Raw genomic sequence first — 65,509 nt, forward strand, 5'->3', positions numbered from 1 at the left:
TAATAGTACATTATTTTTTTTTATTATTCAGTGACACAAGAACACAGAAAATAGGTATCTGTACACAGTCACATTGATGACATCATTACCATTTCCAGAGAAAATCATTTCACATTAATTGCAATTCCTTTATGATGTCCTTTGTGGTGTTTTAGTCCTTAGTGCTTTAATTTCTAAAAGGTTAAGAGTAAATGTCATTTACGATACAGTATGTGAGAAATATGTTTTACAGAGAGCCCACTTTTTGTGTTTATGGTATTTGCCCAGTATAATTAATATTAAATCAAAATAGCATCTTTAAAAAAAAAAAAAGATCACACTAAATATAGCCTGCTCATTATTATCACACATCCCAATTCTCTCAATGTTTCCTTTATAAACAATATTGCATAAATAGAAACAAAAGAAAATCAATTTATCACAGCAACATGTGGTGTTTTGTGGCTGTGATGGACGTTTCTCTCAGCGAATCACGTCGCGAGACTTTCTCTATTTATGGTCTCTTCATGAACCTAAAGTAAACTTCCAATCACAAGACAGAGCAGCTTTCTGTGTTTGTGTAGTCAAACCAACCTTGTAAATATGACTGCGTGGATCGACTCATTTCACGACCAATCAAACCATTGCAAACGGGTACCGCCTTAGATTAAACCAATCAATTCTTACAATTCGGCGAGATGACATATTTTTTCGATTTCAACCAATTGTGTAACACCAATTCAAGACCGTCGTGCACATTTAGGGCGGGACGAAAAAATGCATAGTCCAATCAATTCCTTGGAAATCTAATGTAGGTGTGGCTTTCCCCTGTGAGGAGAATGTTAGGTTTCACCCACAGAGAACCGAGCAGAAGAGGATTGAATTATTCCAGGTTGACAGAAGAAGCCGTTGAAGTCATTTGGAAGGTAGTTTTAGTGTTTAAACTCTTTATATAATGTTTAAAAATGTGCACGGGTGTTTTATGACAATAAACAAACATGTATTAGGTCACATGTCTGTAACTGCTTTGCAAATGTTCGCTGTACAGGATGTCTAATGCAAAAATTGCGAAACACAAGCATGCTGGTTATTAACACATTGGTTGTATCTCAAAACTTAGTGAGCTACTTATCTAGACAGCGTATTTGGGCATCGTAGACGCGTTTGAAACGCTCAGTTTGATGCCCAGTATTTTGTTGAATGTTTCAAAAGCCGTTTAAACGTTTCAGACGTGCATAAAAACCAGATTGATGTCTAGGTAGGCAGTTAACGAGGTTTTGTGACACAGCCGTTGGGTGATATGGAGCATTGATCTCTGTTAAAGTTATAATGATAATTTCTGTTGTGTTGAGATTTTAATGCGTTTGATCACTAGACGCTGAATTACATTGCGTGGGAGTGTTAATATGTAATATGAAGCAAGTGGTCATCTGCTATTAGGTTTGAATCAGTGGATGCACTGGGCCATGCTAAGTTATTTTAAGGCATAAGACTGTTGAGATCATTATCTAATATACAGATCTTGTGTCATAAATGTTGATCTGATACATGCATTAAATAACCAATGTTCAGCTCTTATAGTCTATATATAGATCTGATGAGTGACTTAATGTGCCTGAATGTTGATGTTGAGTACATTGTTTTCTAATGCCCTGATGTTGTCTGAATAATGAGCTTTTAACTGAATGTTGATCTATTGAGTTTATCTAATATTTTTCTAATCTCTTATTGTGAATGTTGCATGCCTCTGCTAAGCTAGTGAAGTGCTGCTGGGTCCCTGATGGTTTCAGGCTTAATATCTTACTTTTAAGTGTCGCAGTCCAGTTTTCTCTTTGGTAATATAAAAGGGTCTGTCTTTATTTTGTGAATAATGGACTTGGGTTTAGTAGTATTTGGTGTTAAAGCCCATGTTTGAAGTTTCACAGGTGTTGGCCACAGTTGTACAGATGAAGCTGGCAACCAGATCACATCTAAAAGAACAGAAACAGCTATAGGACTCATTTACTTAATTTCAGTGTAAAAGTTCAGAGTAGTTCACCCAAAAATGAAAATTCTGTCACAATTAACTCACCCTTATGTCGTTCCAAACCTGTACGACTGTCTTCTGTAGAACACAAAAGAAGTTTTAATTAAAAATTTGGTCCATCTTTTCAGTACAATGGCAGTGAATTAGAGCTGTGTTCAAAACATCGATTTGGCGATATATCGTCATGTGCTCCTTGCCGATGCGTGTATCAGTTCAACTGTGCCCATATCGATACTGCAGCAAACTGCAAGTTTGAGTGCAGCCTATCATGCGACGAAATGGCTTTCAATAACCTGAGCAGTAGCGGACCACCTCATTTAAAATAGATGAGACTCTTGCTACCACAGCCAAAACTTGAACCTGAAATATATGTGCATTTTGGCTTTTTCCCAGTACCCGGCAGTTGGGAGGAAAACAACATTTGCGCAATATCCAAATACTTCAAAACGAAAGTACTACGTAGTGCGTAATACAATGAACCTCTATCTACCAGTACATAAAGCCTACCATATGTGCTTCTTTTACTCTCAAACAGGGTATGAAATTAACCAGAATATGGGTACTTTTTATAAGGTAATTAAGCTCATCTTCTCACCGACCTGTACATTTCGGACCCATTTTCACCTGTATTTAGTGCTGTCCACTGATCGGATCTCCCGTGATGGATGTTAATGCCAAGTCTGAACAAGGTAATAGTGACATTTGACAAGAGATTCCGTTGTTTAGACACAAAGATGCATTTGAAGGAAAACAGTTGATTTTATTTTGAAAGGAAAGTGCCCGGTGGGCACGCCTAATTTGCTTTTTGTAGAGGCACGCTCCCGCTCAAGCACAGTGCAAGCGCTCATCACAACTTGCAAAATAATTGTTTTCTTTCTTCCTTATGTCAGTAGCCTGCAAACAGATGATTTTAGGTAATCTTAAAAGGTTCAGAGTTGTGAATAGCCTATACTGTATACTGTACAGTAAATTAATGGGTGTAGAAAAAGATATGCAGTGGAGACATCATGGATATCAAATGTGAGGGTGAGTTAGACAAACTATATGAAGAAATTAAAACTGCAGGCTAATGTCTTTTTACTTGATCTAGCACAGCATATTTTGCACTGCCATCTGTGACTGTGTATTCATGAATGTGGTCTACAAAAAGGGTAATACAATGAGTTCCATTAAAGATACTAATTACAATTTCCTGTAATGATTATTATACAACTCTTCATTTGAATACAAGAACAGTGTGTAGTTGTGTTTGACTTGTGTTAAGTTGTTTAATCCTAGAGGCCTTGATTTACCTGTTGCACACTTTAAAAACAGGATTTGATTTTAAACCAGAATATTTTAATCTATAGTAATGGAAGGGTAACACAAAACACTTTGAAAGCAGAAAGAAGAAAGGGTCAATGAAAGTAATTACATTTTTTGTAACATAATTATTTATTTTGCTTTTCTTACCTTATGGACCTTTTTTGTTTTAGTTGGAGCAAAATGAAAGTTTACTATAAACAAATGTTTTAACACAGAAGTACACTCAGGAGAAATTCAGTTCAGAAACAACATATATCGTGATTCGTATCATATCGTGACTTCTGTATCGTGATGCATATTGTGTCGTGACTTTGTTGGTGATACAGAGCTCTACAGTGAATAGTGATTTACATTAAGTTTAAAAAAGGACACAAAAGTACCAAAAAGTAGTCAATGCAACTTAAGCAGCATAATCCAAATCTTCTGGAGGCATATGATATGTTTTGGTAAGTTTCCAGTAAAAGTCTTGACATCCGTTGTGTGTTTATGGGTGCAGGAAAGAAACCAGTTCACTGTGGCTAGCATGTTCACACAAGAACTTGGGTTGTTTTTAGCACTCAGTGACTAAGTTAGTTTGGGTTGTTTCTCAACTTACAACTGCATGGAAGGCTTGTGCAGAAGATTTTAGTTTGGTTTTAGTTGGATGATTTCATTTTCCAGGGTACATGCTGAATGATTACAGTGTGTTTCTTGTAAAGGTATAGCCACTTGATTCAGACCACTGCCCTTCAGCTGGCTGGCGCAGAGCATGTAATCCCTCATAGAGAGACCATTAACCTTTCTTGGCAATTCCATGTTCTGAGATTGATTTGGAAGTAAAACATTAACATGTTTGTACCATTCACTTATAGCTATACTGTACCTAGTCCACTGGATCTAAATATTTACCATTAGGAGTTATGGAGTCTGTTTTTCAGGCTATTCACTCTGCAGTACAAAAAGGAGTAATGAAACCTTGTAAAATATTAGCATTATTGTAAGATTTCATTTAGTACTTATTTTGGTGACACTCTCTTTTGTCCCCAGCCTTCCTTTCTCCCAGTGCAGCAAGATGGGCAAAAAGAGTCGAGTGAAGACCCAGAAATCGGGGACTGGGGCCGCAGCTGCGGTCTCTCCCAAAGAGATGATGAATTTAATATCCGAACTGCTTCAGAGTGAGTATAAACCATTCTTTACAGCTACATTCCTGCTTTAAAACCCAGTAGTACATTGTGTGGTATACATAACTGCTACACAGTTGGCTTTTGTCTTTTGCGTTTATGCCATAATCACATTACATGGTTGTTATACAGCTGAAGTCAGAAGTTTACATACACCTTAGCCAAATCACAATTCCTGACATGTAATAGTAGAAAACATTCCCTGTCTTAGGTCAGTTAGGATCACTACTTTATTTTAAGAATGTGAAATGTCAGAATAATAGAAGAGATTATTTCTTTCATCACATTCCCAGTGGGTCAGAAGTTTACATACAATTTATTAGTAAAGTCAGAAGTTTACATACACTTAGGTTGATGTCATTAAAACTCATTTTTGAACCACTCCACAGATTTCATATTAGCGAACTATAGTTTTGGAAAGTCGTTTAGGACTTTGTGCATGACACGAGTAATTTTTCCAACAATTGTTTACAGACAGATTATTTCCCTTTTAATTGACTATATCACAATTCCAGTGGGTCAGAAGTTTACATACACTAAGTTAACTGTGCGTTTAAGCAGCTTGGAAAATTCCAGAAAATGTTGTCAAGCCTTTAGGCAATTAGCCAATTAGCCAATTAGCTACTGATAGGCTAATTGTAGTCTATTGGAGGTGTACCTGTGGATGTATTTTAAGGCCTACCTTCAAACTCAGTGCCTCTTTGCTTGACATCATGGGAAAATCAAAAGAAAACAGCCAAGACCTCAGAAAAAAATTGTGGACCTCCACAAGTCTGGTTCATCCTTGGGAGCAATTTCCAAATGCCTGAAGGTACTACGTTCATCTGTACAAACAATAGTAAGCAAGTATAAACACCATGGGACCATGCAGCAATCATACCACTCAGGAAGGAGACACATTCTGTCTTCTAGACATGAACGTAGTTTGGTGCGAAAAGTGTAAATAAATCCCAGAACAACAGCAAAAGGCCTTGTGAAGATGCATGAGGAAACAGGTAGTCAAGTATCTATATCTGCAGTAAAACGAGCCCTACACTACCAGTCAAAAATTTTGAAACACTTGACTGAAATATTTCTCATGATCTTAAAAATATTTTGATCTGAAGGCGTATGCTTAAATGTTTGAAATTAGTTTTGTTGTCAAAAATATATTTGTGCCACCATATTCATTTATTTCATTACAAAACTAACATTTTATTTAAAAAAAAAAAAGTTTTTGAAATTGATGACTTGGACCAAATAATAAAGAAAAGCAGCCAATAAGTGCCCAACATAGATGAGACTGTTTAAAAAGCATCCCAGGGTGATACCTCAAGAAGTTGTTTGAGAAAATGTCAGGAGTACATGTCTGCAAATTCTAGGCAAAGGGTGACTACTTTGAAGATGCTAAAATATAACACAATTTTGATTTATTTTGGATTTTGTTTAGTCACAACATAATTCCCATAGTTCCATTGATATTATTCCATAGTTTTGATGACATTACTATTATTCTAAAATGTGAAAAAAAAAACAAAAAAAAATTATAATAAAGAATGTGTTTCAAAACTTTTGACCGGTAGTGTATATCGACATAACCTAAAAGGCTGCTCAGCAAGGAAGAAGCCACTGCTCCAAAACAGCCATAAAAAAGCCAGACTACAGTTTGCAAGTGCACATGGGGACAAAGATCTTACTTTAGCAACATCTCAAGACATCAGCCATGAAGTTAAAGCTCGGTCGCAAATTGGTCTTCCAAATGGACAATGACCCCAAGCATAACTCAAAAGTTGTGACAAAATGGCTTAAGGACAACAAAGTCAGGGTATTGGAATGGCCATCACAAAGCCCTGACCTCAATCTGAAAATTTGTGTGCAGAACTGCAAAAGCATGTGCGAGCAAGGAGGCCTACAAACCTGAAGTTACACCAGTTCTTTCTGGAGGAATAGGCCAAAATTCCAGCAACTTATTGTGAGAAGCTTGTGGAAGGCTACCCAAAATGTTTGACCCAAGTTAAACAATTTAAAGGCAATACTACCAAATACAAAAAAAGTGTATGCAAACTTCTTACCCACTGGGAATGTGATGAAAGAAATAAAAGCTGAAATAAATCATTCTCTCTACTATTATCCTGACATTTCACATTCTTAAAATAAAGTAGTTATCCTAACTGACCTAAGACAGGCAACGTTTTCTACGATTAAATGTCAGCACTTGTGAAAAACTGAGTTTAAATATTTTTGACTAAGGTGTATGTAAATTTCTGACTTCAAATGTATTTGGTAGCATTGCCTTTAAATTGTTTAACTTGGGTCAAACGTTTTGGGTAGCCTTCCACTAGCTTTTTACAATAAGTTGCTGGAATTTTGGCCTATTTCCCCAGACAGAACTGGTGTAACTGAGTCAGGTTTGTAGGCCTCCTTGCTCACACATGCTTTTTCAGTTCTTCCCACAAATTTTTCTATCAGGTTGAGGTCAGGGCTTTGTGATGGCCATTCCAATACCTTGACTTGGTTATCCTTAAGCCATTTTGCCACAACTTTTGAGTTATGCTTGGGGGTCATTGTCCATTTGGAAGACCCATTTGTGACCGAGCTTTAACTTCATGGCTGATGTCTTGAGATGTTGCTTCAATATATGCACATAATTTTCCTTCCTCATGTTGCCATCTATTTTGTGAAGTGCACCAGTCCCTCCTGCAGCAAAGCACCCTCACAAAATGATGCTGCCACCCCCATGCTTCATGGTTGGGATGGTGTTCTTCGGCTTGCAAGCCTAATCCTTTTTCCTCCAAACTTAACGATGGGCATTATGGCCAAAAATAAATAAAATAAATTCATCAGACCAGAGGAAATTTCTCCAAAAAGTAAGATCTTAGTCCCCATGTGCACTTGCAAACTGTAGTCTGGCTTTTTTGTGGTGGTTTTGGTGCATTGGCTTCTTCCTTGCTGAGCAGCCTTTCAGGTTATGTCGTTATAGGACTCGTTTTACTGTGGATATAGATATTTGTCTACCTGTTTCCTCCAGCATTTTCACAAGGTCCTTTGCTGTTGTTCTGGGATTGATTTGCACTTTCTGCACCAAACTACATTCATGTCTAGGTGACACAATGCGTCTCCTTCCTGAGCAGTTTGATGGCTGCGTGGTCCCATAGTGTTTATACTTATGTACTATTGTTTGTACAGATGAACGTGGTGCCTTCAGGCATTTGGAAATCACTCCCAAGGATGAACCAGACTTGTAGATGTCCACAATTTTTTTTCTGAGGTCTTGGCTGATTTCTTTTGATTTTCCCATGATGTCAAGCAAAGAGGCACTGAGTTTGAAGGTAGGCCTTAAAATACATCTACAGGTACAGCTCCAATTCAGTACACCACCTATCAGAAGCTAATTGTCTAAAGGATTGACATCATTTTCTGGAATTTTCCATGCTGCTTAAAGGCACAGTTAACTTAGTGAATGTAAACTTTTGACCCACTGGAATTGTGATATAATCAATTAAAAGTAGAACAATTGTTGGAAAAATTACTTGTGTCATGCACAAAGTAGATGTCCTAAAGACTAGCCAAAACTATAGTTTGCTAATATGAAATCTGTGGAGTGGTTAAAAATTAGTTTTAATGACTTCAGCCTAAGTGTATGTAAACGTCTGACTTCAACTGTAGTGTTTCTTGTAATGGCAAAAAAGATGCAACTGAAAATTGAGCCCCTCAGTTTGCACTCATAGTCAGTCTGCCGGCACTAATAATAGTCAGTGTATATAGAGATTAGGGTTTGTTATGTGTGTTTTCTTGTTTAATATTTGTTACATGTAGTTTATTGCCTTATTTTGGTTTAATGCATTACAGCTGTTTGAAGTTCATTATTCTCTCTCTGTGAGTGAGTCATCAGGATTTCTGTAAACACCTATGTAAATATGCACCATAATTTATGCAAGTGCATTATTTCTCATTTAAATCAGCATACATCTGTAATATAGGCACATTTATGGTTCATGTTACATCTGTCAAACCTTAAATAACAGTCCAAATTCTAAGCTTTTAAATGACACCTATTTTAAAACGAGAAGCTTTTAATGACTTATCTTGCAGTTAATTATAATTTAATTATAATTTTCTTTATTTATCACACATTATACATTTGCACATATATGGTGAAATTCTTCTTTTTCACATATCCCAGCTAGGCTGGGGTCAGAGTGCAGGGTCAGCCATGATACGGCGCCCCTGGAGCAGATAGGGTTAAGGGCCTTGCTCAAGGGCCCAACAGTGGCATCTTGGCGGTGCTGGGGCTTGAACCCCCGACCTTCTGATCAGTAACCCAGAGCCTTAACCGCTGAGCTACCACTGCCCTACTACAGTTCCAGGTTGACTGATTGAAAATGTAAACTTTTTCTTTTTTTAAATATCGGTATCGGCCACAATGAGCTGTGAATTATCGGTTATCGTATCGGCCCTGAAATTCCATATCGGTGCATCCCTAGTTTGAACCTACCACCTTTTGGTTACCAGAGCTTTAACCATCTTTTGTTTTGAGCATCTTTAACCATTGCACCAAACACCTCCCCATACTGGCTTGTTTTATTTTAGGTAGGTCATATATTTATTTACATTTCGGACAATTGACAGTCTGTTGCTCTTTTGCAATGATCAGACCAAGGTTGGGAACACAGGGATGCTGCAACTTTGAGCAATTTTTGGGGTGAATAATGTCACAATAAGTGCAGACCGAGGTGAGGATATGAATCAGGCAGCCTTTGGTTACTCCAGGAACCCAACTTACTGCATTAATGCTTCATGCCAACTCTTTGGGGTATGTTGATCTTTGCATAACTGATAATTAAATATAAACAAATCTGAATATTTTCTTTTGGCCTGTTCAGAGTGCAGCAGCACTGCAGCTCCTCCTGGGAAAGAGTGGGAGGAATATGTTCAGATCCGAACTTTGGTGGAGAAGATCCGCAAGAAACAGAAAGGTACACAGATCACTTTACATGAATATGATTTTCATAAATGGAACTGTTACATGGGGCTGTTGTTCATAATTCACCAGTGTGATGCAAGTTTAGTGCCAATGTATTTAACCATCCTAGTTACAAGAATAAAGAGGCCGGACAATACAGATGGTGTGGAACTTTAATGGATAGTTCACCTAAAAATGAAAATTCTGTCAACTACTCTCTCTCATGTTATCAAAAGCTGCATTACTATGGAAGTATATTAATGTCTTTAAAACAAAAAAGCATGTTGAATTGAACAAATTGAAAAAACAAACAAACAAATGCAACAGTTATTGCGTTTTGGGGGCTGCAGTTTAACATTGTATATTTACTGTAAGCTGTGAATATTTCAAATGTAAAAAAATATTCAAACAAATTTTCAACAACTACAATTTTTTGTTCTTCAATTTTTTTTTTAATAAATATAGTATATTCACCTTTTTTATTATCTTTATTGTTTGATAGGTAATATTCAGTCTATTATATTTGGCTTTAAAACCACTGAAACTACATTTGAACTACTGAAATTTTAGAGGTGAATTTGTAAAGCAAAATATCTCGCCCACAAATTACCTGACAAAAAATAACAATGGAATTTTTAAAAACTGAATATTTTGAAACTGAACTTTTTCAAGGTTAATATTTAACATCGTGCGAACTTGCACCCTCCTGCGTGGACATCGTTTTTTCTCTTTGCTATCCGCTATTCCTAATTTAATTTCATTTAAACCGCCTGATTTGAGTTCAGAACATTCTGGGCTGTCAGTAAAAGGTCAAACTTTCATGTGACAAAACAATATGGCACCGATCACCAGGCCAGTAAAACTACAACTGGTAAGAAACCTCATTAAGTTTTTACATTGAAACCTATTTGAGTCAAAAGACTAGAGTCTCCAGTTTCATCCGATATGCCGTTAAAAATTTGAGCGATTTATCAGGAAATGGCACGCTGTTAAACACAATGACAACCGATGTGGACTATAGGCCTTTTTTCTCCTTAGAAATTCTGTATTTACTGTGCATTTTCACATTGAGATTTATTTATTTATTTTTTGCTTTCAGAGGCTTTATATGGAATTAGGGTGAAAAATAAATACATAATAATGAATTTCAAACTGTTCTGAGACCAGTGCAGACAGACAGCAGACTGGAGGTTAAGTCTTTCACTAAACAGGGAGAAAGGCAGCATCCTATAGCTTTCCAATGTAGCTAAGAGCATACACTTCTAATATCCAACCAAAAGTTCAGTTTCAGACTGAAGATGATGTTTTCACCACTCAACATGGTTGGCAGACATGGGGCAATGGTAATAAGTACAATACTAGTTACTAATCAAAAAGGTAAATTAAAAATGCACACAGCTGTCACACTTGGGTCTCAGGAGGTTATTGTTTAATTTTTTATGTTGAAATTGGTGTGAAAAGTTCGATGTGCTCTATTTTTAAAAAAAAATTTTTTTATCAAAGACATTTGTCATTACTATACTTCCATACTAAAACGAAAGTCATTAAAAAAAAAAAATCTCCTTTTCAGCCATAGCACTCAGTCATCGACAAGTCGGGATGCAAAGTTATTCTATGGCTTCAGACGATGTGAAATGACACTTAGTCAGTTTTCATCTCCTTTCACTTTCAATGTATGTGAAAGAGCATGAACATTCTGCAAAACAATTCTTTTGTGTTTCATGGAAGAAAGAATGTCATATAGGTTTGGAATAATACAATTTCAACAAGTGGGCGACCGATATGTGTTTTTTAATGGCTGATATACAGAGTGCAGGGTGGCCGATAGGCCGATACAATTCTGATATATCACACAATTTAATATAGTAAATAACAAACATAAAATTGCAAAAAAAACCACCAAACTCTTATTTAGCACTATATTTACTCAATATCACACAAAACTTTAACTTTGTAAAAAAGAATCTAAAAAAATATTTTATTTTAAATGGTAGATAGAAGTTTCTTCTGATTTCTGTTTAGTCATCAAATTTTAGTAATTTATTTGCACATGAAGAAATTGTTAATATATTAGTAAGAAGGAAATAACAGTACACACAGTAGTCCAGCATGTCCACGTTGGCAATCACATTTACTCAAAAAATACAGAATCAAAACAATTTTACATACCGTGCATAGAGAATAAGACATTTACTTAGAGCACCTATGAAGAACTTTTACCTTGAAGTTGCATCAGAGACTATTTAGCAGAGAAGGGCCACTTCTATTAAAATGAATGGGAGAAATTAGAACGCCCAACTGCAGCCAATGGTCAGCGGATGTAGATAGGATGTCCCACCTTACAGGTAAAAAAGCCAATCACCTTTTAGATACAGACATCGCCTGTCAATCAGCTCGAACGTACATGCGCATTAGCTATAAAAGCTGGGTAAATTGCGTTTTTTAGTGAAATCTGTGGTAAAGAAGCACCATTTATGATACCAGTGTTGTCAGATTTTTTTTTTGCTGATTTGAAATGTTCTTTGATCATAATATCGACCAACTGTTTTGGAGATTTTGGTGGATTTTCATGAGGTTTGTGAATTACATCTGTTTAAACGAGATGTTTGCAAGTATGCAGATATCGGTATATAATAGAAGTTTTATTGATATTTGCCTTTTATCATTAGAAAAGAAAGTTAAAAGTTACAGGGAACTGTTGAGGAGAGGCTGATATAATACATGCTTTAGAGGTAAATAAATGAGCGCTCCACAGGATGAAATATGTTCTTTGATCATAATCTTGACAAACTGTTTTGGAGATTTCGGTGGATTTTCGTGAGGTTTGTGAATTACATCTTTTTAAACGAGATATGTGCATATTAGCAGCCGGTATATATGATATTATTTTTATTGATATTTGCCTTTTTATCATTAGACAAAACAGTTAATATTTACAGGGAACTGTTGAGGAGAGAGAGGGAGAATGAAACAGGGGAGCACTTTAACATTATGAGCTCAAACGCCTCTGCCGCATTTCTGATTTGTTTAAATGACACTGTGTTGCACACTGTTCTATTATTGTAGTAACACAATGCACATAACAACAAAACGAACCGTGAATGTTCGTTTACATGTCTCAGTCGCTTCACATGCAAGCAGGCGATTTTCGGCACCCTCAAGAAAAAAAAATGACGATAATTAAAAAAGGCAAAATATCGTCTGATTTATCGGCCTCGGCGATATGTCGGTCGACCACTAATTTCAACACCAGTGTGAATAACAGAATTTAGGTTTTGGGGGTAATTATTCCTTTAATAGCAACTCGAGAGTACACAAAGTCTCATTAACAAAAATTGGTTTGTTGTTATACATCTTTGTATTTGGTACAAGAATTTTAATAACAATATGCACATATGCAGTAAATTGATGTAACTAAATTCACCTGTAGTTCTGATGCCAGCTTAAAAGACTTGAAGATCCTATCGCATTATTCAATAGAAAACCTAGTGGGAATCTCAAAGAGATACACATAGAAATCCATTAGAATAAACACTAGACAACACATTGTGCAATACAATACACAGGAGAATCCATTTAGGTTCACTGGTATGGTTTCAGTGGCAGAGCAACATAATACATTACAGTGTAGTAGAATAAGGAAAATCATTACAAAGGGAATTTTATTTGTGTAGTTCAGTATACAGTACATCCAATCGTTAACTGAGCTTGTGATGTGATTGTATTATTTCGTCAGGGATGTCGGTGGTGTTTGAGGGCAGCAGAGAGGACTTTTTCTCTGAACTGATGGCCTGGGCTGCAGAGTGTGGAGCTTCTTGTGATGGTTTTGAGATCTCTAACTTTGCTGATGAAGGATATGGCCTGAAGGCAACCAGAGATATCAAGGTTGGTAAAAACAAATGGCTAATACTAGTACAAAATTTAGTCCAGTGTTTTTTCCATGTGTTAGGCTGATAAATCACACTTATGCTGTTGTTTATGCATTTACAAAATTGTTTATTCGAGTCCTAAATCTGGGTCCTCAAGTAAAACCTCTGATTTAAAAGTTAGCAGCCTGCCACAATGAGTACTTCTAAGAAAGAACTAGTCGCCGTTGTTGCAGATTTACCTGACACGTCAGATGAAAAGAAACTCTGGTTGATTTTCAAGTTGGTCAGTAAGCCTCTTTCTGTGTAAGTGGATGGTTCTTGGCTAGAGTAAGCTTTAATATGGACCAGACGCTATGCTGATAATGAAAAGTCTAGTTGCGACTAGTGTCGTCTTGACATCATGTGTCAGGCGCTCACACATACTTCATATGATTAGGGTAACAAGATTCAGTCCATTGCAGATATAAATTAAATGTGCGTTATGCTGGCAGGCCGCCGTCTACAGAGCATGCTTTCATATATTGAGTGCATTTTGAGTTCTTACTGATTATAGAGGTTATCGATCAAGGCAGGTCATATTTTACTCTCTGACTTGATTGGGGTCAATGTTTAAATGGTCTTCATTGATGTTATAAGTTGCTTTTGTTGATTGTTAGTTTAAATCATAAATGCATCAATAGACTGGCCTACACAATCCAGTTTTACACACTATCTTTTATTTATAATAACGAAATCTGAATGTGTTAGGATAGGACTATTGATCTTGATGTCAAACTCAATTTTTATTCAGCTGTACAATGGAATAATTAGTGCTTTTGGACACTTCTTTTCCAATCACAAATTCAATTGTTCTGTTGGCTCTATGTCCATTTCAGGCAGAGGAGCTGTACCTGTGGATCCCTAGAAAAATGCTGATGACAGTGGAATCCGCCAAGAACTCTGTCCTTGGTAAGTTTACCTAGTGTAGCAAAGTCAGTCTTTGACCCTACACTCTGACAAATGACATTTCTCCTACTTCCATGAAAGATAGATACTACAGCCATATAAATGTTGTTTTTCAGTCTCACTGTCTGCTAGGGCTGAACGATTAATCAAAATAAAATCGAAATCGTGATATGACCCAGTGCGATTATTGAATCGCGAGGACAGCGATTTAATTAAATAAATAGTCTGAACACGCTGCCTGCTGTGCTGCGCTTATGTGCGCAGCTGTTTTGTCTGTGATGTGTAGTGCTTTCTTAAATGCATGTAAATGGGGTCAGTACATTACATTCAGTGGTTCCAGAGTGCTTCTGTGCTTGATACACATACATCTGGTGCCCTGAGTGACAGATGTGCTCGGTTCGGTTTGGTGTGCTAACGTGCACTGAGCGCATGAAATTTAAAGCGCCCCAGATTTACTTGACACATTTGTGTAATTTCACATACCTCTATGTTTGGCTGCTACAATTTACTATACAAATTTAAAATAACCCCATAACAGTGGGTTTTTCTGGAAAGCAAGGCAGATGAAAGCATGTCACTGGATTAAAAAGCTGTTGTCAACTTCACTACACACAACAGACACTTTCGTCCCTTCAGTTTTCAAAATAAAGGCATAAGGGTTCAACCGGACTGCATAGCAATGCCACAAGCAAGTAAAAAAATTATTAAAGAAATAACTATTGAATAATATCGATATAATAATAATAATTATTATTATTATTATTTAAAGTAATATATTTATACTTATCATTTTTATTATATTGCAATAATATACTGGGTTTAAAAAAAAAAGATTTGTTTTTTCCCCCTCTGTTTTACTGTTTTATTTATTTTAGTTTGGTTCTTTTTAAGAGGACTCAAGTGTGAAAACCCTTTCTAGAACAGTATTTCATGGTTTAGTTCTGGTCAAAAGGAATCACACTTTTTTTTCTTTTTTTCTTTTTTGTTTATCATGTCAACATTTTTCAAAATAATCGCAATTAGATTTTTTTTGTCAGTCGTTCAGCCCTACTGTCTGCTTTTGGACAAATTCCTTAATTACATTTTCACACTTGGTATATTTGCTTGACTCTAAAACTAAATTCAGCTGTCCCGTCTCTCCCCGTACTTTGGTACCTTTCCAAAATGCTTTCGGCATCAATGAAAATAAAACAAGAAGCTTTATATCACTGCAAAATATAAGTAATCAATAGCAGTTCACTTCTGGATTGCATTCTAATCAACCATCATTCATACTGTGGACTCGCATGAACCGAATATCAGACTGTCCTTTTACATTCTTGAATGTGGTTCCTTGGAGCATACCTGAATTCAAAAGACTGCTGTCAAACTAATCAAACAAACCAAGCTTTATGGTCTATTTATCCTTGGGTCTAAATCAAAACCTACCATGAAAGTGGCATAAATGTTACTGAACTACATCTTTCTTCTGTTGGTTCCAGTGAAAGAACCTTCATTGTGTTGTAATATCTGGAAAACAGACTCTAACTTCACCATTATTCACAGGGCCTCTGTACAGTCAGGACCGAATCCTCCAGGCCATGGGAAACGTGACTCTGGCTCTTCACTTGCTGTGTGAACGGGTCAATCCCAGCTCACCCTGGCTGCCCTATATCAAGACCCTGCCTGGTGACTATGACACACCCTTGTACTTTGAGGAGGAGGAAGTGCGCCACCTGCTGGCCACACAAGCCATACCGGATGTGCTCAGTCAGTACAAAAACACAGCGCGGCAGTATGCTTATTTCTATAAAGTCATCCATGTAAGTCATAAAGTTCTCCTCTGAGTTTGTATATATATGCCAACTCTTCTGTTTTTGGTGCAATTTTTGTATTCTTTTATTTAACTTGATCTTCCATTTCGAAATATCTGTGCAGTGGTTAATACAGGCCAAGCTTACTATACTGTCACAAATTTCATGGATGTTATGGGTCATTTAATACACCACAAAAAAACACATTTTTCAACTTTCTTTGGAAAGCCCATAGAGTTGCTCTCATATGTATGGCAGTTTTGACGAGTTGGGTGAATGATAGCCCTATCTGTGTCTCATACGTGGACTACCAGCCGTTTGAATCCTGGGCTTTAAGCAATCAACACTACAAGTTATTCAGACTCCGTAGCCACATGAATAGCTGTCCTTTACTCTGCTGTCTGCTGAGGTGAGGAAATCCAGTTTTAAAAGGATCCCTGCCATTGAAGGCACATTGGAGATGGGTAAAATGAGCTTTATAATGCCCTCTTGCACCCAATTTCAGGGCCCCTGATAAGCTGCCACATAGCTCAGAGACAGTGCTGCAGTGGCAGCCCTTGGCCAGCAGGTGGAGATGTTTATCCCTCAAAGTACTCTTCAAAGCAAATAATGAATGGACAGATGTGCTTTAGGAAGGAATAGTTTGCATAAAAATGAAAGAAATTATTTGTTTTTCCAGACCTGTATGACTTTCAGTCTTCCTTGAAACATAAAAGGAGATGTTAGGCAGAATGACAGCCTCAGTCACTATTTTCTTTCATTGCACCTACAGTATTTTCATACAATGAAAGTGAATGGTGACTGAGGCAACATTCTGCTTAACATCTCCTTTTTTTTTAATAGAAAAAATCAAGTCATACAGGAAGTGATTTTTTTTGTGCAGATTTTTAATGTTAGTGAGTGTTCATTTGAGTTTTAGATCGCTGGATCTAAAAATGTACGCTCCTTGTAAAACATTTGTTTCAAGCAGTTTAAATAAGGAACTAGAAAATGCCGTCATGTTAAACCATTTAAATGTGTTTTCACTTCAAAAGTGAAGACATCTAATTGGTTCCTCCATGCATCTTAAACAATATAGAATTATTTGATTTTTGTTAATGCAAAAGTCCAGGCATTTGTCTGCCTAGCTTTAGTTGTTATCCTAACTTGTTCAGATAAACTTCTGTGACACTTGTGCTCATTGGTTACAAAAGTGCATGATGTTACTATAAAATATACTTTCAGTGTTATGATGCAAATCTCAAATATGCAGATTTTCAATTATTAAATGACACATTGAGATGGCAATTCATGTAAACGGGACTGTGATCAGTCCAATAAGTTTTATAGCTGGGTTCCTGGACCTCTTCCTGGCTATTAAGGAAGCAATAATATGCTCTATTTTCATTCAGAATCTCCACTGTTACATTCTGTTTCTTTCATTAGATGACTGTCAATTAGAGCAAAGAAACTAATATTTCACATTACTGTCAAGATAAGGCATCAAATATTCATGCAAATAGTTAATGTATTTGTCATTTTGTCTGCTAGTCTGTTGACATTTTCTTTATTAAATATTCTCTACTGTGTAAAAGGGGGTGGGCGTGTAATTAGGAACAATACTATGGTTTCTCATCCCTGGGTTAATAATTTTAATGAAGTGTATTTATGCCATTTTCTATACAATGACTCTGACAAATTACAGGAAACACAATAAACTTAAATATATGCATATGCTACTTTAGGCCTTTGGCATCACTCATCAAAAAGTTAATCAAATCTTATAAATATTTTTTGCCATCCTTTGTTTATCCATTAGGTGGCAGAAGTGAGTTAAGCTTCCAAGGAAGTTGGTCTAAATGAAACGTTACCTCCACTGAGAACTTTTTATGGTGGCACTTATATTGGCTAGCATGTTGGTTAAACTTTGTAGTGGTAAAACTAAACTGAAAGACCCAGACCCGATAATCTCAGGATGTAATCACTGATGTCAGTGTGTAAACCTTTTGATCAACAGAAGGACTCATTCTTTGCGTTCAAGCAGGAGAGAAATGAACATATAACTCTCTTCCCTGCTTGTCTGAAGCTTTTGTGTTTTTTCAGAGGGGTTGAGTTGAGGGGGATGGTTGTCTTGCCAGCCCTTTGGTGAGTGTCCTCTCCGCTCGCCGCTCTCGGCTCTTCAGGTTGGGAGCCAGTGTCACTGTAATGACTACTGTCAATGTCAGCCTCTCTTCTTGAAGCGGCCGCAGATGACCGGGCTGGAAAATTAGCTTGTCGCATTGGCTTTGAATTGAATTGACCTGATTGTACCTTCCACACATGACTGACAACCCCCAGCACCCCCCTCCCTCCTCTACTTTCTGCTCCTGCTTGCTCTGTCTGGTCCCTGTCTCCCCACTCCCACACCTTTCCCCGGGAAGAACAGGGAAAGCAAGTTCCTTCACCTGCTTGAATTGAGTAGCTTTTTATATATATTTGCCTGCGTGAAGAGGGATAGGCTGTTGTCAACGCCGGGTGCCCTCTGAGGAGTATCCAAGTGCCTCCCGTGTCCGCGGGGGACCAATGATAGCTGCGCCATCCTCACTGGGCCTGGATGCATGTGTGTGTGTGGGGGAGGTGAACCTCATAAGGTGACCCCAGTATGCAGCGAATGCAAAGTAACCTTGGTGTGCTGCATCTGCCGCAGTTGATGAGAAATGAACCGGATCCCAGTGGTACACTCGCATCCCCCCCCCCCTTCCTGATGTGGCTCAAAAAATGAGGGAGAGTTTGCAACGTTAAATGATGATGTATGCATGCTTTCATTGAGTTGTTTATCACAACATTGCATATTATTTGGTGTAGAAGATCATCCGAAGTCGAGAGACGACTCTTTAAACGGGCCGCATAACAGAATAAAATCAATGCTCAACATGCACTGAGACCACAAGCTCTCAAATGCTGGCCAGCGTGGCAGAAGATACTCTTGGTGCTTGGGGATCTCGACTCCAGAAAGACCTCCTGGAGGCCACCGGCCAATTAGCCGCTTTTCCTGCTGTCCTCGTTAAGGAGAGCAGGCGCTCGTGGTGGGAGCTTTTGTTTTCTAATTGATTTACAGGGCCGTTCACCCCTCGTCTCTCTCAGAGCCTCGTGCTATTGTGGCACATGATAAATTACCTCTCTCTGGTGATGCTAATGCATCACAAGCTCAACCTGCAGCAGTGCAGCTGCCCTTTATCTCTGAAAACTACACCTCATCAAATGTGCCGTCTTAAACATTAAGCTTTACCCAAGTGTTTTAAACTAACTCTATATGTACTTGAGTCCTGCTGCACATTTTTCCAGACAAGTGGCCTATCCAAACACCCAGTGCTTTAATGGATCCAGGCAGACCTCTCAGTAGCCTCTCTAAAGCCAGGTTTGCTCTCCCCCCTGAGGTTTATCACTCTGTTCAACTAATTATTGCCTTAATTGAATCTATTATGGTACTCGGGCACTCTGAGTATTCCAATCTCAGAGGGCAGAAAATATCATTAACGGCAATTTAACCCTTTCCAGATGGCCTATAATGGCTTCCTATGCTCCTCTAGATTTTTCTTTATTGTTTAGATGGCTTCAGCACATCTTTGCTTAAAGAAATCCACGGAGGAGTCCGCTCGAGAGTCTCTGGAGATTTGCCCTATTACTTCCATCAAACCTCGTAATATGCTTTTTTGTTTTTACATGAACCACTTCCCTTCATTTGAAGCATGAGGCTCAAACCCAGGATACTGAATTCTGACTTGCTGGCTTTGCAGAGGGCTTATCTTTTAATGGTTGTCCATCAACGTACGTGAGCGCCGCTTCCGCGCTGGCTCTGAGTCAGACCCGTTCACCCAATTCTGTCTTTACTGAGAGGAAGTGGTCAGGCTTAGCTCTGTTATTATATGCTGCTTTGAGAATTTACAGCCACCCCTTCGAACTTTGTATACTTGAGCTAGGTACACCTTTGCCGGAACTCACAGCAGGGGCTAGGTCAGGTGTTGCAGAGTACTCATTCTACTGTAGGGCTAAAAAGGTATAGCTGGATTTTTTTTTCTTCCAACACACAGGCAAAGGTATGATGTGACCACACACTCGCCTTTTGGTATTGCCATCTCGGCTAAGTGTGTGTGGGTTCCAGAGAAGCAAAGGGGGAATACAGGGCTCAATTAGTGTCAGGGAAATTGATTAATGGGCAGAGAAGTGGAAGGTAAAAGTTAGGTACTACTACTGAGCTCTTCCATTTCATGCTTATATTACTCTGTTTGAAAGCCAAATGATACAGCATGATTCATGAATGGATGATTTTGCACCCCCTTTTCAGTAAGCACATTTATGTCTGCTAGACTTCTATGAAGGGGTGCATCATTTGGAAAGAATAGCATTCCATTTTAAAGGAATTGATTGCCCGTAAACTGAAAATTGTCATCATGCTGTTCTAAACAAATATTACATTCTTCCACCCCTTCGAACACAAAAGGAAATGTTTTGCAGTGCTATTTTGCAAACAATGAAACTGTAGAGTAGACTGACCAAGGACCGTCAAGCTCCAGAAAGGACAAAGTAGTCCATGTGACTCATGTGCTACATTTAAAGTTTCATCTGAAGCCTTTCAGTAGCTTTCTGTGAAAAACAGACAAAGACAGCTCTCAAATCTCATTCAGACTTCCGCTTTTTCGAAACTTGGTGCATTGCGTTTGGTAATGAGACAGGTGAGAACCAATGCTGTTTGGGATTGTTGAGTCAATTCTTGAAGTAAAAAAAACCTTGATCAGGTTTTGTCTTTTTTTTGGTACAAACATCTAATAAACCTATTAAAGCAAATTTACATTCATTCTAAATTGCAAATGACACGCAAAACATCTGCTGAATGTTGTTCTAACTTCTGATGGAACGTTCTAGTGATGTGTTGCCGATGAGCAAATGCACCAAAAAATAAATCTTCAAGATGAAAACTTGCACATCAAATAGTCATCTTGGCATTGCACATGTGCAATTTTGTGTATCTGTAAATAATTTTTCATGCGCAATCCCAAGTTCACTTTTTTGTTTTTGTTCTTTTTGTTTTACTGTCTGTTAGGCGGATTTATCGCATCCACCTGTGTGATGGACTGATCACCCGAGTCGTGATTATGAATTTTGTGCACAGTCACGAATTGATGTATTGCATTATATACATATCAGTGCCATTACCATTTGCATGGCACCTCAATGTGGAGTACAGTGTTCATTTCACAGGACAAGTACCACACACAGCCGCGAGAGTACCTGTGGGGGAAAGAGGAATATCCTTCACTCTCAGCTTCATACCTATGTCTATTTTTATGGCCCATTTTGCATGTTCAGGATGGTGCTACGGGCTGGCTGAATTAGACCCTGGTATTCCTTGCTCCCTCTGTTTTTTTCTTCTTCTTTCTATGGGATTGTAGGTTTTTTTTCTTTTTCTCCATGACACCCGCTGCAAATGAGCCCTTGGAGGGAGTGAGACTGTGGCTTTAAGTGTAGATTTCTGTGGCACCAGTGGCTCTCTGTCACTGAAATTGATGAAGCAGATTTATGACGGCTTCTGGGCACAACAAATTAAGTCGACAGTGATGTATGGAGGGCTAATGCCACCATGATCCTTGCATAGCACCACTGGACTCTCTCTGCCTGGCTACACTCTTGTTAGGATCTGTTAGGCAGCCACATAATGAAATTCCACTGACTGATTTGTGTTTTTTTATTTATTTATTTATTTATTTTTATTCCTCCTTTCCCCTCTCTACTTCCATAACTTCCTCTCTCTCTGTCCTCTTCTCCCTTTTTTCTCCTTTCTCCTTCCATCTTCAATTCCCAGACTCATCCGAACGCCAGCAAACTGCCCTTGAAGGATGCCTTTACCTTTGACGACTACAGGTTGGTTGAAATGTCCTACTGTGTTAAAAAAGTGGAACTTCTCTTCCCTGCTGAGGTTAAAAAAAAAAGTGAAAAGAAAGAAGTACTGTAGGTTGGGTGTAGGGTTACGCGATGGCCTCTAAAAATTAGCGTTTGTTCTCATTGTTCTTTCATTAGCACCAAATTATCTGTGAAGGAATAATTTATCATTGGTACCCTTTCATCTTCAGATTGTTGAATATGATGCAAGTCTATGCTCCCGTTGGGTAATGTGTGAAGAGAATGCAAAGTTATCTTGTCACAGCTAATGTTGTCTTCGGTGGACTCTGAATTCGTGAAGTTCTTCTTAATAAAGTACATACAGGTTATTGGTGGTGATTGGACATTATTGCCACGCCTGGTCATTGAGTGATAAGAATATATTAAAGCGGGCCATATTCTGCACTTTTGTAATCCACTTTTAATATTAGTCAAGCTTTCTTGTACCAAAAATGTAATTTAATTTTATATGACATTTTTGGTCAGCTCTTGCTGAGCACTTACTGGCGTAATTTCAACCTGGTCTCATTGTGAAAACGTGACTATATACATTAGATACAACAAATTTTGCAAGTTTTTCTTTTATACGTGTCTCCAGGTTGAGTTCCCTTTCACACAAATCGTGACTTTAATTGCTGATAATGACTTCATAAATACTTATGACTTTCTCCCTATTACTCAGACCCTGCTGTTTTATGATATCAACACACTTCTGCTCTAACGCATCTTTTGAAAAACGATACATTTTAATGCTTGTATTACAGACCCACCTACATTGGTGGCCAAAAGTTTGGAATAATGTACAGATTTTGCTGTTTCGGAAGGAAATTGGTACTTTAATTCACCAAAGTGGCATTCAGCTGATCACAAAGTGTAGTCAGGAAATTACTGATATAAAAAACAGCACTATCACTATTTGAAAAATGTAATTTTTGATCAAATCTAGACAGGCCCCATTTCCAGCAGCCATCACTCCAACACCTTATCGTTGAGTAATCAGGCTAAATTGCTAATTTGGTACTAGAAAATCACTTGCCTTTATATCAAACACAGTTGAAAGCTATTTGGTTCGTTAAATGAAGCTTATTATTATCTTTGTGTTTGTTTTTGAGTTGCCACAGTATGCAATAGACTGGCATGTCTTAAGGTCAATATTAGGTCAAAAAAGAAACAGCTTTCTCTAGAAACTTGTCAGTCAATCATTGTTTTGAGGAATGAAGGCTATACAATTCTTGAAATTGCCAAAAAACTGAAGATTTCATACAAAGATGTACACTACAATCTTCAAAGACAAAGGACAACTAGCTCTAACAAGGACAGAAAGAGATGTGGAAGGCCAAATGTACAACTAAACAAGAGGATAAGTACATCAGAGTCTCTAGTTTGAGAAATAGACTCCACACATGTTGACAGCTTCATTGAATTCTACCCGCTCAACACCAGTTTCATGTACAACAGTAAAGAGAAGACTCAGGGGTGCAGGCCTTATAGGAAGAATTGCAAAGAAAAAGCCACTTTTGAACAGAAAAACAAAAAGAAAAGTTTAGAGTGGGCAAAGAAACACAGACATTGGACAACAGATAATTGGAAAAGAGTGTTATGGATCTAAACCCCATTGAGCTTTTGTGGGATCAGTTAGACTGTAAGGTGCGTGAGAAGTGCTTGACAAGACAGCCACATCTATGGCAAGTGCTACAGGAGGCGTGGGGTGAAATGTCACCTGTGTATCTGGACAAACTGACAGCAAGAATGCCAAGGATCTGCAAAGCTGTCATTGCTGCACATGGAGGATTTTTTGAGGATTTTTTGATGAGAACCCTTTGAAGTAGTTCAAGAAGTTCTGAACATTTTTTTCAAATGGTAATAGTAATTTTTCACGTTATTAATGTACTGACTATACATTGCGATCAGTTGAATGCCACTTTGGTCAATAAAAGAACCAATTTCTTTCCATAAGAGCAAAATCTGTACATTATTCCAAACTTTTGGCCGCCAGTGTACATATACAGTTGTGCTCAAAAGTTTGCATACCCTGGCAGAAATTGTGAAATTTTGGCATTGATTTTGAAAATATGACTGATCATGCAAAAAGACTCTACAAAAGTCTTTTATTTAAGGATAGTGATCATATGAAGCCATTTATTATCACATAGTTGTTTGGCTCCTTTTTAAATCATAATGATATCAGAAATCACCCAAATGGCCCTGATCAAAAGTTTACATACCCTTGAATGTTTGGCCTTGTTAAAGACACACAAGGTGACACACGCAGGTTTAAATGGCAATTAAAGGTTAATTTCCCACACCTGTGGCTTTTTAAATTGCAATTAGTGTCTGTGTATAAATAGTCAATGAGTTTGTTAGCTCTCACGTGGATGCACTGAGCAGGCTAGATACTGAGCCATGGGGAGCAGAAAAGAACTGTCAAGAGACCTGCGTAACAAGGTAATGGAACTTTATAAAGATGGAAAAGGATATAAAAAGATATCCAAAGCTTTGAAAATGCCAGTCAGTACTGTTCCATCACTTACTAAGAAGTGGAAAATTCGGGGATCTCTTGATACCAAGCCAAGGTCAGGTAGACCAAGAAAGATTTCAGCCACAGCTGCCAGAAGAATTGTTCGGGATACAAAGAAAAACCCACAAGTAACCTCAGGAGAAATACAGGCTGCTCTGGAAAAAGACGGTGTGGTTGTTTCAAGGAGCACAATATGATGATACTTGAACAAAAATGAGCTGCATGGTCGAGTTGCCAGAAAGAAGCCTTTACTGCGCCAGTGCAACAAAAAAGCCTGGTTACAATATGCCCGACAACACCTTGACACGCCTCACAGCTTCTGGCACACTGTAATTTGGAGTGATGAGACCAAAGTAGAGCTTTATGGTCACAACCATAAGCGCTATGTTTGGAGAGGTGTCAACAAGGCCTATAGTGAAAAGAATACCATCCCCACTGTGAAGCATGGTGGTGGCTCACTGATGTTTTGGGGGGGTGTGAGCTCTAAAGGCACAGAGAATCTTGTGAAAATTGATGGCAATATGAATGCAGCATGTTATCAAAATACTGGCAGACCATTTGTATTCTTCTGCATAAAAGCTGCGCATGGGACGCTCTTGGACTTAACAGCACGACAATGACCCTAAGCACAAGGCCAAGTTGACCCTCCAGTGGTTACAGCAGAAAAAGGTGAAGGTTCTGGAGTGGCCATCACAGTCTCCTGACCTTAATATCATCGAGCCACTCTGGGGAGATCTCAAACGTGCGGTTCATGCAAGACGACCAAAGACTTTGAATGACCTGGAGGCATTTTGCCAAGATGAATGGGCAGCTATACCACCTGCAAGAATTTGGGGCCTCATAGACAACTATTACAAAAGACTGCACGCTGTCATTGATGCTAAAGGGGGCAATACACAGTATTAAGAACTAAGGGTATGCAGACCTTTGAACAGGGGTCATTTCATTTTTTTTTCTTCAAATCATATATATATTACCAATTCTCCAAGGGTATGCAAACTTTTGTGCACAACTGTATACACTTATTCCTACATGTTTGTGTGGTAGCTCACCTGATAGAGCTTTGGACACACAGTCGGAGGACCGCGGTTTAAGTCCAGCCATGAACTGAATCTGACACGTGACTTGAGTCATAGAAACGGCACGAAATGATGTGGTTTGCAGCTTGGTTTCCATTCAGATTCAGGGTGGACTAGGGAGGAAGCTTTTTAATGAAATGCATTGCTAATTATAAAGTAGGACTTCTTAGTACATTTGAAGTCTTTTATTTAAAAAGATATATATATATATATATATATATATATATATATATATATATATATATATATATATAGATAGATAGATAGATAGATAGATAGATAGATAGATAGATAGATAGATAGATAGATAGATATATATATATATATATATATATATAGATATATATATAGATATAGATATATATATAGATATAGATATATATAGATATATATATATATAGATATATATAGATATATATAGATAGATAGATAGATATATATATATATATATATATATATATATACAGGTGCATCTCAATAAATTAGAATGTCGTGGAAAAGTTCATTTATTTCAGTAATTCAACTCAAATTGTGAAACTCGTGTATTAAATAAATTCAGTGCACACAGACTGAAGTAGTTTAAGTCTTTGGTTCTTTTAATTGTGACGATTTTGGCTCACATTTAACAAAAACCCACCAATTCACTATCTCAAAAAATTAGAATACATCATAAGACCAATAAAAAAAACATTTTTAGTGAATTGTTGGCCTTCTGGAAAGTATGTTCATTTACTGTATATGTACTCAATACTTGGTAGGGGCTCCTTTTGCTTTAATTACTGCCTCAATTCGGCGTGGCATGGAGGTGATCAGTTTGTGGCACTGCTGAGGTGGTATGGAAGCCCAGGTTTCTTTGACAGTGGCCTTCAGCTCATCTGCATTTTTTGGTCTCTTGTTTCTCATTTTCCTCTTGACAATACCCCATAGATTCTCTATGGGGTTCAGGTCTGGTGAGTTTGCTGGCCAGTCAAGCACACCAACACCATGGTCATTTAACCAACTTTTGGTGCTTTTGGCAGTGTGGGCAGGTGCCAAATCCTGCTGGAAAATGAAATCAGCATCTTTAAAAAGCTGGTCAGCAGAAGGAAGCATGAAGTGCTCCAAAATTTCTTGGTAAACGGGTGCAGTGACTTTGGTTTTCAAAAAACACAATGGACCAACACCAGCAGATGACATTGCACCCCAAATCGTCACAGACTGTGGAAACTTAACACTGGACCTCAAGCAACTTGGGCTATGAGCTTCTCCACCCTTCCTCCAGACTCTAGGACCTTGGTTTCCAAATGAAATACAAAACTTGCTCTCATCTGAAAAGAGGACTTTGGACCACTGGGCAACAGTCCAGTTCTTCTTCTCCTTAGCCCAGGTAAGACGCCTCTGACGTTGTCTGTGGTTCAGAAGTGGCTTAACAAGAGGAATACGACAACTGTAGCCAAATTCCTTGACACGTCTGTGTGTGGTGGCTCTTGATGCCTTGACCCCAGCCTCAGTCCATTCCTTGTGAAGTTCACCCAAATTCTTGAATCGATTTTGCTTGACAATCATAAGGCTGCGGTTCTCTCGGTTGGCTGTGCATCTTTATCTTCCACACTTTTTCCTTCCACTCAACTTTCTGTTAACATGCTTGGATACAGCACTCTGTGAACAGCCAGCTTCTTTGGCAATGAATGTTTGTGGCTTACCCTCCTTGTGAAGGGTGTCAATGATTGTCTTCTGGACAACTGTCAGATCAGCAGTCTTCCCCATGATTGTGTAGCCTAGTGAACCAAACTGAGAGACCATTTTGAAGGCTCAGGAAACCTTTGCAGGTGTTTTGAGTTGATTAGCTGATTGGCATGTCACCATATTCTAATTTTTTGAGATAGTGAATTGGTGGGTTTTTGTTAAATGTGAGCCAAAATCATCACAATTAAAAGAACCAAAGACTTAAACTACTTCAGTCTGTGAGCATTGAATTTATTTAATACACGAGTTTCACAATTTGAGTTGAATTACTGAAATAAATGAACTTTTCCACGACATTCTAATTTATTGAGATGCACCTGTATATAGATATAGATATATATAGATATATAGATATATATATAGATATATATAGATATAGATATATATTATTTTTTTATTTTAAAGCAAATGTAATTTTAAGCTTGAACCGCAATGTTAGTAGCATTAAATACAGGCAGAATAATATGAAATGGTACAGAAATCTCACATTATTATATACACAATTTGCAGGAGATACCATATAAACCAACTTTATATATGATAAAGGAAAGTCATTTGTTTATCAGGTGGGCCGTGTCCTCTGTGATGACCCGTCAAAACCAGATTCCCACAGCAGACGGAAGTCGGGTCACACTGGCCCTCATCCCACTCTGGGACATGTGCAACCACACCAACGGCCTGGTGAGTCGAGAGCACTGTTTCAGTACACACACACAGCAGAATTCCCCATTAAAAAAAAAAAAAGAAAAATGGTCAGCAGAAGGCTAAATGTTTTGGAACCAAGCCCTTCTAGTACACAGTCTCTTGCCTAAATAAGAAATTCAGTTAAACCATTCCAATATATTCCTGCATGTCACTTTTAAGGTATGGCAGTACAAAATCTAATGTGGTTTTCGGTAGATTATGCCTGGATCCCAAGGGCTTTTTTATATTTATTTGGATAATTTGTCTTTGATTGCACTCACTGGCTCTTGCCACAGAGCAATATATCGCCTGTGTGTATATGACTGTGTAATGCACTTATATCTTAAAATGAAGTTTTGTTTCAAATTATCATATGCATAGAAAATCAGAGTCATTAAAATATGTAATGAAATTGTTTTCTGAAAATCCCCTGGTTAAGGTTTAATAAAAACATATTATTTGTAGTATATTAGAGGTTTTCATATCATTTGCTCTGTTTATTTGATTTAGTTGATTTCTGAACATTTTCAGAGATTTAATAATGAAAGATTGTATTTATTAAGGTGCGCTTTATTTTAATGGCTTGGCTCTGTAACTATTAAGCATCACTTATTTGCTTGTTTTGTCCTGCTGTTTTGTTTCATTTAATCTTTCTGACACCCACATTTACTATTGAGTGCATCACAAAATAGCCTTGTAATTTTGGTTCCAAAGTTATTAAATTAAACATTTTAAAGCTTTTATACATATTATTGGAGCAATAAGCAGAAAGTTATGGAAGTGTGAGAATTGTGTAGTGACCAAAAAAACTTTTTAAAAGTAGCCACCCTTTAAAAAAAAAAATTGTCAGGTTTATAGAGAAATTTATAGGTAGAGATGATTTATATTTGTCTTTTAAAACTAATTTCAATCATTGAAGCATAAGCATTTAGATCAAAATGTTGTTAAGATAATGAAAAGCAAATTTAGTCAAGCATGTCCAAACTTTTGTCTGGTAGTGTACTTCAACATATAACATCCCTCTTATGGGAATCAACAAGCTTTTTTGTTTTTCTGTTTTAGATTACGACTGGCTACAACCTAGAAGATGACCGATGCGAATGCGTAGCTCTCAAAGATTACAAAGAGGGCGAACAGGTGAGTACCACGACACCTTACAACAGCTCTTGGTCACAATTAGGGTTGGCCACTGATCTTTCCAGCAGAAATCTCTTAAAGTATCATACAACATTTTGTGTAAAGGACAGAATTGAGAGATGGATGAATTTTGCGCAACGCCCTGTTCACCTAACACTCTTGTACATTTTTCGATTTCCATTTGCACACTTTCACCCGGCACTATTGTTCTGTGCTTGTGACTCTGTGATGCATTTATCAGCCAGCGGCCATTATGAAGGCCCGGGGGTAATATCAGAGAAGAGGCATTCAGATCCAGCCATGGGGAGAGCAGATGTGCTGGGCACACAGTGACAGGCCAGCTATACACCTCCGCTGCCCCCCTCTCTCTCCAGAATGTGAATTATTTGATAAGATTCAGAGAGACAGCCTGTGGAAGAAGAAAGGAGTAAGGGGGCCGGCGTATGGGACTCTGACTCGGGTTGGGGGGGATAAGAGGGGGCCGTTTTGGGAGCGACGCTCTGTACAGAGCTGTTTGATCCCTGATTCCTGCTGCTGATTTTGCACTGGGCCGGAACTCGATGTGGAGAGGCTGAGAACAGGATTGAACTGTGATCCTCTCTCGCCCGCTCTCTCTCTTTGCTTTATCTCTCTCCCTCACACTCTCTGCACAGCACTATCTGGAAATGTTGAGGATGTTCTGTTGACAGGAAAACGTGAGTGGTGTTTGAAAAGGTGGTAGTGTAGCATGGTGTTGTTGGCGCTGATTTGCCAGTGGGTAATATTACAGGTTGCTTCTGATCCTGTCGACCTTTGTGTTCATGTAAAGTTTAGTCCTGAGCTTAAAGAATGCATGAAATGGCTTGATCAACCCAGTTTTCTTTCCTTCCAGTGTAGATGTATTTCTGTATTGCAAATGCTTTACATCACAGCCATGAACCATGATTTGCTAGTTGCTTGGTGGCATGTGGTATCGGGGTGAGGGATTTTCTGATGCTAGAGAGCATTTTATTGGACAAAAATCTCTTTATTGCAGTATGAGTCATAACTATTTTGGTCTGTTTTTACAGAACAGTCTATCTGCCAGTCTGTTTTGCCTATACACTCGCTTATGATTTACTCTAGTATTGTGTTATAATTATGCCCAAATAAGCCCCCTTACAACCTGCCTGCCTTGCTCTTTCTCTTAGATCTACATATTCTACGGTACAAGATCCAATGCTGAGTTTGTGATCCACAACGGTTTCTTCTTTGAAGACAACGCACATGACCGTGTGAAGATCAAGTTGGGTGTGAGCAAGAGTGAGCGTTTGTACGCCATGAAGGCAGAGGTTCTGGCACGTGCAGGCATTCCTGTGTGAGTACCCTTGACAGCATTGACATCACTTTCTTTTTGCCTATTATTTTATTTTAATTTTTTTTGTGATTTTGCTGAGTTGGTCACTCCATAATTCTGCTGCCGATGAAGCAGAACTGCAATGCCCTGCAGAATTTTTGGCAATGATAAAGTTTGACCAATTAAGGGGCTGTTCACATCGAACACGTTTTTGCTTCAGTCTGCTGTTTTTCAATTATTTTTCAGTGTAAATGTGCGCTAGAAGGACGTCTTTAAATGTTACTCCGCATCTCGCTGTTTTTCAGTGTCTCACACTGGAGCGGCATGTTTTTTAGATGCTGTTTTAAGTCTTGAAGAACTTCAACTTTTAAAGGGCTAGTTCACCCAAAAACGAAAATTCTCTCATAATTTACTCACCCTCATGCCATCTCAGATGTAACTGACTTTAAACAGTAGGTGGCGATATGCACTAATAATGTAAATCGCCAAAAAACAAAAGAAGAATGTGAAGGTGAAAGTGGAGATTTATAGTAAAAAGGATTTAAATATTGACCTGTTTCTCACCTACACCTATCATATTGCTTCTGAAGACATAGATTTAACCACTGGAATCTTATGGATTACTTTTATGTGATTAGGGTTCTGTTCATTGCGTCTAGCTTTTTACTTTAGCCGCAAGAATGTGTTAGGTGTGAATTGCCTTGAAGCCGCCTTTTTACTGCATCTGGTAAACGACAGACGATAGACTGGAAGTCATTAATTTCCAATGGAGAGTCGCACAGGGGCTGCGTGAGGTTCCGACTGTGTCCGGATGCGACATTTCGTATCCGATTTGAGCATCCGCTGCGTTAAAATATTTCAACTCGTGCGACTAGACCGTATGTGACCGCCCGACCGGAAGTGATGTATTCATGCAAAACTAGCAGCACAAAGTGAGAAATATCAATAGATTTTGTCATAAACTTTTTTTCTAAATGCCTGCTACTTCTGTATTTTGGACAATTAATAATGTAGAAGTCAGAAGTGATTGTTTACATTGCAAATATCACAAAAAGCTTATGGAATTACAGTAAATGTGTGATTAAATGTGTACATGTGTCATTTATTTCCGCACACACACAACCTATATATTTAAAATCACATCTATGAATTTCTGATTCATATTTGCTGAATTAGGGCTGTTGTTGCTGTTAATTATCATAATATTAACTATAAAAACAGGAATAATGATAAATAATACTGTTAATAATACTGAGTGAATATTAATCCTGAATTTTATTGAATTAATTCGTCTGCTCAACAAAATCAACACATGGTAATGTCATTCTGAGGTAAACCTTTGGTAGCTTCTCCTTTAAAGAACAAAACCCATTGTGAGCAAAATGACAATTCATCATGACTGCCACTAGGGGGAGAAATACGACAGTCCTATGTGAATGTTGCAGACAGTGAAAAGGCGACTTAAGACTGAAAAATGTTCATAAAACCAGGACTCTTAAATATTTTAATGCATATCTTTTGAGCTAAAGAACTGCAAGGCAACAATCTTTTTTATTTTTATTTTTCCTTTTATTTTAATTTTGTTTTATCGTTAATGCACATTGTATTATTGTTTTTTTTATTATTATTATTTTGCATTCATTTTAGAAGGCTTTCAGATATTCTTTGTACTCTTTTATAAATTAATTTTTTCAAATTTGTCTTAAATTCACCCTTGGTAAAACCTAAAACAATTTAAATTAATACTCCAGCTGTAAGAATAATCTGCCTGGTGCAGTTGATTTTCAGTGCTACCGAAGCTCTTAAATTCTTTTATTGTAGTGAAATACGTTACAACAGTGAACTTTTTGTCACACTGTTCAATATCCTTTAGGTCTACAAAATCCACACAAGCCCAACTGAAATTACCTTTTGATTCAGGTCAGAGCCTAAATGCTCCTTTTCATCCCAGCGCAAGTCAGACAGGAAGAGGCCATAGATATGCTCCAGTAATTAAATGGTAAATTATAAATGATTGAGCGTGTTTTTAAAAATGCATCAAGTTCAGTGGCCTCTCATCGCTTCGGATCAATCAGTTGTCATGCGACGGGGAGCAACGCTGCGGTCGCGTGTAGGCAGGAGGCTTCCATTAGCACCTGCCCATTCCGCTAGAGTTAATTGGGGTTTAATTTTAGGTAGGTGGTGGGAGTCAGCTGGTGCTTTGAACCCTCTCTGGTTGTTTGCTCCTGCAGGTCCAGTATCTTTGCCCTGCATTGCAGCGAGCCGCCCATATCCGCTCAGCTCCTGGCCTTTCTGCGTGTCTTCTGCATGACTGAAGGTAAGTGCCTCCGCTTGTCCTGGTACCTCCAGGTTCTGCACTTGGGCCTGGCAGTGGCCACCTCAGGGCTTCGTAACAGGAAGTGAGATGCCTCTTCCCAGAAACTGAGAAAAATGGCTTCAAAGTTTTTGGAATGTCCAGCCAAATGTGCATTATAAACTGTGGTCCCACTGTATATTAGGTGTCTTTAACTACTATGTACTAACATTAAAATACATACAATAAAATGTATTTATTGTGTAACTACATGATTTTCTGCAAAATTCTCAAAAGATTCACATTTGCTGCCACTGAGGTTGAGGTATGGGTAGGTTTAGGAATAAGGTTTTGTTTTAGGGTGAGGGTTTGAGTTTCGGTAGGGTTAGGTTTAGGGATGCACCGATACCACTTTTTCTCTTCCGATTCTGATATTGGAAATCTCAGTATCGGCCGATACCGATCCCAAGCCGATACCAGTAGTGTTTTTTTGCATAATCAGTTTAGAATATCTTTACATTATTGTGTGGAACTAATTGGGAGTACTCTTTAATATGTAAAGAAACACAAACCTCTAATTACACATTATTTCAATATAAATATATAGCTAATTAAGAAACACTTTATTATTAACTAGTATACTGGATAATGTAGCAGCAAAATTAACAGTAATTCCAATCGTCAAGTCTTCAGTAGAAAAGTGTTTCAACTTGCATTTGGACTTTAAATGATTCAGATCTCTTTTTTGTTCAATTTAGTTGTAAGACATCAGTCCACATTTCATTCACACAGTTATTTTTTGGAACCCATTCAACTTAAATATTGTTATAAATTGTAAACAAATACTAATGATGACAATAATAATAATAAATTGCTTTATTATTATTATTATTGACTTTTAATTGTAATTTTAAATACATCAGTAACATATTTAAATTGTGCACTTTTTAAACCCTCACGCTTTTATTTTGACATTGTAAACTCTCCAGGAAGTCCTGTATGTGTCTGTTTGTAGGCAAGTTCACAGTAGTTTAATTCGATTCTTATTGAAATTCTGAAAAAATGCACCTCTGGCGCCGTTCTAAATGCATATTATAAGTGAACTGAACTATTGAGCATCTACATCTGAGATGTTGTTCGTGAGTAGCGCTCAAATATTACGCACTGCGTGAAGGCTAAAAATAGCCGCGAGTGAATCACCCAGGGCTGTGTTTAAGTGTGTCAACAGAGCAGCACCACTCACTAACGTGCTAGCACTGCGCGTGCATACTATATTACTATAACATCTAAAATAATATTTACTTATTAAACACAGCCTATTGCGATTCACAGAGCTATCGCACGTCTTCAAGTGGCTTTGAATAAAATGCACGAGTCATATGAACAACTTTGATGATTTTATGGTTCTTTTATGTAATTTTTGGAGCTTGACAGTAACGAACATGACTAACACACAGTATCGGATTTGGATCGGGCTTGTCGGACCGATACCCGATAGTTTAAAAACATCAGTAATGAAACCGATACCGATCCAGGTATCGTATCGGTGCATCCGTAGTTAGGTTTAGGGATAAGGTTAACAGTGTAACTTCAGATGTTATTAAATGTAGGTACTTCAAATGTAATGCAATGCAACAACATGTATGTACATAGGTACATTGTATCCAAACACTTAAGTTTATAGTAGTTAGACACCTAATATAAAGTGGGTCCTAACATTTCAACACAAGGTGTAGTTACTGCATTTTGCCTTTGAAGGGCAGAATACAATTCCTGCCATACTGCATTCACAAGGCCGCATTGTCCTTTGACCCATGTGTTCTTTTTCGTAAAACAAGAACAGTTTACCCTGATTTTGTTTGACAAGTTCAATTTACCACAAGGAACAACTTTCTTGATACCTTGAGAACTTACACTTAAAAAGAGACACCTGGCTCACACAGGTTTTTATTTTTATTTTATTTTTTCACTAAATCTGATGGCCCCTCAGCTTTCGTGGCCTTATGAGATACCAAAGTATCGACTGGTTTCACAAATTAGAATCTCAGCAGATGCATACATCGTCCGGGTATTGTGTCATGAATACTGAGTATTCGACATGCTACTCATTTGAAGTACTGCATTTTGCATGCTGTGTAGTAAAAAATACGCATTTTCAGATGCAGGGAGTGATACAAAGCCTTAACAATTGTCCTGCAGGTGTTTTATTGATTTAAGACAGTCCAGCAGATGTGTATAAGAACTGATCCAGAGTCAGTGAAATATGTATAAGCATCTATCTAGAAGTTTTTGTCATAAATCCCATAAAGCAAGGCCGTGTCTTCTGGCAAGACCTCTTAAGTCTAAGCTGATACATTATTCAGACATTTTATGTTAATTTTTAAGTGAAGCCCCTGTGCTGGGGGCTTCTATGTTACTGGTGTGACAGGATTCAGCTGCGTGCACACATGAAGCACTCATTTGCAAAGCCCTTTCATCTCGTTAGCACCCGTGTAATTGTACCTTACATAATCGCCGCTGATCAGACCTGCCGGCGCACTAGCATGGCAGAGTTCTCACTTGACCAGAGAGGTGTGCGTTTCTGATTGCAGAGGAACTCAGGGATTACCTGGTGGGCGACCACGCCATCAATAAGATCTTCACCCTGGGCAACACCGAATTCCCTGTCAGCTGGGAGAATGAGATCAAGCTGTGGACGTTCCTGGAAACACGGGCTGCACTGCTGCTCAAAACCTATAAGACGACTTCAGAGGTGCTTGAGCTCAAACTATATCAAACAATCTCTGAACATATTTTTTCAAATAGGATAAAAAAATAATGTAGTTCAAAAGTTCAATGCCATCAATTGCCTGGAAAAGGTTTTGGTTAAAGTTTTATTAAAGGAATTGCTCACTCAAAAAAATATATTTTGTCAATTTACTCAACCTAATGTTGTTCAAAACCCAAGTAACTTTATTTATTATGCAAAACACAAAAATAAAAATATGAATGAATATCCAAGTTCGTCTTTTTAATACAGTGGCAGTGGATAGTGACTCACTTTAAAGCTCAAAGGGATGGTTCACCCAAAAATGAAAATGATCTCATTTACTCACCCTCATGCCATCCCAGATGTTTATGAATTTCTTTGGTCTGTTTTTCCTATACACTCGCTTCTGTTTTACTCTAGGGTTGTGTTATAAATGTGCACAAATTAGCCCACATTTGAACAAAAATAGAAGAATATCTTTCCTGAGTACAGTAGGTCCTTAAAATGCAAGTGGATGGTGATCAGACATTTGAAACTCCAAAAAGAACAGATAGTCAGCATAAACGTCATCAATACGACTCCAGCAGTTAAATAAAGGTCTTCTAAAATGACACGATCACATTTGGTGTGAAAATGATCAATATTTAAGTACTTTTTAACTGTAATCCATCGCTTCTGATCAGCAACGGTATGCGCGTGTGGCGTAATCGCATCAGCATGTGAGAAACAGGAGAACTGCCGCACGTGAGACATACCCGGAAGAGCAGCCCTTTTTACAATGGAGTAGGAGGAACGCTGTACAGAAGCTTTGTTGGTTTTGGTTTAAATCTGTATTTGCATCTGTTTCTTTACTCACAATGGTGCGTTTATGTGCTTATCCTGGATGTCTCAACCGAGAGAAGAAAGAGTGATTACGTCCGTAACATGGCATCGCGAATGTGTCACAGGAGAGACCGCGTGAACTCGGCGCTCTTGTGAAGCTTACCGGAAGCGATGGATTATAGTTAAAAAATACTTAAATATTGACCTTTTTCGCATCACATTAGAAGAAATTCATTTAACAGGTGGTGTCGTGTGGATGATGTTTATGCTGATTGTCTGTTCTTTTTGGAGCTTCAGAAGCCTGATCTGCATCCACTTGCATTTTAAGGACCTACTGAGCTGAGGTGTTTTTTTTCTACAAGTGTGTTCAACAGAAGAAAGTCATACACACCTGGGATATCATGAGGGTGAGTAAATGATGGGAGAATTTTCATTGTTGGGTGAACTATCCCTTTAAAAAGGACTCAACAATGTTATAAAAAAAGTTAATGTGGCTTGTGCATCATATTCCAAGTCACCTGAAGGCTAACAGTGGGTTGTTGTGAGTAGAACCCAGATTTGAAGTCATTGAAGTCAGTGAAAAGGTTGAGTAAATTATGACAGACTTATCTTTTTTGGGTGTACTTTCAACTGGTTTTGTCACTGAAAAATTTTACTCATTTGATTAGGTTTTTACGCTGCCAATTGTGTTGTACTTGCAGCTCAGTTTAACTCCTCTTACCATACTTAAATTCAGTGTTCCTATACATCAGGGCTGAGGAACGTCAACGATAAATAATAAAAAAGAAAAAAGCACCAAAAAAAAATGGCCTTGATTCAGTAAAGTGTCAAAATAAAATGATTAAAAATATTTTTAAATAACAACAACGCAAAATATTGTATAATAGAAAGACATGTAACGGAATGTGTATGGTAATTTCAACCCACAATCAGAAATCGCAAGCAATTGTATGGCCCGCAAATAATTTTGTAATAGGAAAAAGGTTCTCCACCCCTGCTGTACATCATAGAAAACAAGAATAAAGTATGTATATTCCGGATGGGTCTGCTAATTTGCAAGCAGTCATAATGTATTCAAAATCTCTGTTATTGTCTTGGTCAGGAGGACCGCTCCATGCTAGAGAAGCCCGACCTGACCCTACACTCCCGCATAGCTATAAAACTGCGCCTGGCGGAGAAAGAGATTCTCGAGCGAACAGCATCCAGTGGTCGCACCAAACGCCTGCACTTCCAAAAGCAACTGGATGAGGGGGCCCCACTGCCTCTGTATGAAGAAAGCGACATCGCCCTCCTGGAGAACGCGGACGCCAAACTTCCCATCATCCTGCGCAAACTGGAAGAAGAGGATGAGCGGGTTGAGGAGGAGATGAGCCTGGCCGAAATCAATCCCGAACCAGACGGTCTGGACTCCTCTAAGACCCCGGTTCTTAACGGGGAGTGTAAAGGTCTCAATGGTACTCAAGAAGATTCACCAGGAAATGATGCAGTGCCAGAAGACATTGGAGAGAGGGTAAAGAAGACCCCTGCACACCAAGACGACCTGAGTAGCAAACGAACTGAAGATGAACTGAAAGAAGCTGGCGAATAGTCGTAACCAGAGCACAGTGGCAATTGCAGTTCCTACTATTTATTTATTTTGTTAAAGAGACTCACATATAGGAGCAAAAAGCTTTCTAAACAAAAATGGCAGAGGATTTCAGTTTAATTTACGTGTTGTTTTTTTTTTTTTTTTTAATTAAATGCAGCTTAAGCAAGGAGTATGAGCTCAAGCTAAGAAGCCTGTTGTTTTATTTTGTGTTTTGAGTTTTTAATCAGTGCCACATTGGTTTCTTCTGTAGAAGCTTTGCTCATGCTGCCAGAAAGGGTTCATAGTAACAAGGTAAGAATGAATACAAAACTTCATGTAATGGACTCCTGTTTAGATGAAGGCTCGCTTGGACCTCACAGAATTAAAGAAAAAGATATATTGAAGACTTTAACATGGTAACTTTGCCAAGGATGTTGCTGTTTAGTCATCTAAAATGCTGACAAAGGGAATTTTCTTCTCTCTAAACAGCCATTACTGTTAGATCACTCCAGAAACATGCTTGATGTGTCAGTGTGTTGCTTGACAATCATTATTCTTTTATGTTTTGACACTGATCCGTGAGGATACCATCACTGACAGTGCTGCTTGCTGATTGTTACCTGAGTAAAAAGGTTAAGACTTCAGGCCGCAAAAAAAAACAAAAAAACATTTATATATATTTTTGTGCAATTCAGAGAATAGTAGGTGCATTCCAGTCAACATTTTTAGTTTTGTATTTGAACATGGACATTTTAACCCGAAACAGAAGATAAGAGGTTTTTGGTAACCATAAGATTACTAGCTGTGAATGTAGTTTAAAGTTTGTGTTAAAGAAAAACTATTCACTTTTGAGTATGTTATATACACTAGTTTTAATACTTCTTTGCCTGCGAGACAACTTAAAGGGTTAGTTCACCCAAAAATGAAAATTCTGTCGTCATTTACTAACCCTCATGTTTTTCCAAACCCGTATGATTTTCTTTCCTCCATGGAACAAAAAGATGTTAAGAAGAATATAGTCTCAGTCACCATTCACTTTCATTGTATCTTTTTTTACTTCCAAGCATTGAAAGTGAATGGTGACTGAGGCTGTCATTCATCCCATGGAAGAAAGACAGTCATACAGGTTTGGAACAACAAGTAGGTGAGTAAATAATAGCAGAATTTTCATTTTTGGATTAACTATTCCTTTAGAGAATGATATTTAAGTGGTTTCCAGATGTGAAAAAATTTATCAAGTATAAAGTCCTTGTGCACATAAAGTGCGCACCGCAACATAGACCCAACGTTTAAATAACGAAACGTGGAGTTTGTCTCTTAATTGATTTTAGCACGATGCTCCTTTACCCAGTCACATGATCCAACAGTAGTGACTTGTATTGGGCTGTGAGATTTTTCTCAAAATTGTCTCAACATCATGTTGTCCTTTTGGACTTGAATATACTCAACTGAAGTTCATTAAAAGTTTTTGTTGATTCTCAAAAGATGTTCAAGTGTATGGGAGATTGTCAACTGTTCTTGCTGCTTTGTATATAGATTTATAGCTTCGGAAAGCTTACAGCTTTAATACACATATTGTCAATTCTTTAATAAGTTATCTAGACATTAAGGAGATACACTGTGGATTGCACTGACACGTAGTACTGTACATCAACAGACTGTATAGAGCCATTAGAATCTGTCTACATTAACAAGTCTGAGATTAAAGTTCTGTGCATTTTTCACTTGAAACCAATAAGGTGGAGTACTTCCTTCAAATCACTGACCTGTCTAACTGTCATTTAGGAGAGTCTTTTTTTTTTTTTTTTTTTTTTTTTTTAACTCCCATCAGAAGACATAAGGGCACTTGTCCATTGTCCTTTTATTCTTTGTTTCATTTGGAGGGAACAAAAGGTTTTATTGAAAGTATTTTTTCATTCTTTGCCTCCCAAGCCCCATTACAAATTTATAAAAGAAACATTATCTTGAATCATTTAATTCGGGGCAATTAAATGTTGAAATTCCACATTCATTATTCATGGGCTTCAAGATAAAACCCCTTTAATCCTTGAATAGATTATTATAATGGGCGATAGTGTGGGCAGTGGTAAACTCGGGCAGCCCTGCACATGTCCAGTATTGTTAGTATTCTTCTTGTCAGGGCTGAGAGCAGGAGTGCATGGAACTCCCTTTGGCCTGGGACCATTGCACCAAAGTCATTTGCCTATGAATAATACACACCGCTTCTATTAATATAGAATTCCGTCAAGCCCCGGGCAGAGGGCCCATTGTCATGCAATTATTTACCAATACGTGTCACTTGTACCATCCTTTAGATGGGGGGAGGGGGTGTTTCTTAGAAGGTTGGAAGGTCATATTTATATTTTATGTTAAATATTTTACAGTTGACGTCAGAAGTTTACATACACCTTTCCCAAATACATTTAAACTCATTTTTTCACAATTCCTGATATTTAATCATAGAAAACATTCCCTGTCTTAGGTCAGTTAGGATCACTACTTTATTTAAAGAAAGTGAAATGTCAGAATAATAAGAGAATTATTTATTTCAGCTTTTATTTCTTTCATCACATTCCCAGTAGGTCAGAAGTTTATATACATTTTGTTAGTATTTGGTAGCATTGCCTTTAAATTGTTTAACTTGAGTCAAACAAATTTTCTATCGGATTGAGGTCAGGGCTTTGTGAAGGTCACTCCAATACCTTGACTTTGTTGTCCTTAAGCCATTTTGCCACAACTTTGGAGGTATGCTTGGGGTCATTGTCCATTTGGAAGACCCTTTTGCGACCAAGCTTTAACTTCCTGGCTGATGTCTTGAGATGTTGCTTCAGTATATCCACATAATTTTCCTTCCTCATGATGCCATCTATTTTGTGAAGTGCACCAGTCCCTCTTGCAGCAAAGCACCCCCACAACATGATGCTGCCACCCCCATGCTTCATGGTTGGGATGGTGTTCTTCGGCTTGCAAGCCTCACCCTTTATCCTCCAAACATAACGATGGTCATTATGGCCAAAAATGTCAATTTTTGTTTCATCAGACCAGAGGAAATTTCTCCAAAATGTAAGATCTTTGTCCCCATGTGCATTTGCAAACTGTAGTCTGGCTTTTTTATGGCGGTTTTGGACCAGTAGCTTCTTCCTTGCTGAGCAGCCTTTCAGGTTATGTCGATATAGGACTCGTTTTACTCTGGATATAGATATTTGTCTACCTTTTTCCTCCAGCATCTTCACAAGGTCCTTTGTTGTTCTGGGATTGATTTGCACTTTTCGCACCAAACTACGTTCATCTCTAGGAGACAGAATGCGTCTCCTTCCTGAGCGGTATGATGGCTGCGTGGTCCCGTGATGTCTATACTTGTATACTATTGTTTGTACAGATGAACGTGGTACCTTCAGGGGTTTGGAAATTGCTCCCAAAGATGAACCAGACTTGTGGAGGTCTATAATTTTTTTTCTGAGGTCTTGGCTGATTTCTTTTGATTTTCCCATGATGTCAAGCAAAGAGGCACTGAGTTTTAAGGTAGGCCTTAAAATACATCCACAGGTACACCTCCAATTCAGTACACCTCCTATCAGAAGCTAATTGGCTAATTGTCTAAAGGCTTGACATCATTTTCTGGAAATTTCCAAGCTGCTTAAAGGCACAGTTAACTTAGTGTATGTAAACTTGTGACCCATTGGAATTGTGATATAGTCAATTAAAAGTGAAACAATCTGTCTGTAAACTAAAAAATTACTCATGTCATGCACAAAGTAGATAACCTAAACGACTTGCCAAAACTATAGTTTGCTAATATGAAATCTGTGGAGTTGTTAAAAAATTAGGTTTAATGACTTCAACTTAAGTGTATGTAAACTTCTGACTTCAACTGTTTACTTGGTGAGTTGGTAGCTACACTTTTAAAGTCAACATGAAATCAAAGTCCATGCATGTCAACCTACTTATTTAATATTCCTAGTCTCATAGTGCATGATTGATCAGTGTGTGTTATTCCAAAGAAAATGGAAAATGTTTTCGTAATCTTTCATCATAATTTATAAACTTTGTGCCTCCGAAACAACTTTCTTTTTATTTTAGGCTACTGTTGCAGCCTTACTTAAATATTACAAAGAAGTAATGTAATAAAGGTTTTACTTCTGAATATACTGTTTCACTCGGAAATATCACCTCACGGAAGCAAAACTGGTTGTGAATGCCATTTCATTTTGACTTTAAAAATAAAGGTTCGTAAAGGAATATTTCAGCTTATCATGGCTCATTCGGCCCATTTCGTTGCCGACCCTGATCGGCCCACCGGGAACATGCCCGGCATGCTAGATTACCAATCCAGCCCTGGGTTTAATCTATGTCTTCTGAAGCGTTGTAATAGCTTTGGGTATAAAACAGATAAAAATGTAAGTCCTTATTAACTATTAATCTTTCCTAGCAAGTGTTTTGTTGGGCTATTTTGCTATGGTAGGCAGCACGGTCCTTTGAAATAACTGAAATTATTTGTCGACGTGATATGGAACTGTAATGCAGTCAAGACCTGATCAAGTTACTTTATATCTGTGCAGTTACTGAAAAATAATTCAATAATACACCTTAGAGCATCAACCATTCAGAATCAAGCAGTGCTGTGGTATGCTTCATGGTAACAGGCCAAAAAACAAAACAAAATTAAAAGTGTAATACAACCAGCACACCTTTTCGCCCAAATATACTTGCATGTAATCTAAGCACAAATGTGATGTTTTGAGCAGAATTCTCAGATATTTTAATGGAGTACCTATACTTTATTAATGCATGTTGATATCAGACTAGTGAATAAGTTCCGTGAAGTTCTTCTGCATTTGTGCGAATTCGATTGTGTGATCGGATGATTATTCTGATAGCTATATGATGGCTGTGGGTAAGTTACAGATCAATATTTAAGTCCTTTTTTACTATCAATCTTCACCTTTGACCAGCCCCAACCAGGTGGCTAAATGTGAAGGTGAAGTCAATAGCACAGCAAAATGTGGTTGTTAAAGTGTAGATTTTGGGTAAAAAAATTATTTAAATATTGACCTGTCTCTCACCCACACCTATCATATCGCGTCAGAAGATATAAATTTAACCACTGGAGCCTTATGGATAATTTTGATACTGCCTTTGTTTCTTCTGGGCCTTTTAAAGTTCTGGTCACCATTGTGAGGACCAACAGAGCTTAGATATACTTCTAAAAATCTTTGCGTTCTATAGAAGAATGTAATACACATCAGGGATGGCATGAGGGTGAGTAAACGATGAGAGAATTTTAATTTGTAGTTGAACTATCCCTTTAATTCCAGGTGGAAATGGGGTCTGATACGCTAATCTTGTAAAATCAAAAACTTTTTAGATCTCGAAACAACCATAGATATAATTAACTTAAGAACCCTTTTAGATGATTCTTAATGAATAGCAGGTTCAGCAAAGAACCATTGAGAAATGTAATTGTAATAGTGAGTAATAGGTGCCCTGCCTAAAATTTTGTTAAATTTCCCAGCACTTAGCAATGCAAATGCAAAAATTGTCTCATGAAAGCTTTCTACATGCAGTGATATCACTTCCTCTTAACTTATTCGAGTCTTCTAATGCTGAACTGTTGTCTGTGATCATCTTGCTTTATCAACTACCATGTTTCTCCCAAAGAGCAGCTCTACAGTTAGTTCACGCATCGTCTGCTTTGAATTGAGGATTATTGGTATCTTCTACTACTCCGCCCTTGGAAAGAGTCCCTTATTTGTATTTTAAGCATTAAGATACCTCTCAGAACAGTTTGTTACATAAGAAACTAGGTGGTCGGAAACAGTCTCCAGTTGGGGCTGTATTCATACTTTGCAGGTGAGAAAAACCAGGGTCATTTTGTTTTTGTATGAGAATACTTAAGTCTGCATGGCTTCCGGTCTGTGGTTTCTCAGCTCGGGTTTAGTTAATGCGACCATGTAAGACCACACATGGCTGGAAAGTGTTAACGGTCATATTTATAAAGTGCTTTTGAACAATTGCAGAGAAACTGTCTCGTGTTGTCGTACTCTTTGAAGTGGGTGCTGTTAGGTTTTTTTTGTCCTCAAGTAAAGTGTGACTTTATCATGTAATAGCTGTGGCTTATCCTGACCACGGGCACCCTTGCATGTTAAACCAGTATATACAGTAAGATGGTTTTGAGTTCAGTTTACATTTAAAAGCAAGTTAAAAGCTGATGCAATTTTTCTGATGTTAAAATTATTTCTCATATTCCAATATAAAAGTGCACGCAGTAACTTTTTTGTTTGTGTCATTTTGGACTTGCAGTGACATCTAGCGGCATGGATGCAGCATCATTCAAAATCGGTAGTTTTCAGTTACAGATGCCATTGTAGAAATTCACTATTCACACTCCGCCATGATTAATTTTCTGGAATCTGTTTGAAAACCATTATTTTTGCAATTCCATTTGGGGACTTATGGGAAATTACACACTGCAGCTTTCATATATGGAGTTCAATTAAAATGTCTTTTGACTGTAGCTTCTACTTCTGAAACTCTGGCCCCTTGTCCACAGCTGTTAAAGCCAACATGAAACTGCATTTGCAACCCATTTTACTTCTGTTATGTGGTGTATTTCAGAGTGAAATTATTTTTAATAAGAAAAATATGTTGAGCTGGACTTGATTTTATCCATCGTTAGTTAATTAGGTTGTGAAAAGTGGTTTTTGTATGACAGGTGGTTGAAATGTAGGAGGGCCCGATGATGTCAGCCCAAAAGGACAGTCGTTTAGAGGCTGATCAAGTTATTATATTTTGATGGAAAATTACTAAGACAAACTTTTTTTCAATGGAATATCATACACAATAAGACTAGGGAAATGTATTAAAGATGCTCTAAGTGATTAACTTCCACGAGACTAAGCCGTTGAATTAGACACGCCCCCCATTTCAAAAAAATGCTTTCTAGAGATCGTGCTGAGACCGCCACCGAACAGTAGAGCAGCAGTGTGTCTTCTCATGGTTTACACACAACAGTAGCAAAATAGCATCCTTAGCTGACAACTGTTATGAATCTGCATATGACAAAGTCGGCATGAAATCAAAATTGACCCTGTTTATTTTATTAATGCATGTTACTGGTCTTATTGTTTCTTTGGCTGTTTCCCTAACAAAACCCTGTTCCCTACCCCAAACTACCTTGGTTACAGACCAGCTGGCTTGAATTCACATTTTGAAGGAGGAAAAATTACGAATTTGCAGTTGTATTCGAGACATTTAATGCGTGAATGCTACCAGAGGTGATCGCTTCAGAGTAGAGAAAGTGGCTGGAGTTAATTAATATTTTTTAATGCAGGCATCTTTTGGAGGTATCTTAGGATGTACAGCATGAGTAAGTGTTCTTTTTTCCCCCTTTAAATCTAGTGTATTGTGATTCAAAACGTTGTAATATTGTGATCTTTATTCGCTCATTTCTCAATGGCTACAGCCTTGTCGTAAGCAAAAATCATGATGTGCTGTGTGCGTTTACGGGCTGGTTATGTATTAATGTTGTCTGTTAGATCATTAGTTTGTTTAGATCGCTGCTTAGTTTTCCTGGTAACTGGCTCTGGCACAAGCAGCATGGTGGAAGGTGTGTGTTAGTCTGCGTGTCAACTGCAAACTCGCATTCAGATCTGCCTCCTCCATTCCGGTATGCAACGCCCACTTTTGACAATACAATCAACAACTGATGGATAAACTCAAGTCCCCGGCCTACATTTTTTTTTCTTGTTTCACTCAGAAATATGTCACATTAAGGAAGTAAAGTTGGTCGCAACTTCCGTTTCATGCCAACTTTAAACCTGAATGATCTACATCAACTACTACACTATGAGAACGTGCAAAATGATTGACAGGCAGAAAGCACATCAAAGTCTTCTAATTGGCTGATCAAAGAATGTGTCCGCGGTCACATTTTTGTTTGCTGTTTACACAGTCAAGTGCTGTCACAGAGACCGGTGAGAAATCTCAGGACACTTATTTTAGGGATATCTTTCAGGGAGAAAGAACATTTTCTGCAAACCATTCCATGAAAAATCGCTTACAGCACCATTAATTACATTTGGTCAATTTTTTTATTTATTTTTTAACACTATGGAGTTTGGGGTTCCTTGCCACAGTCGCCTTTGGCTTGCTCACTGTGGGCCTATAGACAAATAATTTTTAAGACACTGTTTTCAGTCACCTTATACATGTAAAATGCACAATGAGGACTTTAAGACATTACAGACATTATAGCATAATTTTCTGTTACAGCATAATTTTCTGTAAAGCTGTTTTGAAATGATGTGTGTTGTGAAAATTGCTATACAAATAAAAATGACTTGTCTTTTAACTTTAAAGCTGAAGTGTGTACTTTCTGAGCCACCTGCACCAAATGGAATTGCAAAAGTAATTACTGTTTTCAAACAGGTTTCCCAAACACTCTACAGCCTTCAGGTAGTCTTGCTCTAAACTCATGCAATTGTTGCTCTGTCATGCCACTCAAACAGATCAATGTTGAAAGCACTACAGTGTTTACAGTTTTTGGGGAAAACAAGCTATGAATGGCGTACATGTGTACGAATTTCTTAAATGTTTACACTATGCATTGAACTGGGAAAATAGAACGTATTTGAACATAGAAAAAATTACAGTCATCACCTTTAAAGGAATAGTTTACCCAAAAATTAAGGTTCCATACCATATCATCTTTTCAATACTATGGCAGTGGATAATGCTTCACTTGTATGCTTCAAAAAGATGCAAAAGGATCATAAAAGTAGTCCATGAGGTACGTGCATCATATTCCAAGTCTTCTGAAGGCATTTAATAGGTTTTGGACAACACCAAATTCAAGTCATTTTGGAGTAAAAATCTTGACATCTTTTGTGCATTCATGAGCACTTTGAGGTGAGCTCATTAATGCAAGAATTTGAGCCACTCAACACTAAAATCTACACAAGTTAAAAAAAAACATATGGACAGAGATATTTGTCAAAATATCTCATTTTGATTTCCATGAAAAAGTCATGCAGGTTTGGAATGACATGAAGGTGAGTAAATGATGACAGAATTTTCATTTTTGGTTTAATGATTCCTAGTATCTGTGTCAGGAAAAAAAGAAAAACATAAAAACACAAATTCCTGAGGTGTCTGCCAAAGCGCTTTTTCCTTTGAGCAAGTATGTCCTTATAGCGGCAGTGGCGCTCATAATGGAAGTAGCTATACATAATTGACGAAGCAGGACCGAATGTCTGGGGATGAGCCATCAGGCCTGGCCTAGCATGACCGTCCCACACTACTCTCGACCTCTGTGCTTTATGGAACTGACATGTGGAAGGAGTGTCAAGCATGTCCATGATTTCAAGGAAAAAAGTGTGAAGAACATTGGATGGTGGCTGCATCATGTTTTTTCTTAAATGGAGAAAGGTTTTGAAGAAGCTTTCTTAGATGACAGCTCAGAATATGATGTTTAAGTGGGTTTAAATGGGTGAACTGATACCAGTTTATACATCTCTTCTGAGTTAACATATGCAGTGGTACGCTGTAGTCACACACGTCAAGCTGAAACTTGAGGATCATTTGAGTTATACAGTAAGTCAGTGCCTTGTTCACCATCTGTTAGGGCTGTTTTAAATCTAACTTTTATAAAGCACTTGTTTGTGAGCTGTTAGGGTAAATATTTGCTAGACTTACACTAAAAACATCTAATTAAAAATCGTTTATTTTTGCCGTCACATGGACGGCCCACACGCTCGGCTCACTCCAAAACAGGCCCTTTGCTCTAAGCTGGGCCCCCAAAGTCCTGCATGAAAGTAGCAGAAGTTTGAGCTGATTTCATATTCCTTTTCAGCAAGCAATATTTAATTTTTAATCCTATTTAAGCCAACTGGAAATAGTATTTTGCAACAGTGAAACCACTGTATGTATAATTGATGTCTTGTCTTAGCTAATGCAGTGGGAATGTTTAGCAGCCGAGGGAGAGAGAGTAATGCATGGAGGAGCCCCTGGGCACCGACAGAGGCCAGCCCTCTATCAAGAGAAAATGGGCCTGTGCTTTAGATCGCCATGCAAATTGGATCCTGATAAGAAGTCATAAATCCATGGTGTGTGACGTTCCCTGTGCCGGTGCATTCCAGGAGCACTCATCTGTGACAGATGTATGTGGACTGACCTCTCTTTGCTGGAACACACAGGAGCTGAGCAGGAGCCACTCCAGAGACGACCAGTACTCAGATAAACTCTCCCAGAGAGACTACACATACACTACCTGGACAGAAGTGGTGACATTTGCAAAATATTACACGGTTACTTAAACGTATTGCGGCAGTTCCGAGGTGAAATGTTCACTGTGTGGTGCTAAAAGTGGGTCAAATTTTCTCCCAAACAGATGAGGTGAAGGGATAGTTTACCCAAAAATGAAAATTCTCTCATCATTTGCTCACCCTCATGCCATCCCAGATGTGTATGACTTTTTCTTCTGCAGAACCCAAATTATGGTTTTTAGAAGAATATTTCAGCTCTGTAGGTCCATTCAATGCAAGTGCATGTGTGCCAAAATGTTGATGCTCCAAAAAGCAGATAAAGTCATCTTTATTTTGCATCCATATCTTCAGGAGTGAGATGGTGTGGGTGAGAAACAGGTCAATATTTAAGTTCTGTTTTACTAGAAATTCTTCTCCCTGCCCAGTAAGGTGCGGTATGCATGAAGAATGTAAATCACCAAAAACACAAGAAGAATGTGAATGTGATCTGTTTCTCATCCACACCTATGATATCGCTTCTGAAGACATTGATTTAACCACTGGAGTCCCATGGATTACTTTTATGCTGATTTATGTGATTTATTTTTAGCTTCAAAATATTTTGGCACCCATTCACTTGTATTGTATGGACCAAAAGAGCTGAGAAATTCTTCTAAAAAATCTTCATTTGAGTTCAGTCATACACATCTGGTATGTCATGAGGGTGAGTAAATGATGAGAGAATTTTCATTTTTGGGTGAACTATTCTTTTAATGCTCTATCGAGTTTTAAATCAACAAAACTGATCCCCCTACCCTAAACCTTAAACCTAAACCTAACTGCTAGTGTCATAAAAGCAAATGTGAGATAAAATAATGACATTTTTTAAGCAACTACATAAATTTATGGTGCTTCTGTGACACTTCTCAGCTAATGTTTCCACTTGCGTGCTCTCCAGGACTTGTACCCCTGTCCATTGCATTGCATGTATAACACCCTATCAGTTGAGCTACTGCTCAATTTAAGGGCATCTGTACAAGCTGGTAAATGTAGTTGGTTATGCAATGCAAACACTAAAATGTATCACCTTACAAGTCATGCACTAATTAAAGGGATAGTTCACCCATCATTTAACGAGTCTGGTGCGGATGACTTGACTGACCTGCGCAAAGCTCAGAACTGAATTCCTATGAACACCTTTGGGATAAATTGAAACGCCGATTGCAAGCCAGACCCCATCACCCAGCATCAGTGATCTTGTGTCTAAATGTAAGTACAACACAGTGTCCATGTTCCAACATCTAGTGGAAAGCCTTCCCAGGGCCCAGTTGTTCAAAAAGATTAATCTGGATCAGAATGATACGGATTTGAAAATCCCATGTTTTGCTATCCAGGATCAAGTAATCCATCTTACTTTTGTGCCGGTTTTTCAAAGCAACATTGGATTGGATCACCCTGATCCAGATACAAATTTTTCAAGTTTACCAAATCCAGATTACCAGTGCTCTAAATGGGACTACATATCAGGGCTACTAGTTTGAAGGATCAAACTTTCAGTATGTGTTGTTAAAAACTTTTTAGTAGGATTGGGATACCTTTGATATAAAAAATCTGGATTATCCTGATACCAGCAAAAGGGTGGATTTCAGAAACAAAATGAAATAAAATGGTTAAATAATACAACATTTGTATCATGTGTGTGTATATATATATATATATATACATTTATTTAACCATTACAGTGATAAAGTAGATAAATTTAACATTAGGCTATCTATTAAGCCTTTTATTACAGTAAAGTAAAAAAAAAAAAACATTTACCCATAAAATAATCCTCCAAACAGCTTGATATCAAACAAAAATAATATATTTAATTTTAACTGTCATTTACAGTCACAGTCATCAGAGATGAACCAGTCAAAAGTAGTTTCTAACAACTGAATCCCTTATTGCACATCCAGTCAGTCCCTCATTCTGAGAGAACGCCGGAGGTTGGTCTGGGTCTTCAACAGGCTCAGGTGCATCATACATTTTATCACAGAGAGGGACATTGAGCCTTTTTAGGATTTAAAACACATGCCCAAAATATCCACAATGCATTTGTGAATAATGTATATTTGTTTTTTTGTTTTTTTATTTGCTGTGGTTCAGATGAGGGGTCTGATTGTTTAAAAGAAAATGGAAGGGGATGTTTGTATTGTTTTATTGTGCTGTTTTCTGTCTCAAAAAAATAAAAAACAAATTAAAAAATTAAAGTGACCCCACGCTGGCTATTCTACCTGTTGTTCTTTACATAGCTAGTATCCTACATTGTGATATGTAGTCCCATTTAGAGCACTGGTAATCCGGATTTGGTAAACTTGAAAAGTCTGTATCTGGATCAGGGTGATCCAATCCAATGTTGCTTTGAAAAAACGGCACAAAAGTAAAATGGATTACCTGATCCTGGATAGCAAAACATGGGATTTCCAAATCCGAATCATTCTGATCCAGATTGCAATTTTTCAACTGTGCCCTGGTCTCACATAATTATGTTACTATACAAACATTTATGCAAAATAATTTTACAAAATTTTACAATTTTGGATTGCAGCAGCTTCCAGGTGAAATAAACACTAGAGGCACTTAAACAATGACTTTTATTCCCTTTCTAAGAAATACTGAGTAAATGCAGATTACCAGTTCATAAACACTTTTCACCCTGTTTCTCACACAATGCAATCTTATTATATCTAAATACTTATTATAGAAAGGGGTGTTTGCATACTTTATGCCATGTAGTGTATGTATATCTAAACTAGATTTCCAGCTCGTGGCCTTTGGAAGGTCTCCACACATGTTTTCTCTGTCTTGTCTTCATGCAGCTAGTGAATCTTCGCCTGCCTCCAGTAATAGGGGAGGACTGTGCCCCAGAAACACAGAAGGGGGGAGAGGCGAGAGCCTGACCGACCGTACTGTCGCACGGCCATCCCCACAGAGTTATTAATTCTCCTCGCCCTGCTCCGGCACGAATGAGAGAAACATCATTCTCTATTCTCCCAGGTCAGAGTGGGAACAATTAAGTGTAGAGGGCGCGGGGAGTGCGCGGCAAGCAGGCCGACAGTTGATGAATGTGTGGGCAGGCTGCAAGTGACAATATGCAGACAAGCGAGATCATTTGCAAATGGATGCAGACAGACACAGAAAGGGAGAGAGAGTTCGAGACGCAGCGGCACGGGGCAGAACTGGGGGGAGGGTTTAACCCTTTGCAGGTGTCTCAAGGAGAAAGGAGGCAAAACAGGAACAGGCCAGAAAACATCAATACAGTCGCACAGCAATTTATTGGGGGTGTAGAATTCAATATGCAAGTGTAGACTTATGATGTATCTCTTAAGGTGTTGAGGGCAAGTAAAATAAATGAGATGGTCATGGACTGTTCAGGTTATCGTTTGTATAAACCACAACATAGGTCATGTTAATTTTGTACCTGTCTCGGTCTCTAGCATTCATGATTCACATTAAAAAGACTTTTGTGGTCCACCCTTACTAAAATTCACCAAGGTAACCATTGTTTCAACCAAAATACAAGAATAAAACATGGTAAAATTGGTATTAGGCTGCATTCACATCCTGTCTGAATTACTGTAATTATGAGATGCTAATTCTGAGATTCAACTCGAAATTGTTGTTTTCGTCCTCGGACTGAAAGCCAAAAACATTACATCATAATGCCAAAATGATTCCTTGTGTTATTTTGTTGTTGTTGACAGAAAAATATTAAATCACTTCATTAATTCACCTCAATATGTTCTTGCAAAATGTTTTAAGAATAAAGAAAGCACTCCAGGTAACACTACTAGCTATAATAAAATGGCATATGGCACAGTGTTTAACTACCTTGACATGATGTCACAACTTTCTGAGCTTTCATAGAATTCTGAGTTTACATCTTCACTGGGTCTGCTCCAGCATACCTAAAATCATTTATGCAAAGCTACGCGACCACTAGAAGCCTGCGGTCAGCTAAGGAATGTCGCCTTGTTGTACTAACACAAAGAGGCACCAAAACACTTTCCCGGACTTTCAGCTTCATCATACCACGTTGGTGGAACGACCTTCCCAACTCCATCCGTGAAGCTGACTCACTCTCTGTCTTCAAAAAATGACTAAAAACACATCTTTTCCATGAGCAGTTAACCAGACATTAAAAAAATAAAATAAAATTCCTGTTGCACTTTATTCTGTTTTGAATACTATTATGATGCTAGTGAAACTTTGTAATACAGCACTTTTCATACCACTGTCTCTTTAAGATGATTCGCTTATGTTTTCCTCTTTTGTAAGTCACTTTGGATAAAAGCGTCTGCCAAATGAATAAATGTAAATGTAAACTTGTAATTGTGAGTTCTACAAAGATGTGAAAGTTTTTTACAAGTCGGAATCTCATAATTTCTATAATTCTGACATGACATGAACACACCATTAGCCACCAATATTAATAACAAACATTTAAAAATCTTCTTGGGGGCAGTTTACACAAAACACCTTTAACTATTGCGTCACTGTTTTTTTCAGTGTCTCGCACAGAACTCCAAATTTTTTAGATGGTATGTCAGCTTCTAAAAACGTGCCTCGAGACGTGCATTCTATTAAATTCATTGTATATTATTAAACATATTTTTTATATACTGTATATTTAGTCCTTCCAATTTTTGTGATCATACAAACAATGATTTATTTGTGGTAGCTTGCAATTTTGTATAATTTCTGCAATTTTTCAGCATAAACTGTGACTCTACTGCAGGAATACAGTAGAGTGAAGCAGAGCCGATCACTTCATGTGCGCAAGTGGTTCTGTGATGGCTCGTGCCACACTCATGCAAAAATCAGGCTTTATTCGTGCAGCGCATGAGAAGCATTCTTAGCACGTATGAAGTGCTGATCTCGAAATGAATATTTAATCCACTTAACAACCGGGCAGTTGATCTGAAACACGCATTTGCGCTGCACGGCTGAAGCACGGTTTTCGTGAGTTATGAACAAAAAACATTCAGGGCTAGACCAAAATCATTCGGTGCTCAAGTCCCGAATGTTTTGGTCTAATGACGCCCGTCTGCAACGCCCAAGCACATTTGCCACTGCACCAGTGTTAAAGTGAAACCGGAATGTTTTGCTTTCACTATCAAAATCCTTGTGTAAACTTTTAAATGGCACGCTACATCACATTTAAACATTTAATATTCACCAGCTCTTCAAGGGCTGCTCTAAATGATCTGACTCTGTGATGCCGACTGGTAACGGCCAGTTCATTTGGAGTGCTCACATAATGCATTGTTGCACTGGAAAATGAGACTCAAAAATGCGACTCAAAAATGCATTCATGATTGCCATTTCTATATTTGCTTAAAAGTCCCTTATTTGAATCAATCTGATTAGAATTTAAAGTGCTCAATAATCATGGTTATCTCAAATTATCACGGTTAAATCAAATGATCGTTATCAGGTGATGTAATAATTGTGGCAGGCCTAATCACTGAATCCACCACTTAAAAGTATTGTATTTTTGTTTGTATTTATTAATTTTTGTTGCTAGTTGCATATTCAGTTGTTATGCAATTACAGGGAATTGCATATAAACCGTCATTGACATACATCAAAGAAGTATACTTGATTATTTGAGTTTTCACAGGAATAGTTCACCCAAAAATGAAAATTCTCATTATTAACATACCATGATGCCATCCCAGATGTGTATGACTGTCTTTCTTAAGTAGAACACAAATTGAGATTTTCATAAGAACACAGAGCTCTGTCAGGTCCTTATAATGCAAGTAAATGGGTACCAGCACTTTGTCGGTCCAAAAGTCACCTGAAGCAAATCGATACATTTATGTAAAAAATAAATAGATAATTAAAATGTTATTACCTTTTAAAAAGTGCTTCCTGCCTGCAGATGATGCATCACATAGCTGCCGCATGACCTAAGTGCGGCGGCGAGTTCATGCGAGAATTCAGAAGCGGCGCTTAGTTACAACAGAAAAACGAACTTGAGTGATGTAAGTGAATGCTATCTCTTTAAGTGATTATAACGTCCTGGTTACTTTCGTAAGCTCTGTTCCCTGATGGAGGAAATGAGATTTTGTGTCAATGTAGTGACACTAGGGGTCACTCTTGGGAGCCCCAAACACCTCTGCTTTTTTGAAAAAAGGCCAATGAGAATCGGCGAGTGGAATTTGCATGCCACTCCCCTGGACATACGGGTATAAAAGGAGCTGGTATGCAACCACTCATTCAGGTTTTGTGCTGAGGAGCCTAGACCAGGTCCCGGCCATTTCAGCGGGTGGTTCAGCGTTGTAGCAAGAGGGACACAACATCTTGTTCCCTCCATCAGGAACGGAGGTTACGAAAGTAACCAGGACATTCCCTTTCTGTCACTCACTCGACGTTGTGTCGATGTAGTGACACTAGGGGTCCCTATACAAAATGCCACAACTATCTGAACTGTGTTACGTGAACTGGTGGTTTGTGATGAGCAGACCGCTGTGTGTCTTGTAGCCAGCACACCAGGCCGTCACGTAACCTCCCCCAATGCTCTTATGAGTGTCAAACGGTCCATCAGGAACAAGTCGACTGCCCAACTATAAGGACAGTCTAGCCCAGCGAGGCCTCTTTCCCTCTCTTTTCTCCCCAAAAAGAGTGGAATTTGTTAACTGACTGGGAGTCATAAGTGTCTGCATCGGGGGGTGTCCCTCCCAAGGGGAAGACACCGCGGAGACCACACCCCACCCAAAAAAAGGGGGGGGGGGGGTATTTTGAGTGGAATACGTCACATGGTCTTACCGAGTCTTGTCGGAAGTATGTCATGTGGACAGGTCCCATGGTAGCTCCTACCCGAAGGGGGAGGAGTTTCTACGGAGCATGGCGACCGGGGGCAGAGGGGCCTCTGCCCAAGGAAGACGCAGTTTGCCGACAGGGAAAAGATCTTGCGGAAAATATCACATAGGGTTGCCTTCGGGGAACCAGCACATGTGGAGCACCTACCTCAGTACAGGGGCTCATTAGCACACGTACTGGGCAGGTCATCAAGTTTCTCTGCAAACTCAACTGCCAGAGGGCTAAGGAGGAAATTCATCCAGGGATCACAGTCTGTGAACACGACTGGGAGTCAAGAGCGCACGTCTTCACCTCAAGTGAGGGGAAAGGTGCTATGCGCAAGCGGTACACCTGGCCAGCTGTCCCGGAACGTACCTGCTCGTGCCTGCCAATACACGGGATGAGACCAGCTCAACCCGGAGACTGTAGAACCTCGCAAAGGTGTTGGGTATTGCCCAGCCCGCTGCTCAGCAGATGTCTGCCAAAGAGGCACCACTGGCCAGGGCCCAGGAGGCCGCCACACTCCTGGTAGAGTGGGCTCGTAACCCTGCAGGGGGTGGCACTCCCTGAGCCTGATATGCCATCACGATGGCATCAATTACCCAGTGGGCTATCCTCTGTTTGAAGAGAGCGCTTCCTTTCCGCTGTCCACCAAAGCAGACAAAGAGCTGCTCGGAGCTTCCAAGGCTCTGCATGCGATCCAAATAGATGCGTAAAGCTCGCATCAGACACAGCAATGCCTCCTTCTGGGGCAGCGCTAGCAGGTTCACCACCTGATCCCTAAAAGGGGTCATGGGAACCTTGGGCACATAGCCTAGTTGTGGTCTCAGGATCACGTGAGAGTAACCCAGACTGAACTCTGAACTCAGGTCCCCTACCCTTTTGATGGAAGTGAGCGCAGTCAGGTGGACAGTCTTCAAAAAGAGTGCCTTAAGGTCAGCTGACTCCAAGGGCTCAAAGAGAGCTCCCTGTAGTCCCCGAAGGACTACAGAGAAGTCCCACGAGGGGATGAGGTGCAGTCTGGAGGGATTCAACCTCCTAGCACCTCTCAGGAACCTGATGATCAAGTCGTGCTTCCCCAAGTACTTACCATCTACTTTAAAAAGTAACTTAATCCACCCAATAAGTGTTCCCAAACCCCTAAATTTCCAAAATCTTAAAAAGATAGTCCCATTCCACCCTATTAAAGGCTTTCTCGGCATCAAGTGAGATGGCAGCGATCGGGGACTGATCATTCGCTACTGACCACATAATATTTATAAAACATCTAATATTATCAGAAGAACTATCAAGTGAGAGTTCAGCCATTTCAAACAGCACCAGAGCACTGGACAGAAGCGCTGATTTAAATAATAATAATTTAAAAAAAAAACTTTTAATTATCGACTTGTTTCTTACATAAATCTATTGAGTCGCATGGCCAACTTTTAAGCTGCCTAAATGTGACTTTTGGACCGTCAAAGTGCTGGCACCCATCAACTTGCATTATAAGGACCTGACAGAGCTCTATCTTCCTCTAAAAATCTTAATTTGTGTTCTGCTGAAGAAAGACAGTCATACACATCTGGGATGGCATCAGGGTAAGTGAATGAAAGAATTTTCATTTTTGGGTGAACTATTCCATTAATACTTGGAGTTTGGGGGTTGTAAAAACATACAAAAAATATGTTTGATAGTAATAGTGATGCTTACTTTAGCAAGTACCACTAAAACTGTTGTCACAGTATTTTGGCGGAAAGGGAAACAAATGCCAACACAGACCTTTGCCAAGCTAGAAATGTTCATATAAGTTTATTTTCTTTTTTCTCCCCAATTTGACATGCCCAATTCCCAATGCGCTCTAGGTCCTCGTGGTGGCGTAGTGACTCGCCTCAATCCGGGTGGCAGAGGATGAATCTCAATTGCCTCCGCATCTGAGACCGTCAGTCCATGCATCTTATCACGTGGCATGTGAACACATTACCGCGGAGACCTAGCGTGTGTAGAGGTTCACACTATTCTCTACAGCATCCACGCACAACTCACCACGTGCCCCACTGAGAGCGAGAACCACATTATAACGACCACGAGGAGGTTAACCCAACGTTACTCTACCCACCCAAGCAACTGGGTCAACTGGTTGCTTAGGAAGCCTGACTGGAGTCACTCAGCATGCCCTGGATTCAAACTTGTTACTCCAGGTGTGGTAGTCAGTGTCTTTACTTGCTGAGCTACCCAGGCCCCAGAGGTTTATTTTAAAACTTGCATATATTATTTGTATTACAAGTGCTGCGGTCAAATTAGTTGAGTGATATCCTTAAGTGCTGCTGCTTATGTTGATGGGTAAAGGATGATTTGAATCAAATCAAAGCCCATTACTCTAACAGTGATGGAAAAAGCAGCAGCGCTATCCAGTGTAATCTCACATTAATCATGCTCTCTCCTGATATGTTAATCTGACTGCATCTATATTTAATGCCGGGAAGACGTTCCCCTTGATACATCACTGAGGAGCAGTGGTAAATAGAGTGCTGTAGGGGTGTCAGAATATCCACAAGGTTGACTCCTTATGTGCTCAGAGCTCCGCTAATGAAAAAGAAAAGCCCTGTGCGTTAGAGGAAAATTAGGCAGTACTGAATGACTACCGACAGTCCTCAGCCCAGTCACAGATGAAGCTCTACTTTCTCTCTGTCTATAAGCATAGATTTGTGGGAGGAGGGTTAATGTTGGGAAGATAGTACATTTTACATTAGCCACTGTCTCCATTTAGTTTTCTTTTTATTATTATAATGTATTTTCCTTCACCTCCTTTTTTGTTGTTTTCTCTCTATACCTTTATACAAAAGAGTCTAGCTGAGCATTCTGTTTTTCATGACTAAACCCTCACCCATGCATAATCGGACACTGACATGGGCAATCAAATGAGGCTGCTAGATTTGTGTATTTGTATGCATTATATTTTTTAGGGTCTATGCACTGTAAGCCACTCATCCTAGTGGCTTCCTCACCTCACCATGTCTTAATTGACCTCCAGGTGGAAAATGAGCTGTGGACAGCTGACTCCATGCCTTCACTTATGGACCTGACATGTAGATCAATCACTGTGTTGATCCTAATACCCTTAACAAGGTGTGTCTGTGACTCAAAGGACATGTCAGCCTGCTCTGTCTCAAATGTACTCTTTTGTCCTTTTGCTGCAGTGTAGGAGCATATTCACCTGGTTATCTGCTTTGGAATAAACAATATATATATATATATATATATATATATATATATATATCATACTATATCCCCATTATTTCCAGCATCCACTTTTCCCCATTATTTCCCCCTCAACAAACATTCCTGTGGTCAAAGCCTAAATTACACAATGTACACATATAAAAAAAAAAAAAAAAAAAAAGATAGAAGAATTCCACAAAGACAGAATCCACAATTACTACCACAATTTTGTCTCTCTCCACATGGTCCTCACTGACAGCCTTCCAGAAAGGACAAATACATGTCCTGTTTCTTACCATACATGTCCAATCTGCCAAGCTGCTTATATGACATCTTTTCAAATGTCGCCACCCTGCCCAATTCGGTGAACCATTCTTGAATTGAGGGCGCGCCAATTTACTTCCATCCCTTAAGAATTATCTGTCTGCCAATCATTACACTAATTTGGACCCAACTTTTTGTATATTTATCACCTACTTTAATAACTGCCCCACCACCCAATATACATAGTCTGGGGCAGAATGAAATTTGAGAATCTAAAACCTCACAGATAAAATTCTGGTCTCTTACCCAGAATTCTTGAATCTTAGTGCAAAACCACAAAGCATAGGCTATGTCTCCATCCTCCCAGCCTCCATCGCCAGCAGGTAGGTGTCTTTTAAACCAAGCCTTAACTAATCTAGAGGGAGTCTAGTTGAAACAATGCAAAATCTTAAACAGAATAATGCGTAGCCTTGCAACCCTAGACATAGTTTTAAAAAAATTGTTAAATTCTTTCCCACTCCCCATCCTCCAATACCAAGTTAAAATCTCTTTCCATGACCTCTTAAGAGCTGTTAAGGCCCCGTCAACAAGACTCTGAATCAACAAGGAATATTACACCGAGACCAATAAGACCGTGAGCACAATACAGAGGGTGTCTGCAGCTTTAGGGTGCTGTGTACTACCCACCAAAAATAGTACTAAGTAGATGTACTATTGTAAATACCTGAAAAATTGAGACCTAGAAATCCCAAATTGCTGTGTTACTGTATATTTTCAAATGATATCAAAGCTCCATTTTCATAAAGGTCACCAAGTGTAGCAACACCCCTCTCATTCCATTCTTTCCAGCAAAAGGAGGACTTGTTAATACACAATTTGGGGTTTAGCCATATGCTTGAGGAAACATTTAGATAAGTATTTGTTCAAAATTGAACATACGGGAAACCTTTATCCATACTGAATGTAAGTGTGAAATAATGGGATGCATTTTACTTCTCTAGGCAGTTTGATAGAAAGACTTTGCAATGGTGAGATTGGGGCAAGGAACACTTGTTCAATGCAGTACCAGGGAGGGGCATTCTCTGGTGGAAGAGACCAATGGGCCAGGTGTCTAAGATTAAAAGCATAGTAATACAATTTTTTAGGGAGGCCTAAACTTCCTTTGTCAATTGGTCTATGTAACTTACTGAAACGCAACCACAGTCGTTTACCATTCCCAAAAAAAAAAAAGACAGATATTCTATCAAATTGTTTAAAATTAAAAAAGAGGAACTTCAAGAGGGAGAGACTGTAGTAGATAATTGAATTTAGGGATACAATTCATTTTATAACATTGACCTTCCCTGCCATAGACAAATGTGGTGAAGCCTACCTATCCACATCACACGATAACCTTTTCATTAATTGGTCAAAATTAACTCTAACTAAATCTCTTAAATTTTCTGCCTAAATACCTAATGCCTTGCTTGGGCCATTGAAAGGCACCCGGTTGAAAAGCTGTGGCAGGGCAATATGCTGTCAGAGCAAGAGCTTTCGATTTAGACCAATTCATCCTGTATCCTGAAAGTTTGGAGAAAGAATGAATAATGTTATGGAGGCTTGGCATAGATCTACTAGGGTCGGAGACAAATAATAATATATCATCTGCATAAAGTAGAGGTTTATGCACCACACCTACTGCTACAGTGCCGGGAAAATCATCCTCTTTTCTTATTGTGGCTGCTAATGGTTCCAGGGCAAGACAGAACAATAAAGGGGAGAGAGGACAGCCTTGCCGGGTTCCCCTACCAAGAGAAAGAAATCTGAAATTAATCCATTAGTTTGCACTGCCGCTAACAGTTGTTTAAAAAGTAACTTAATCCACCCAATAAGTGTTCCCAAACCCGTAAATTTCCAAAATCTTAAAAAGATAGTCCCATTCCACCCTATTAAAGGCTTTCTCGGCATCAAGTGAGATGGCAGCGATCGGGGACTGATCATTCGCTACTGACCACATAATATTTATAAAACATCTAATATTATCAGAAGAACTACGACCACGAATCCTCTTGATCTATATGTATAATAGATGTAATTACGCTGCTTAATTGATTAGCTAGAATTTTAGACAATTTTTTTTCATCTAACTGGATCAAGGAAATTGGGCAATAACTTTTACATTAATTTGGGTCTTTGTCTTTTTTAAGAATGAGAATGATCAGGGCTTGCATTGTGGTTGGCGGTAGTTCACCTTTCTTTAACGACTCTGTGTAAACTTCTAACATAAGTGGAGCCAGTTCTGTGACATAAGATCTAAAAAATTCTGTGGCAAAACCATCTGCCTTATCTATTGGCAAGGCTTTAATTACCTTAACAAGCTCCTCCAAAGTAATATCTGAGTCAAGAAAGTCTTTTTGATCACTCGTCAATTTAGAGAGTTCTAATGGCTCTACGAAATTGATAATATCCTTATCGGTAGACACAGACATGGAGCTATAAAGATAAAAATAGAATTAAAGGCTTTATTAATATTTGTAGCAGGAGTAAATATATTGCCTCCAGAAGATTTCACTGAAAAAAATTTGTTTTATGTATCTGGCAAGAGGTTTCTCTGCTTTGTCCCCAGACTCAAATTATGTCTGTCTTGCCATGAATAACCAAAACTCTACCTTCTGTGACAAAATAGTATTGTACCTATACTTTAGCTGATTCAACTCTCTAAGACCATTGAATGACATTCGGTGCTTCAGCTCTGTTTCAGCACTTTTACAATTCCTTTCCAATTCAATTAATTCCTGTGCTTTGATCTTTTTAATGAATGAGGCATATTGTATGATCCACCCCTCTAAGAACTGCCTTAAGTGCCTCCCATGCCACACCCACAGAGGACACTGAGGACCAATTGGTTTCTACATAAACACTGACTTCTGTCTTTAACATTTGTTGAAATGCTGGGTCCTGTAGAAGGGATGTATTAAAGCACCATCTATATGATTTTCTTTTCTCTATATGAGGCAACATCTCTAAACACACCAAAGCATGATCTAAAACATTCCCAATTAAGCAGTCAGTGAAAGATGAAATAAGTGACTTAGATATATACACATACATACAGACATACACAGTGCATCCGGAAAGTATTCACAGCGCTTCACTTTTTCCACATTTTGTTATGTTACAGCCTTATTCCAAAATGGATTAAATTCATTATTTTCCTCAAAATTCTACAAACAATACCCCATAATGACAACGTGAAAGAAGTTTGTTTGAAATCTTTGCAAATGTATTAAATAAAAATAAATAAAAAAAAAATTTAAAAACAAATCACATGTACATAATTATTCACAGCCTTTGCTCAATACTTTGCTGAAGCACCTTTGGCACCAATTACAGCCTCAAGTCTTTTTGAGTATGATGCTACAAGCTTGGCACACATATTGTGCCATAGCCACTCCTTTGTTATCTTGGCTGTGTGCTTAGGGTCGTTGTCCTGTTGGAAGATGAACCGTCGCCCCAGTCTGAGGTTCAGAGTGCTCTGGAGCAGGTTTTCATCAAGGATGTCTCTGTACATTGCTGCATTCATCTTTCCCTCGATCCTGACATGTCTCCCGGTTCCTGCCGCTGAAAAACATCCCCAAAGCATGATGCTGCCACCACCATGCTTCACTGTAGGGATGGTATTGGCCAGGTGATGAGCGGTGCCTGGTTTCCTCCAGACATGACGCTTGCCATTCAGGCCAAAGAGTTCAATCTTTGTTTCTCATGGTCGGAGAGTCCTTCAGGTGCCTTTTGGCAAACTCCAGGCGGGCTGTCATGTGCCTTTTACGGAGGGGTAGCTTCCGTCTGGCCACTCTACCATACAGGCCTGATTGGTGGAGTGCTGCAGAGATGGTTGTTCTTCTGGAAGGTTCTCCTCTCTCCACAGAGAAATGCTGGAGCTCTGTCAGAGTGACCATCGGGTTCTTGGTCTCCTCCCTGACTAAGGCCCTTCTCCCCCGATCGCTCAGTTTGGCCAGGTGGCCAGCTCTAGTAAGAGTCCTGGTGGTTCCAAACTTCTTCCATTTACAGATGATGGAGGCCACTGTGCTCATTGGGACCTTCAATGCTGCAGAAATTTTTCTGTACCCTTCCCCAGATCTGTGCCTCAATACAGTCCTGTCTCGGAGGTCTACAGACAATTCCTTGGACTTCATGGCTTGGTTTGTGCTCTGACATGCACTGTTAACTGTGGGACCTTATATAAACAGGTGTGTGTGCCTTTCCAAATCATGTCCAAGCAACTGAATTTACCACAGGTGGACTCCAATCAAGTTGTAGAAACATCAAGGATGATCAGTGGAAACAGGATGCACCTGAGCTCAATTTTGAGTGTCATGGCAAAGGCTGTGAATACTAATGTACATGTGTTTTTTCTTTTTAATACATTTGCAAAGATTTCAAACAAACTTCTTTCACGTTGTCATTATGGGGTACTGTTTGTAGAATTTTGAGGAAAATAATGAATTTAATCCATTTTGGAATAAGGCTGTAACATAAATAAATGTGGAAAAAGTGAAGCGCTGTGAATACTTTCCGGATGCACTGTGTGTGTGTGTGTATGTATGTGTATATATATATATATATATATATATATATATATATATATATATATATATACATATAATATTCTAGAGTAAATCTTATGAACAGATGAAAATAAAGGTGTAGTCAAGTCATTTTTATTTGTATAGTGCTTTTCACAACACACGTTTCAAAGCAGCTTTACAGAAAATCATGCATTAAAACATTTTTTTAACTGTAATATCTATAAAGTCTTAGAGTGATCATTGTGTAGTTTGATTAAATATGAGAGTAAATTTTATATAAAAATTTAATCATTAAATAATAATTGTATTTAGAATCCCTGTGAGCAAGCTGAAGGCGACTGTGGCAAGGAACACAAAACTCCATAAGATGTTGGTTAATGGAGAAAAATAACCTTGGGAGAAACCAGGCTCACTGTGGGGGCCAGTTCCCCTCTGGCTAACCAGCATATATATTATACAAATATTAGTTATTTATATGCAGTGCAGGTCATGGTTAAGTGTTAAGGTCCAGTATTCACATAGATGCACTGTCCTTTGTTAGTTGGCTGATGAAGGCTTTTATTGGCAATTAAATGATAGTCTATGTATTCCATTTCAAGAGTGTAGTCCATCAACAGACAAAAGGTGATGCAGTCAGAGATCAATAAGGTGCATGGCAGTGCAGTCCTACCGGCAGGCTATTTCAGTGAGGTTCGGTGGGGTCCATCCTAAGTCCAGAGTTCAGGCAGTGGCATATGAATTATCCAATGTCTTACAGTTGGAGTTGGCATCAGTTCATCCTCTGAAGTCCATTGTAAAAGACTGAAGTCAAGTCAGGCTAGCACTGGCTGCATTTAGTCGTCATCACTCAGAGACACATAGCAGTGGAGTCCGACACCAAGCAGGAACGGAGCTGGATCTGTCTGCTCTGGTAACCTCAGGATATGAAACCCGAGGTTGAGACTTGGAAACAAACAGAATAATATTAGTATAGATGTCATTCAATTTTATACAGAGTTATAAATTATGACAGATGTTTCTGGTCCTGGCAGACCTAACTAAAGCAGCCTAATTGTGAGTTGATGGATAAATTAGGTGTATGCCTGGCTAAATAGAGTATTATTTAGTCTAGACTTAAACTGAGTGAGTGTGTCTGCATCCTGAACAGTGTTAGGGAGACTATTCCATAGTTTAGTAGCCAAATAGGAAAAGGATCTACCTCCTTTTGTGGATTTTGATATTCTAGGAACTATTAACAAGACAGATTTTTGTGATCATAATAAATGTAATGGAATATAGCGTGTCAGAAGGTCACTTAAGTACTGTGGAGCTAGACTATTCAAAGCTTTGTTTGTAGTTAACAGAATTTTAAAATTAATATTAAATTTAACAGGTAGCTAATGTAATGACGATAAAATGGGGCTAATATGATCATATTTCTTAGTTCTAGTCAGCACTCTGGCAGCTGCATTTTGAACCAACTGAAGTTTATTTATTGAACTTGCTGGACATCCTCCCAGTAATGCATTACAATAATCTAGTCTTGAGGTCATGAACGCATCAATTAGTTTTTTGGCATCAGCAAAACAGCATGTGTCGTAACTTAGCAATGTTTCTGAGGTGGAAGAATGCTGTTGTAAATGTAATTTTCAAAGGACAGATTGGTGTCAAATGTAACACCCAAGTTCTTCGCTATAGAAGACAATGCAACCATACATCCATCGAGAGTCAAATTATATTTTAGCAGCTTATTTTTAGAGGTTTCTGGTCCAATAATTAGTACCTCTGTTTTGTCGAAATTGAGTAGAAGGAAATTTCTGGCCAGCCAATCTTTGATTTAACTAATACACTCAGAATTGTGAATTTTCATTGGGTTTAGAAGAAATATAAAGTTGGGCATCATCAGCATAACAGTGGAAACTTATTCCATGATTCCTGATATCTCCCAGGGGAAGCATGTATAAGGAGAAAAGCAGAGGCCCTAAAACTGATCCCTGTGGCACATCCTTAACTTTTGTTTGATTTGACAATTCCTTGTTTACACATACAAAGTGGTAGCAGTCTGATAAATAGGACCTAAACCATGATAATGCAAGTCCACTAATGCCAACATAATTCTCCAGCCTATTCACGAGAATGTCATGATCTATCGTGTCGAAGGCAGGACTAAGATCTAAAAGCACAAGAAGAGAAATGCAGCTGTGATCTGATGATAAGAACAAGTCACTTGTAACTCTGATAAGTGCAGTCTCTGTACAGTGATGGGGCCTAAGTCCTGACTGAAATTTTCATATATAACATTTCTCTACAGAAATGAACATAGTTGGGAGGACACTACATTTTCTAGTATTTTCAACATAAATGGTAGATTTGAAATCAGTCTGTAATTAGCCAATTCTCCAGGATCAAGCTGTGGCTTTTTAATTAGCAGTTTGATAACTGCCATTTTAAAGTTTCTTGGGACATGTCCTAAGGATAACGAGGAGTTAATAATATTAAGAAGAGGTTCTGAGTGTACAAGGAATATCTCTTTTAAGAGCTTAGTTGGCACTGGATCTAACATACATGTTGTGGCTTTAGAATTTTTTATACGTTTTGTTAGCT

General features: G+C 38.5%; 1 protein-coding gene across 4 annotated transcripts; it reads left to right on the forward strand.

Annotated features, from left to right (window-relative positions):
- The first annotated feature begins 799 nt into the window (after positions 1-799).
- LOC127411566 (actin-histidine N-methyltransferase-like) lies at positions 800-42,042 on the forward strand. Of its 4 annotated transcripts, none has more exons than XM_051647253.1 (13): positions 800-905; positions 4,337-4,464; positions 9,333-9,425; positions 13,149-13,297; positions 14,157-14,229; positions 15,772-16,028; positions 21,838-21,896; positions 27,803-27,917; positions 28,983-29,057; positions 30,227-30,393; positions 32,604-32,689; positions 35,257-35,417; positions 37,339-42,042. In XM_051647253.1, the coding sequence occupies exons 2-13, from the start codon at positions 4,362-4,364 to the stop codon at positions 37,822-37,824; spliced, it is 1,824 nt and encodes a 607-aa protein (XP_051503213.1). In that variant the 5' UTR covers positions 800-905; positions 4,337-4,361; the 3' UTR covers positions 37,825-42,042. The 4 variants fall into 4 exon arrangements, with proteins under 4 accessions (XP_051503213.1, XP_051503217.1, XP_051503216.1 ...); XM_051647257.1 differs by lacking the exon at positions 800-905 and adding an exon at positions 7,636-7,778; XM_051647256.1 differs by lacking the exons at positions 800-905; positions 13,149-13,297 and adding an exon at positions 7,636-7,778.
- Positions 42,043-65,509: the final 23,467 nt, after the last annotated feature.

This window comes from Myxocyprinus asiaticus, chromosome 20 (genome assembly GCF_019703515.2).
Source record: "Myxocyprinus asiaticus isolate MX2 ecotype Aquarium Trade chromosome 20, UBuf_Myxa_2, whole genome shotgun sequence".
Taxonomy (NCBI): domain Eukaryota; kingdom Metazoa; phylum Chordata; class Actinopteri; order Cypriniformes; family Catostomidae; genus Myxocyprinus; species Myxocyprinus asiaticus.

Bases quoted from the DNA above. Each gene is read 5' to 3' on its own strand.
- LOC127411566 (XM_051647253.1), top strand. From the start codon at position 4,362: ATGGGCAAAAAGAGTCGAGTGAAGACCCAGAAATCGGGGACTGGGGCC. The intron at 16,029-21,837 runs GTAAGTCATAAA...TTCAATTCCCAG, and splicing joins ATTTCTATAAAGTCATCCAT to ACTCATCCGAACGCCAGCAA. The intron at 35,418-37,338 runs GTGCTTGAGCTC...TGTCTTGGTCAG, and splicing joins CCTATAAGACGACTTCAGAG to GAGGACCGCTCCATGCTAGA.